Raw genomic sequence first — 72089 nt, forward strand, 5'->3', positions numbered from 1 at the left:
TCAATGCCAATGGAGTTGAGTGGGAAGAAGATCAATACCCCAAGACAAAGTTTGTTCCTCAACAAGAGAAGTATGATACTTCTTTCAAGGGGACACAAGCTCAAGATGATCTTCCACCACAAGACTACAAGCAAAAAGGCAAGGACAAGCTTCAAGAGGAAATTGATGCATTTGAAGAAGCTCATAAGACCTTAGTCAAGTGGATTCCCAAGACTACTTCAAGTTCCACTTCATCAAGTACGACTACAACTCCAAGGATTCCCATCAAGATGGTGTGGATCCAAAAGAAGAAGAACTAGAGAGTTCTTGAGGGTGACTCCGCCAACATACTTCACTCTTATCATTTTGGCAAGAACACGTGCAATCAACTTCCACATCTTGCACTAGTTCAAGGAGTCACAAACCCTCTTGTTGGTAAGACAAGGGACAAGGTAACCTAAAAGTTTTCATGGACATCATCATGTGTGTGCATCACTCTATGTCTATGGATATCCTTGTTTGTTCCTTGTGGGACTAACCCGTGTAGGTATTGAAAGTGCAATTCACTCAAATGGATAGCTCCAAGTGATCTACATCAACATTGAGCATCCACATCTTCGACATCTACATGAAGTCATCATCGACAAAACCCGAGGTTAGTTCATCCCTCTTAGGGGTGATATCACGTCTAGGGGGAGCTTTACTCTAAGACTTGAGCTAAAGCAACTCTAACGATGTGAACGCAGCAATGCTTTATGTAAAAGTGGTAACCCCACTTGAGCTTAAACGATGAGTATGACCTACGATCAAGTGTTCTCATTTGACTCCTAAGTCAATATACTCATATATAGATGACCTAGTCATTGCAAATTGCTTGATAGATGCTAGAATTGGTTGTGCATGCCTTGTCACATGTTTCATTTGCCATCTTATTGTGTGAGCATGCTGGTTGCATATTTTACTCATTCGAGGACATCCACTTGTTGCTTTGATTGTTTGGTTTTATTTCCTTTTGCCAAGTGGATGGACAAGAGTGCCTAAGAACCTCCTCTAGCTATCTATGCTTTTCTCGTCTCAAACTCTATTCATGCTGCATCACAAAAATTGATCAAGTCAGATTCGAACCACTCTATGTGAGGAGCGCTCGGAGTCCCCGATTCGTCATAGACTTAAACTTCCAAAACCTCTTTATGATTCTCGATCTGACCGATACCCCACTTTCGGTCCTACCGAGATCATCAAGTTGATCTAGGTTTTCGATCTCGGTGCAACCGATTTGAACTTTTCGGTCACACCGAGTTTCAGTAACTGCTTGCAGTTATGAATCTCGGTGCCACCGAGTTGTTCCACTCGGTCACACCGACAGGGTCGGGCTATATATAGTCACGTGCAAAATTTGGAAATTTCTCCGAACCCCTTCGCCCGCGCGATAGCCTGCTCTGCCAATGTGGTCTCCGGATCATCTTCTCGCTGCCAGCCGCCTCCAGTCACTGGTCTCCGTCGCCGTCAACGGAATTCTACCCCACCGTTGCCGCCGTAGTGAGTCTCCGCCGAACTAGGGTATGGACTCGATCTTTGTGCTATTCTCCAATCTTATTCCTAGCACATTGTGATCATCATGATTCTTGCCACGATTGAAACACTCCTATCCAGTCAATGCGCTCGTAGATTAGGTTTGATTCAAAAAATTTAGGGTTAGGTTTCCGCCGAAACCATCTCGGACCCACCGAGTTGAAAAACTCGGTCCCACCGATTTGGCCTATGCCATTGCACAAGTGAGACTCAGTCTGACCGAGAATTACTTATCGGTGTGACCGATTTTGGAACTCTGTGAAACCCTAGCAGTCTCGGTGCCACCGAACTATGACTCGGTCCGACCGAGTTCACTAGTTTAGGTTCCAAAACTGCTTCGGTATCACCGAGTTTGAAAATCGGTAGATCCGAGATGATTTCAGTGGGAAACTAAAACTAAGTTTTTGGATCATTCTTTTGCAAAAATCTCTGCATTTTGTGATGCTCATCCACTCTACCTCATCTATAAACTATTCACAGGGTCAGCAGTCAGCTTGTTCATCATGTCAGATCAGAGTGACAGCCAGAATGTGTCAGAACAGCAAGTGGTGATGAGTGAGGGCACTAGTCCCTCCAGCTCTTTAGATGATGGCAGCAGAAGTACCCCAAGCAATCTGCCAAAAGCTGCCACTAGACAGAGGAAGAAGAGAACTTCTGATTCTGAAGATGAAGATTATGTGGCAGAGGAAGAGGCCACATCAAAGAGAGTTGAGCCAGCTCAAGGCACAAAGCCAGGACTGAAGATCAAAAGTCCAGCAGGCAGGCAGCCTATGTCATAGGCTAGAGCTTCAACTGAAAAGCCGGCACCCAAAGAGCCAGTTGTTGCTGAAGGCAAGAAGAGGAAGGAAAGGGTCAAGAAGATCGTGGCCAGAGTGCTTGGAAAGGCTTCCATCATGGAATAGGAAGAGGAAGAAGAGGTTGCTGCACCAGCACCTAAGGCACCCAAGCTAATGGGTGATGCTATCAAATCAGGGGCTACTGCATCTAAGCCCAAGGCTGCATCAAAGGTCAAGGCAGCACCAAAGAGAAATACAAGGAGCATACCTGCTGCTGAGAAGAACAAGGCCCCAGTGCCTGAAGCTGTTGACGAAGAGGATGAAGAGCAAGTTCTCAGAAAACTCAAGCCCAAGATCCCAGACCACAATGATGCTCATCCTGTGGCTGAGGATATGAAGCTCAGGAGAGACTCAGGGCTCAGGAAGTGGAGAGAAGCAGATCCGTATGCTTCAAGGAGAAGGACTGTTGTGGACTACAGATTTCACACCAAGGAACAGCAGGACTTCTATGAGACAGTGCTGCTAGATAAGAAGCCCATAGTTTGTGACTTGAGATGGGTCGGCTGGACCTACATGAAAGAAAATGAGGAACACTACCCTGGAGTGTATGACAACTTTAGTGCGTGTGGAGTTGCAGACTTTGTTGGGCAGAAGCTCACAAAGTGGAACAAGGAGCTAATCATGCAATTCTACTCCACAGCACACTTCTACTCAGATGGGAGGATTATATGGATGTCTGAAGGTACGAGGTACCAATCCACAGTTGCTGAATGGGCTCAGCTGATTAATGCCCCAGAGGAGCAAGCAGATGACTTGGACATTTATGCCAAGAAAAAGATGGACCACAACTCAATGTCCAACATGTACAAGGAGATTCCCAATGAAGCTCTTGATACTTTCAAGTTTGGGTCTGTGCACTATCTTCTGTCAGGGCTGCCAACCATCAATTGGATATTGAGGCACACTCTCTTGCCCAAGTCTGGAGATCACAAGATGATCAGAGGCCATGCAATAAATTTGCTTCATGTATTTGATGTGCCACAGAAATTCAAGGTGATGAGCCTGATAGTAGAGACTATCAAGAGGACAGCAGCAGACCAGAAGAGGAGCTGTGGATATGCCCCACAGATTCAGGAGCTCATCAACTCCAAGATGGGCACGGGCATATACTTATTGGACAAGGAACACCTGCCCATCCGTCCAGATTTTGAGGACAATCAAGTAGTCATGACTGAGAATGAGCCATCATCTGCCCAAGCACAAGCCAAGAAGGAGAAGGCAAGGAAGGAGAAAGCTGCCAAGATGCCAACTCAAGAGGAGGCATCTGAGTATTTCTTGAAAACCAAACAAGAGCGGCTTGGTTACCTGATTGCATCCACCCTGCGGATTGAGAAAGGACTAGCCACCCTAACTCAAAACCAGGCAAGCCTAGAGAGAATCATGGAACAAAAGTTCTATGACTTGGATGTCAAGGTGACAGAGATTCAGACTGCCGTGGAGCAGCTCCAGGATGATATGCAGGAGAGGAAAGGGAAGACAACCACTGATGCCTTTGCCAGAGTGCCACGAGGTCCGAGGTCATCTGCAGTGCCAGTTCCTGACACAAGAGCAACTGCCTCAGCTCTAGCCGTAGCACCAGCCCAACCAGCTCCAGCATCTACTTCAGCTCCAACTCCAGCGTCTACATCAGTGTCTACGGAAGCCTTCGTCCTTGGAGTGATCCGGACTCCACCACCACCAGAAGATCAAGCCTGAGTGTCGATCTAGCACTATGCATTTTCTAGGAACTTTTTGGTAACTTGTTGCCAAAGGGGGAGAAGATGTATAGATCATAGGCTTCGAGAGAGTGTTGCTTTTTTCTCTCTTGCTTTATTTGGTGGTCTTTCGAACCTTGGTTGCTTTTGAGTGCTTGAGATACTATGTCATTGCTTGTGAGACATTGATTATCATGTGTTTGATCATAAGCTACACTTAATGTTTGCTTAATGCTATTATCTTATCTATCTTATGTGATCATTCACTATTCTTGGTGATGAGATGTATTTCATTCTTATCATTTTAAGCGCTCCACCAAGATGTATGTGACATGGAAGAGTAACCCATGACTCTAACTTTTTGTGCATTTGCAGTCCAAAGCAAATTTTAAATATGCACAAATTTAGGGGGAGCTCTTACTTGTCACATACTTCTCAAAGCGACGATATATTTCATGCTTATTATCATTTGTCGAAGCTTTGATCTATATGTTGTCATCAATTACCAAAAAGGGGGAGATTGAAAGTGCAACTATCTCTAGGTGGTTTTGGTAATTCATAACAACATATAGCTCATTGAGCTAATGCTATTCCAAGATGATTATTTCAGGAAAGCTCAATGATTGGCATGGCATGGATGTGAAAGTGGAACCCTCAAAATGCTAAGGACAAAGGATTGGCTCAAGCTCAAAAGCTCAAGACTCTTCATTTTATATTTTAGTGATCCAAGATCACATTGAGTCTTTAGGAAAAGCCAATACTATCAAGGAGGGATGAGGTGTTGCTTAATGAGCCTCTTGCTTCATGTGCTTAGTGATATGCTCCAAAACCCTCAACTACTTTCCCATATCCACATTTGACCTAAACCCTAAGCCAAACTCGGTCATACCGATTCTTCCTATCCGGCGCCACCGAGTTTCATTTGTCAAAAGCCACTGCCAAACCCTAGCAATTCGGTTCTACCGATAGGGATCTCGGTCTCACCGAGATGGGATTGCAAACTCTTTGTTTCCCTTTCGTAACTTTTCGGTCTCACCAAAAGAGCGGATCGGTCCCACCGAGATTGCAATGTAAATTCAGTGTTTCCTTTTTGTAACTTTTCGGTCTCACCGAAAGAGCAAATCGGTCCCACCGAGTTTGCCTGACCAACTCTCTGGTTAGTTAATTACCAAATTCGGTCTCACCGAGTTTGTGTAATCGGTCTCACCGAGATTACGTTATGCCCAAACCCTAACCATATCGGTCCTACCGAGTTGCATGTCAGTCCCACCGAAAATCTCTAACGGTCACTAGGTTTACATTTTCGGTCCGACCGAGTTTGTTGATTCGGTCCCACCGAGATTGGAAAACTGTGTGTAACGGTTGGATTTTGTGTGGAGGCTATATATATCCCTCCACCTCCTCTTCATTCGTGAAGAGAGCCATCAGAACACATACACAATTCCAACTCATATGTTCTGAGAGAGAACCACCTACTCATGTGTTGATATCAAGACATTCCATTCCTACCATATGAATCTTGATCTCTAGCCTTCCCAAGTTGCTTTCCGCTCAAATCTTCTTTCCACCAAATCCAAATCCTATGAGAGAGAGTTGAGTGTTGGGGAGACTATCATTTTGAAGCACAAGAGCAAGGAGTTCATTACCTACACACCATTTGTTACTTCTTGGAGAGTGGTGTCTCCTAGATTGGCTAGGTGTCACTTGGGAGCCTTCGACAAGATTGTGGAGTTGAACCAAGGAGTTTGTAAGGGCAAGGAGATCGCCTACTTCGTGAAGATCTACCGCTAGTGAGGCAAGTCCTGTGTGGGCGATGGCCATGGTGGGATAGACAAGGTTGCTTCTTCGTGGACCCTTTGTGGGTGGTTGCTTCTTCGTGGACCCTTCGTGGGTGGAGCCCTGTGTGGACTCGCGCAACCGTTGCCCTTTGTGGGTGGAGCCCTCCGTGGACTCTCGCAACCGTTACCCTTTGTGGGTTGAAGTCTCCATCAATGTGGATGTAGGATAGCACCACCTATCCGAACCACGGGAAAAACATCCGTGTCTCCAATTACGTTTGATTTCTCCAAACCCTTCCCTTTACATTCTTGCAAGTTGCATGCTTTACTTTCCGCTGCCAATATACTCTTTGCATGCTTGCTTGAATTGTGTGATGATTGCTTGACTTGTCCTACAATAGCTAAAATCTGCCATGAACTAAAATTGGGAAAAGGTTAAGTTTTTATTTGGTCAAGTAGTCTAATCACCCCCCCTCTAGACATACTTTCGATCCTACATATACTTATCCACAAATCCCCTTGATATGTATGAATGCGATGCACCAATATCGAAAAGAACGAGTGCAGTAAATGACTTAACCAAAAACTTACCGATTACTGCATCCGGCTGCTCTTCAACCTCCTCCACGTTAACGTGGTTCACCTGCCCCCTGTTGAAAGGGTTCGGCTTCTTCCCAGAGCTTCCATTGCCATTTCCATTCTGGGATTCAGCACATTCATTGGCATAATGTCTGGTCTTCTGGCACTTAAAGCAAGTGACTCGGCTCAGGTCTCTCTTGGCTGGGGTCGATGGGTTGGTGCGGTTCTGGCCGTTGCTTCCTCCATTCCCATTACCATTCTTGGTGCCGTTGTGATTGTGCGAGCTACCTCCTCCATGGGTATGCTGAAAATGTCCTCCCGGTCTAGGGGTAAAACGTGGCTTCTGCTGAGCTCCAGAATTGTACTTCCCTTGTCCATACTTCCTCTTGCGGTTCTCAATCTGCTGCTGCTTCCCTTAAATCATGAGAGCACGATCTACCAACTCCTGGTAGTTGTTGAAGGTTGCCACCATCAACTACATGCTCAACTCATCATTCAGTCCTTCCAAAAACTTCTCTTGCTTAGCTGCATCTGTAGCAACGTCATCCGGGGCATAACGTGCTAGCTTACTAAAGTCCTCCACATACTGGCCAACTGTCCGTCCTCCTTGGTGCAAGTTGCAAAACTCTCGCTTCTTCATGGCCATAGCTCCTGCTGAAACATGAGCAGTACGGAAAGCCTGTTGAAACTGGTCCCACGTGATAGTGTCGATAGGGAAAGTGGTTGTGAAATTCTCCCACCATGATGCGGCGGGTCCTTCAAGCTGATGTGCGGCAAACTTCACCTTTTCCGCATCTGTGCATCCTGCCGTGGTCAACTCCCTTGCTGTCTTGCGGAGCCAATCATCTGCTACTATCGGCTCGGTGCTACTGGAAAACATCAGCGGATTCAGCCTAAGAAAACGGGCTAAGTGATCAACAGGTGGTGGTGGTGGTGGGTTGTTGTTGTTGTTCCCCTAATTCTAATTCTGGACTAGCAACTGCATCAATGTGTTCTGCTGCAGGATCAACTGGGTGAGCTCCGGTGGGAAGGTAAATCTGGGGTCACGTCTCGGAGGAATCTGAGGGTTTAGAAAAGATGATATTTAAGAATGGAGAGGGGTCTAGAGAGAAAACACTACTCATATGCTCATGAGGCAAAAGCAAACAATTCACTTCATTCAATCAAACAAGGGCATACAATCGATCTAACTATCGCAAAAGTGCTCGGACTACTATATTTACATGGTGGACTACTACTGATGGGGTGGTCTATAAAAATACTCTTCGGTTGCAGACTCCATGATATCTGCTCCACCTTCATCAACATAGTCATCATCGCTATCATCTGGATCCGAGTCGGTGTCGTCGATGATGATGTAGTCTTCCGGTGAATCTCCTTGGGTTCTTCGTCTTCTTCTACTGGTGTAGGGCCTCCCATAAATATTCCAATCTTCATTGTTAAGTCGGCATTCTTATCCACGAGTACTTCAATTTCCTCTTCATAATCTTCACGTGTAGCCTTGAGTTCTTCCTCCAGTTCCTTGATTCTTGTCCTCGCCTTCTTCAAACCTATCATGCCGGCGCACATTTGGTTCTCCTGACGTCGAATGTGCTGGTTTAACTCCTGGATAAAAGATGCAATTGATCTATCCTTCCTGGTACTGATCATCTCCCAGTGCTCATCTCGGCGCCCACAAATCTGGTAGATAGTATCCTTGAGATCATTGCGGTAAACTTCTCCAATGCGTCCCATGGCGATGTGAGCTGCCATGCTCTTCCCTAGATTCCAAATTGGTGCATCAAAAGAAAACTCTATGGGCTTAGTGACTGGCATGAACGTCCTTCCTGGAACTTGAACTTGAATCATCCAGCACTCTTCTTCAGGTAAAGTGGCGTTGTAAGTCTCGGTGAAGCTTGGTACTCCTATGTTCAGGTATCTAGTGACTTCCTTCAAGTGTCGTCCAAAGGGTGTATCTTCATCCGGTTGCGTGAACTTGTTCCTTGCATCCGCCATCCTAAAAGAGCAAAAAAGATGAGAAGTCAGAACGAGAAGAGAGTGAGTAGTGATCTAGGGCTTTAGCTTAGTGGTCGTGTCCTATAGTCAGCGTGTGCTCTGATACCATCTTGTAGCGACCAGACCTCAACGGTCCAATCTCTGTGCTCAGGTGTCTTCCCTGGATCAGTAATGCTGACACCACACAGTACTTGAAGGATTTATAATAGAGTAGCAATCACACACTTATTACATCGAGTGTCTCAAAAGAGAACTTATACAATAAATATGGCTTAGGGCCATCTAATAACGATAACAGTGGAAGGCTTGGAAGATAAGTGAGTCCATCAACTCCAACTGCATCACTGAGTATAGAACCATGACCTAAAAGCACCTTACTCGTCGTCTGAAAAGTCTGCAACATGAACGTTGCAGCCCGAAATGGGTCAGCACATGGAATATGCTGGCAATGTAACACATAGAGAGTAATGAAAGATATAGGCTATACTATATGCATATTTGGCTGGTGGAAAGCTCTATGGTTACAGTTTTGCGAAAAGCTAATTTTTCCCTACTACAAAGGAATAAATTTTAATTAACTATCATGGTAGTTGTTAAACATTGAGAATGGTTGACAGCATTCTCAATCCCAATTAAGCATCATCATTAAACAAAACCCAACAAAAATAATTTAGAGTAACATGATGAGATTCACATGATAATATAGGTACTAGATACTCAAGATGTCCATAACTGGGGACACGGCTAACCATGATTAGTTTATACACTCTGCAGAGGTTTGCGCACTTTTCCCCACAAGACTCGATCTCCTCCGTTGGATTTCTCGCACTGCATGGTGTTTGAGAAACGGATGACCGAGACATAGCCTTTCAAAAGCGCTAGCACCTTACGATCGGGTAGACCGTTACACCTACTTTCCCCTACATCTGCTAGTCTACCACTTTAAGAGTTCGCACGACTTAGTCAACTATGCTAGAGCCCATAGTAGCTTGTGGCTGCACACGGAAGTTTCTACCATGAATAATCTCATGATCCCTTTGAGCCTGGGTGGCGGTCCAAAAGAAAAACAGGCAATCCCTGGAATACCCAGGTGCCTCAATCCACCCAGATGTGTATTTAAGTTGCCACATTAGATAAACCATTAATTTAACAATCTCACATCTGTCATGAATACACTCACCCAATCCACGTCTACTAGCATATCATAGCATAATAAGCAAACGTAGAAGTAACTCCCAAAGGTTTGATAATAAACAGGTAATAGGTACTACCTCAACTACTTCCCAAACCCACAATTTAATTAGATCCTAAACATGCAAGGTGTGAGGATTGCTCTAATGCAATAAAACTGGGTAATTGGAAGTATGATCAAAGTGTTACTTGCCTTGCTGATGATCCGTGAAACCTAGCGATTCGAAGTAGCAAGCGGCACAGTCCGGGTACTCTATCCCAAACAAACAAGCATACAATAAGTACTCAACTAATGCACATGTAAAACTCAAATAAGAGATCTAACCAGAAAGTTCAACTTAAGAACTCCGGTTGGCAAAAAGAACCAAATCGAACGAAGCAACGAAAGACAAACGACAAAAGAAACAAGCTTCGTTTACTATTCTAGATCTAGGGCAATTTTTACAGAGGCAAAAACTTTTTGAGTTGGTTAAACGGAAAGAGGGTTTCGAGACGAAACTCCAAGCGCTTGAATCGCCTGATTCCAATAAACGAGCGAAAAATTATACTAAAATGAAAATCGAATCAGGAATCGCGATCAGAAAAATCACGGATTTAATGCGAGAAAAAATACGACGAACAGATTAACGAACGAACGTTCGTTATCTGTATCTAAACGATGGACACGTTCGTTAAAACGAACGAACGAGCGAACGCTCGCTAATTAAATAAACCGGAAAAACTTATCTATAAAAAAACAAAACTAAAAAAACGAATGAAAAACCAAACGGTTTTTCGAGAAAAACCGGCGGCGGCGAGGTCTACCTCCGGCGAGCGGCGGGGCGGCGGTCCGGCGGCGGCGAGGTCTACCTCCGGCGAGCGGCGGGCGGCGGTCCGGCGGGCGGCGGGGTCCGGCGGCGGCGTGGGCGGCAGCGCGGCGGTCCGGCGGCGGCGGCGGCAAAGGCGGCGACGGCGGGGCGACTAGGGCGGCTAGGGTTTGGGGGGTCCGGCTGGGCCTTCCCCGGATTATAAAGCCGGCCGGGTCTAGTGTCCGGGTCGGACACGGCCCGTTAGGTCGGTTCGTGTTTTTTTAAATAGTTACGCTCAGAAAAAAACAAAAGGAATACTAAACGGACTCCAAAAATCCTGAAATAAAATTTCCCCGGCTTCTAAAATCAAGTCGCACATGATGAACATTTATTTGGGGCCTAAATGCAATTTTGAAAAACGCGCATTTTTCCTAAATTCAAATAAAATAGCAAATAAAACCAAAATAAAATCTTATTTGATTTTCTTATTAAATCCTCAATATTTCTTTATTTTGGGAAAGTCATTTTATTCCCTCTCTCATATTTTTGTAATAGAAATAATTGAAGATAAAATAAATAAAATCAAATGATCCTATTTTCAAAATTTGAGGAAACTCAAATATGAAAATAACGAAATCCCCAACTCTCTCCGAGGGTCCTTGAGTTGCGTAGAATTTCCTAGGATCAGCCAAAATGCAATAAATTATGATATGCAATGATGATCTAGTGTATAACATTCCAAATTGAAAATTTGGGATGTTACACTAGCGTTTCCACGATTCCAAAAACTTTATGTGATGTGCTAGGTTTCCGTGAATTTGATGATTGTTCTTTAAATTTGCATCCTGCGGATTAATGATGTTCTTATTGTTGCAAATAGTAATTATGTGCCTGTAGATTTCATTTTTCTTGATATAGATGGCAATCCTACATGTCCTATTATTCTTGGTAGACCTTTCCTTAGAACGATTGGTGCAATTATTGATATGAAAGAAGGAAACATTAGATTTCAATTTCTGTTAAGGAAGGGCATGGAACACTTTCCTAGAAAGAAAGTTAAGTTTCCATATGAATCTATTATGAGAGCTACTTATGGATTGCACACCAAATATGACAATACCTAGATCTATTTGTGTCTTATGCGTAGCTAAGGGCGTTAAACAATAGCGCTTGTTGGGAGGCAACCCAATTTTATTTTTGTTTTTTTGCTTTTTGTTCCTGTTTTGCTTTGAATAATTCATGTAGCCTCTGGTTATATGCGATTTTGTGTTTTAAGTAGTGTTTGTGCCAAGTAAGCCCTTTGGGATGGCTTACGGTGATAGTTGTTTTGATCTTGCTGAAAAACAGAAACTTTTGTGCTTAGGAAAACAATTCACGTTTTTAAGAGAAGCGCGATAAAATACTGATTCTTTTTGCAGAAGATTAATACACAAATTTCCAGGGTTTTCGTAATTTCTCAGAATTTGTGGAGTTACAGATTACTACAGACCGTTTTGTTTTTGACAAATTCTGTTTTCTATGTGTTGTTTGCTTATTTTGATGAATCTATGGGTAGTATCGGGGGGTATGAACCATGGAAAAGTTGGAATATAGTAGATATTACACCAATATAAATGAAGAATGAGTTCACAATAGTACCAAAAGTGGTGATTTATTTTCTTATACTAATGGAGCTATGAGATTTTCTGTTGAGTTTTGTGTTGTGAAGTTTTCAAGTTTTGGGTAAGGATTTGATGGACTATGGAATAAGGACTGGCAAGAGCCTAGGCTTGGGGATGCACAAGGCACCCCAAGGTAATATTCAAGGACAACCAAGAGCCTAAACTTACGAATGCCCTAGAAGCATCCCCTCTTTCGTCTTCGTCTACCGGTAACTTTTCTTGAGGCTATATTTTTATTCACCACATGATATGTGTTTTTCTTGGAGCATCTTGTATGATATGAGTCTTTGCTTTTTAGTTTTCCACAATCATACTTGTTGTACACACCTTTTGAGAGGGACACACATGAATCGTGATTTATTAGAATACTCTATGTGCTTCACTTATGTCTTTCGAGCTAGGCAATTTTGCTCTAGTGCTTCACTTGTATCTTTTTAGAGCACGATGGTGGCTTTATTTTATAGGAATTATTGAATTCTCATGCTTCACTTATATTATTTTGAGAGTATCAAAACATCATGGTAATTTTCTTTGGTTATAAATTTAGTCCTAATATGATAGACATCCAAGAGGGGTATAATAAAAAAATTCATATAAAGCGCATTGAATACTATGAGAAGTTTGATTCCTTATAACTGTATTGAGATATAAAGATGGCGATATTAGAGTCATGCTAGTGAGTAATTGTGGATTGTAGAAATACTTGTGTTAAAGTTTGTGATTCCCGTAGCATGCACGTATGGTGAACCGTTATGTGATGAAGTCGGAGCATGATTTTTTTATTGATTGTCATCCTTATGAGTGGTAGTCGGGGACGAGCGATGGTCTTTCCTTACCAATCTATCCCCCTAGGAGCATGCATTTAGTACTTTGTTTTGATAACTAATAGATTTTTGTAATAAGTATGTGAGTTCTTTATGACTAATGTTGAGTCCATGGATTATACACACTCTCACCCTTACACCATTGCTAGCCTCTCTAGTACCGCACAACTTTCGCCGGTACCATACACCCACCATATACCTTCCTCGAAACAGCCACCATACCTACCTATTATGGCATTTCCATAACCATTCTGAGATATATTTCCATGCAACTTTCCACCGTTCGGTTTACTGTGACACGCTTCATCATTGTCAAATTGCTTTGCATGATCATGTAGTTGACATCGTATTTGTGGCAATGCCACCATTCATAATTCTTTCATACATGTCACCCTTGATTCATTGCACATCCCAGTACACCGTCAGAGGCATTCATATAAAGTCATATTTTGTTCTAAGTATTGAGTTGTAATTCTTGGGTTGTAAGTAAATAAAAGTGTGATGATCTTCATTATTAAAGCATTGTCCCATGTGAGGAAAGGATGATGGATACTATGATTCCCCCACAAGTCAGGATGAGATTCCGAACAAAAAAAAGTGGCCAAAAAAGAGAAGGCCCAAAATAAAAAAATGAGAGCAAAGAAGGAAGGGGCAATGTTACTATCCTTTTACCACACTTGTGCTTCAAAGTAGCACCATGATCTTCATGATAGAGAGTCTCCTATGTTGTCACTTTCATATACTAGTGGGAATTTTTCATTATAGAGCTTGGCTTGTATATTCCAATGATGGGCTTCCTCAAATTTCCCTAGGTCTTCGTGAGCAAGCAAGTTGGATGCACACCACTTAGTTTCTTTTTGAGCTTTCATAAACTTATAGCTCTAGTGCATCCGTTGCATGGCAATCCCTACTCACTCACATTGATATCTATTGATGGGCATCTCCATAGCCTATTGATATGCCTAGTTGATGTGAGACTATCTCCTTCTTTTTGTCTTCTCCACAACCACCATATTCTATTCCACCTATAGTGCTATGTCCATGGCTCACACTCATGTATTGCGTGAAAGTTGAAAAAGTTTGAGAACTTCAAAAGTATGAAACAATTGCTTGGCTTGTCATCGGGGTTATGCATGATTTGAATATTTTGTGTGATGAATAAGGAGCATAGCCAGACTATATGATTTTGTAGGGATAAGCTTTCTTTGGCCATGTTATTTTGAGAAGACATAATTGCCTTGTTAGTATGCTTGAAGTATTATTGTTTTTATGTCAATATTAAACTTTTGTTTTGAATCTTATGGATCTGAACATTCATGCCACAATAAAGGAAAAATACATGGATAAATATGTTAGGGAGCATTCCACATCAAAAATTCTGTTTTTATCATTTACCTACTCGAGGACGAGCATGAATTGAGCTTGGGGATGCTTCATAAGTCTCCAATGTATCTATAATTTTTGATTGTTCCATGCTATTATATTATCTCTCTTGGATGTTTTACATGCATTAATATGCTATTTTATATTGTTTTTGGGACTAACCTATTAACCTAGAGCCCAGTGCTAGTTTCCGTTTTTCCTTGTTTTTGAGTTCCACAAAAAAGGAATACCAAATGGAATAAAACCTTTGCTATGATTTTTATTCGACCAGAAGACACCCAGGAGACTTGGAGTGCAAGTTAGATGCGCCACGAGGCGGCCAAAAGGGTGGAGGGCACACCCCCTGCCTTGTGGGCACCTCAGTGACCCCCTGACCTAGATCTTCCTCCTATATATTCACATATATTCCCAAACCACCAGACGCATCCACGAAAACACCTTTCCGCCGCCGCAACCTTCTGTTCCCGTGAGATCCCATCATGGGGCCTTTTCCGACATCCTACTGGAGGGGGATTCGATCACAGAGGGCTTCTACATCAACTCTATTGCCCTCCCGTTGAAGCGTGAGTAGTTTACCTCACACCTATGGGTCCATAGCTAGTAGCTAGATGGCTTCTTCTCTCTCTTTGATTCTAAATACCATGTTCTCCTCGATGTTCTTCGAGATCTATCCGATGTAATCTTGTTTTGCGGTGTGTTTGTCGAGATCCAATGAATTGATTTATGATCAGCTTATCTATGAATATTATTTGAATCTTTTCTGAATTCTTTTATGCATGATTTGATATCTTAGTAATTCTCTTTGAACTATCGGTTCGGTTTGGCCAACTACATTGGTTTTTATTGCAATGGGAGAAGTGCTTAGCTTTGGGTTCAATCTTGCGGTGTCATTTCCCAGTGATAGTAGGGGCAGCAAGACACATATTGTATTGTTGCCATCAAGGATAAAAAGATGGGGTTTACATCATATTGCTTCAGTTTATTCCTCTACTTCATGTCATCTTACTTAATGCGTCACTCTGTTCTTCATGAACTTAATAATCTAGATGCATGCAGGAGTCAGTCGATGTGTGGGCTAATAGTAGATGCAGAATCATTTCGATCTACTTGACACGGACGTGATACCTATATTTCACAATCATTGCCTTAGATATCGTCATAACTTTGCGCTTTTGTACAATTGCTTGACAGTAATTTGTTCACCAACCTTGTTATTTTCTATCTTGAGATAAGCCTCTAGTGAAACCTATGGCCCCAGGACTATTTTCCGTCATATAAGTTTCTGATCTACTATTTTTCATCATATTAGTTTCCGGTCTACTATTTTGCAATCTTTTACTTTCCGATCTATAAACCAAAAAAACCCAAAAATATTTACTTTATCTTTTGTTTAGTTCCATCTATTTCTATCAGATCTCACTTTTGCAAGTGACCGTAAAGGGATTGACAACCCCTTTATCGCGTTGGGTGCAAGTTGTTTCATTGTTTGTGCAGGTATTGGTGATTTGTGCATTGTCTCCTACTGGATTGATACCTTGATTCTCTAACTAAGGGAAATACTTATCTCTACTTTGCTGCATCACCATTTCCTCTTCAAGGGAAAAACCAATGCAAGCTCAAGATGTAGCACCCTTCTTAGGGACACACTGAACGGGACTTACCCATCTACTATCAGCTATAGGATAGATTATACCTACTTCCAGAAGCTTTAATATTTCAGTTCTTACCACTTCGTTCATTTTAGGATTAAAATATCGTTGATGATCAACAACGTGTTTAGCATCAGGTTCCATACTAATCTTGTGTTGATAGAGAGTAGGACTAATGCCCTTAAGATCATCAAGAGTGTCGGGGATATACCCCGCGGAGTAACCCGGCCAGAAGTATAACCCGGCCGGACTTGGCGATTCACCGGCGACCCGCACTGACCAGATGGTTTACAAGCAACCTGACTGAACATTATGACTCACTGGTAACCCGGCGGGCGGGACAGACGGATGACAAGGCCCAACACACAGAAGGCCGGCTCATGTTATGGTGGGCCGGTTTAAGAGGAAAGGCGTGAGGAACATTTATCTTGCAAGGAGTTAAAACCTGGACTTGTATCTGGTTTGTATTAGAAGGTATACTAGTCCTAATTCTAATAGGACTCCACATGTAACCCGCCCCTCTAACTTATATAAGGAGGGGCAGGGCTCCCCAAAAGAGGGACAAGCAAGAAGCAATAATCTCTAGGGCTAGACACAATTAGAGGAGAGCTGGTTTACAGCGACTTCCTCATGATCATAATGAGACCTAGACTCAAACATCATGTAGGGTTGTTACCGGATGATGTTTCCCGGGGCCCGAAGCTGTATAAATCCTTGTCTTGTGTTGCGTCTCTCGATTCCGCTCAACCCCTCTTAAGCTACCACATAGAAGCGTTGGCCTCACGACTAAGTCCTTTCACAAGGTCATCTGCCGTGACAAAACCACGACAGTTGGCGCCCACCGTAGGGCCTGCGCATGGTGGTGTTGAGTTCTTGGAGGGCGCTATCCCAGGGATCGGAAGCTCCGTCGGCTTATTGAAGAAGTTCCAGCCGGTTCGTCGGAGAGTTCCAGCTGGCTCGCTGAAAAAGTTCCGTCAGGCTCATCGAAAGGTTCCGCCAGCTCATCGGAAAGTTCCGACCGGATCATTGGAAAGTTCTGACCTCCTCGATGCAAGGTTCCGTCTGAATCACCAAAAAAGTTCTGATCGCCTCGATGAAAAGTTCTGTCTGAATCATCAAAGGGTTCCAGCCGAATCACCGAAAGGTTTCGTCCGAGTCGATAAAGAGTTCTGACCTAGATTATGAAAAAAGTTCCGGCTGGATTATTAATAGGTTCCAGTTCAAAAGTTCCGGATTATCAAAAGTTCCAGCCGGATTATCAAGAGGTTCCGGTTCAAAAGTTCCGGATTATCAAAAGTTCCGGCCGGATTATCAAGAGGTTCCAGTTTAAAAGTTCCAGATTATCAAAAGTTCCGGCCGGATTATCAAGAAGTTCTGATTCCAGAAATTCCGGCTCAAAAAGTTCCGGCCGGATTATGTGGAGACCTCAGGCACTAGAAGACACGGAACGAATCAATTCTTCTGTCAAAAATAAAAGTAGCACTATGCATTATCCAGCGCCAGCATCCAGCAAAAAAATACCAGGTGTTATTTTTCCTATGTATTTTATTAGTACATGTTAATTCATCCGACAACAACTACTCTGGTCTGTAATGTTTTTACGCAGGGCAACTATTAAAAAAGGGGGTGGGGGTATACCACGGATGCATGTTCGGCTGTGCCACACGGCTTCATGGAGAGGCGTATCTTGGTCTGGTTTACATCAACGCACCGCCCGACTCGCCCGTCCGTGCCGCATTACAGCACCACAGACGACTCGCCCACCCACCCTCGCGACCGGTTCATGCGTCCACATCGACTTATAAATGAGAAGGACAATTTGCTCATCCACACCAGCTTATAAATGCCGTGCCCGATTCATCTATCTGTTCCCGCGGCCGATTCACCCATGAGGGATTTCAGTTTGACTTAGTGATCATCAACTTCATGGCGGATTATTTTTTGGCCTAAACACATCAGGTGATGTCCATCTAAAATATATTTTATTAGCACATATTATTTTTGTCAAAGATCAGTTTATCTTTGTCTTGGTCTGCAATATTTTTTATGCAGGACAATTATTCACTTCAAAAGCTATGGTTGTGTCATGGATGTATAACTCGCGCCACCATTATAATGTGCTAGTATCTTACCATGCCATCAAGATCGATGAATATATGTGCAAGCCGCCATTCTGCAGACCGGTTTACATCAATATGATGTGGCTAACTCACCCGTCCATGTCGGTTTACAACGCCGCGGCTGATTCATGTGTCTGTGCCGCCTCTGAAGCCATGGTCGTCTTTGTCGTCCGTCTCCCGAGGCCTGGTTTACATCAACACATCGGGCCCCATCTGTTTGCATGAGCCATTTATTGAGTATAAAGCCAGTCACTGCTCAGGTAGCCCGGTTTTCTTTCAAATTGGAGGCAAATTATCATCAACCACCGTTTGCACTGGATGGCTCAATGAGCAGGCGCACAAGTCGCCGCCACTGCAGTTCGGTTAACTTCAAATAGCCAGTTGGAAGGAACCATTGGCCGAGTTGCGGACACGGCTCATACGGGATCATTTATAACCCGCCGTAGTCACCTCAACCTTCTGTGGATTCACATCGTGTTATCAACACCAATGATATACACCTTATGCCGATTTATATCACGGTCAAATATGGAGAATCTCAAGCCAACTCCTCGAGTCACCTTGATACTCAGGGGCTACGATGACATGACTCAACAAATCTTGCCAGTTCAATAAATTTAAGAACCCCAGGACGATGGAGGGAAAGATAAACCGGTCCCGGAGGCTACTGTTATATTGATGAAAATTTAAAGGCCGTCAGAAAATTTCCAGCTTAGAAAGTATATAATAGTTACAAAATCCCGGCACAATGAAGAAGTTCCGGGTCATCAAAAAGGATTCCGGTTTACAATCAGGTTCAAGGGAAATCTCTTCTCCCATAAAGCTCTAAAGCTCTCAAATCCGGTTTAAAAATGTCCGTTTCAAAAAGGAATTAACTTCTCGCAAGTTCGAGTTTAAAGGCCGTCAGAAATTTCCGGCTGAAAATGAAGATTCCGGTTTACAATCCGGTTCAAGGGAAAGATGTCTCCCATAAAGCTTTGAAGCTCTCAATATCCGGTTCAAAATCCTGGTTCAAGAAGAATTTATCTCTTGCAAAAAGTTAAAGGTTGCCAAAGAGGACCTGCTGCCGTGATGTGCGGTTCAAACATGGGTATCCTGCCTTATTGGCTTATCATATTATTGATCGCATGAGGGCTTCTGTTATAAAGCAGCGTCCTGTTTGCTCATTGATCCGGCTTATAAAGTCATATATGAAGAACCACTTGGGGGCTTGGTCGTATTCGAACCATAAGCTACACCTCTTGATCGGCGCAAGGCCACTTGGAAAATCACTTGGGGGCTTGGTCTTATTCGAACCATAGCTACACCTCTTGATCGGCGCAAGGCCACCAGGAAAATCACTTGGGGGCTTGGTCGTATTTGAACCATAGCTACACCTCTTGATCGGCGCAAGGCCACCAGGAAAATCACTTGGGGGCTTGGTCGTATTCGAACCATAGCTACACCTCTTGATCAGCTCAAGGCCAAAAGAAAATTACTTAGGGGCCAAAGAGAGTGTTGCAAAAGCACAACTCAAACATAGGCACCCACTGAGCACAGCTCAAAATATTGCTTAGGGATTCTTTGCTTCGCAATGAACAAAGAATCTATGCTTGTAATAGGCTATCAAGCCACGGCTTGGAAGCCTGGTGTATTCACCTAAAACCCCGGGTTATCCTGCCTTTTTAAGTAAGCCACTCCGTCCAGGTAAACCTGGTATGACCTGCCGAACTTTTGACAAGTCAATCTCATAGACCCTGAACTTGTCAGAGTTAAAACGACGATTGGTTAAAGATTGAGGTCCATCTTAAGAGGCTTTATAAAATGGTTTAACTCAGCGGCCTGGCAGCCCATGAAAAGCCTCGATTTGGGGCCTGACAGCCCGTGAAAAGCCTCGACTACAAGTTTTTATATGCTTTTTGCCAAGTTTTTCTCTTTTGATGGGATTTATAATATTTTTTTGATAAACCGGCGTTTATTAACCCGGCTTGGATTTCAACTACAAGTTGTCAGTACATGATCAGTTATAATGCGGTGCTTATTGACCCTGTCTGGTTTCGACTACAAGTCGCCAGTATTATATATGGATAATCCGGTGTTTATTACAACCCGGTACGGTTTTATGATAAATCGGCAAGACAGGGGAGGATTTATCAGTACTCAAGATTTAGATTATCACCCTTACTACAAAAAGTTGGTAAACCAACGATGTGATTCAATGTCACAGAAACAGGTTGAATAAAGCATGATTATAAATCACCGGCATTTATTAACCCAGCCTGGCTTTCGGCTATAAATCGCCAGTATGATGATAAATTATCTAGTGTTTATTAACCCGGACTGGCTTGGGACTATCAGTCGCCAGTATATATTTGGATTGCGCCATTGGAATCATGCGCTCATAAATCATTGAGTTATATTATTCAAATCTTTAATAGCCAACACGGCTGGATTTTTATTATGGTTATCAATAACCAATATTATGATTGAGGTTTTCAAAGTCGCTTCAACGCAATGGATATAATTTATTATACAATTGAAGGAATAGTCCCGAGTCGCTGCAGGCTTATGACCCGGCACTTGGGGGCTACATTATTCAAGTTGAGATTACATCAAGTATGCAAGTCTCATGTCGTTGCAAGCATGCACCATGATACTTGGGGGCTAATGCAAAGACATTTTTTTTCTCACCTTATTGAAGACCCGACTCATCACATCATAATGAGCCGGCCCTTGGGGGCTACCAATTTCTCCTATCAATGATTCAAGGTACACAAGTTTTAATGCATTATATTCAAGGGTCCACTGCTCAGTTGGTAAAGCACAAAGCTCTTAACCTTGTGCACATGGGTTCAAGCCCCATGGTGGAGTTACATCATATGATGTTATTTTCAATGAAGCATGATTTTATTTATAAAGTCCCTGCTCATTATTGCATAATGACCCAGCCCTTGGGGGCTACACTGGTTGAATTTTTTTGAGCATCAGGCAATTACAAGTCCCAGGTTGCTGCAAGCATGACAACCCGGCACTTGGGGGCTACATAATATGGAGTATTCAGTTTTTACTAAGTGACTGGGATGAACAACATGGATTTCTTCTTAAGTGGTAGTATTTATATTGAAGCAAGTCTTAAGCCATCACTTTGTTCTGCTCAAGACTTGGGGGCTACAGGTAATATGGAGATAAGGGAGAAAAATCTTCAAATTTTCAGTTTTGAATAAACCAGATTGACCCGGTGTCTGCAACAATCATAACCCGGCGTCATCAATAATCATGAACCGGCATTGACAACAATCATGAACTGGCGTTGGCAACAATCATGACCCGAAATTATCAGTTTTTCTAACCCGTCGATTTTGGAAATCATAGCTTGGCAAGTTCTACATTTTCAAGCCGGCTGAATATCAGTTGAATATTTGAAGACCAATATTTTTGTCAAGTCAGAGCATTAAAGGCCGACTCAAATGGATTCTTTATTTACAATATTTATTCTACAAGTAAATTATTTATAAAGCTGGTCTATTCACCCAGATTTTCTAGAAGGAGGAAATGACAAGGACTTCAGGAGGATCAGGTGCCGGTTTACAAGAATTCTTAACCCGGAGCACAACCTAGCAAATTTGTTCTTCTGTTTATTTTGCAGCATAAGTTTACCATGGATAAATCCAAGCTAAACTTGGGGGATAATGTCGGCGATATACCCCATGGAGTAACCCGGCCGGAAGTACAACCCGGCCGGACTTGGCGATTCACCGGCGACACGCACTCACGAGAAGGTTTACAAGCAACCTGACTGAAGATTATGACTCACTGGTAACCCGGCGGGTGGGACAGACGGATGACAAGGCCCAAGGCCCAGAACACCGGCTCATGTAATGGGGGGCCGGTTTAAGAGGAAAGGCGTGAGGAACATTTATCTTACAAGGAGTTAAGACCTGGACTTGTATCCGGTTTGTATTAGAAGGTAGACTAGTCCTAATTCTAATAGGACTCCACATGTAACCCGCCCCTCTAACTTATATAAGGAGGGGTAGGGCTCCCCAAAAGAGGGACAAGCAAGAAGCAATAATCTCTAGGGCTAGACACAATTAGAGGAGAGCCGGTTTACGGCGACTCCCTCATGATCATAATGAGACATAGCCTCAAAAAACATGTAGGTTTGTTACCGGATGATGTTTCCCGGGGCCCGAAGCTGTCTAAATCCTTGTCTTGCATTGCGTCTCTCGATTCTGCTCAACCCCTCTTAAGCTACCACATAGATCCGTTAGCCTCACGATAAGTACTTTCACAAGGACATCTGCCGTGACAAAACCACAACAAAGAGTATATCCAATAGTAGCTCGACGCTTCTTTAGAATTTTCAATAATCTTTCTTCTTCATGTTCTGAAATGTTAGCACTAATAATAACATGATATATCTTTTTATCATCGAGATAAGCATATTTCAAAGTGTTAGGCAACTGTTTTAATTCAAACACAGGATCACCTTTAGGTGGAGGAGGATGATACGTCTCCATCGTATCTATAATTTTTGATTGTTCCATGCCAATATTATACAACTTTCATATACTTTTGGCAACTTTTTATACTATTTTTGGGACCAACAAATTGATCCAGTGCCCAATGTCAGTTCCTGTTTGTTGCATGTTTTATGTTTCGAAAAAAGTCCATATCAAACGGAGTCCAAATGGAATAAAAACTGGCAGATTTTTTTTGGAATATATGTGATTTTTGGGAAGAAGAATCAACGCGAGACGACACCCGAGGGGGCCACGAGGCAGGGGGCGCGCCCCAGGGGGTCAGGCGCACCTTGGGCCCTCGTGGCTACCCCGTAAGGCGGTTGGTGCCTTTCTTTTGCTGCAAGAAAGTCAATATCTGGATAAAAATCATGTCCAAATTTCAGCCCAATCGGAGTTACGGATCTCCGGGAATTTAAGAAACTGTGAAGGGACAGAATCTGGAACGCATAAACAGATAGAGACAGAGAAACAAATCTAATCTCGGAGGGGCTCTCGCCCCTCCGCCGCCATGGAGGCCCCGGACCAGAGGGGAAACTCTTCTCCCATCTAGGGATAAGGTCAAGGAAGCAGAAGAAGAAGAAGAAGGGGGGCCCTCTCCCACTCTCTCCCAGTGGCACCGGAACGCCGCCGGGGCCATCATCGTGTGACGGCGATCTACACCAACACCTCCGTCATCTTCACCAACATCTTCATCACCTTCCCCCATCTATCTACAGTGGTCCACTCTCCCGCAACCCGCTATACCCTCTACTTGAACATGGTGCTTTATGCTTCATATTATTATCTAATGATGTGTTGCCATCCTATGATGTCTGAGTAGATTTTCGTTGTCCCATCGATAATTGGTGAATTGCTATGATTTGTTTAATTTGCTTGTGGTTATGTTGTTGACCTTTGGTGCCCATCATATGAGCGCGCGCGTGGATTACACCATAGGGTTAGTTGTATGTTGATAGGACTATGTATTGGAGGGCAAGAGTGACAGAAGCTTCAACCTAGCATAGAAATTGATGCATACAGGATTGAAGGGGGGCCAATATATCTTAATGCTATGGTTGGGTTTTACCTTAATGAAAGTTATTAGTTGCGGATGCTTGCTAATAGTTCCAATCATAAGTGCATAGAATTCCAAGTCAGGGAGGACATGCTAGCAGTGGCCTCTCCCACATAAAACTTGATATCGGTCTAGTAAAGTAGTCAATTGCTTATGGACAATTTCACAACTCCTACCACCACTTTTCCACACTCGCTATACTAAGTTTATTGCTTCTTTACCTAAAACAGCCCCCAGTTTTGTAGCGACCTGACCTCAAACGGCGAAGTCTCTGTGTTTCAGTGTCATCCCTGGATCGGTAATGCTGACACACATAGTACTCGAGGATTTATAACAGAGTAGCAATCACACACTTATTACATCGAATGTCTCCAAAGAGAACTTATTACAATAAATATGGCTTAAGGCCATCTAATACGATAACAACGGAAGGCTTGGAAGATAAAGTGAGTCCATCAACTCCAACAGCATAGCTGAGCTTCACGACAACGACCTAACGAACCTTACTCCTCGTCTGAAAAGTCTGCAACATAATACGTTGCAGCCCAAAAACGGGTCAACACATGGAATATGCTGGCAATATAACACAGTAGAGCAAGAACAAAATAATGCTATCACTACATGCATATTTGGCTGGTGGAAAGCTCTACGGCTATAGTTTTTGCGAAAAGCCAATTTTTCCCTACAACAAAGGAATAGATTTTAATTTAACTATCATGGTAGTTGAAACATCATTGAGAAGGTTCCTCCAACTCAATCCCAATTAAGGTAATTATCAACCCAACAATATTAATTTAGAGTGATGAGATACTTACGATACTCCAAGTACTAGATACTCAAGATGTCCATAACCGGGGACACGACTAACCATGATTAGTTTGTACACTCTGCAGAGGTTTGCACACTTTTCACCACAAGACTCGATCGCCTCCGTTGAATTTCTCGCACTACATGGTGTTTGAGAAACGGATGACCGAGACACAATCTTTCAGAAACATTAACTCTCTACTACGGGCAGACCATACCAAACCTACAACCCACTACATGTTGATCCACCTCTTTAAGAGCTTCACGTAACTTACTCAACTATGCTAGAGCCCATAATAGCTTGTGGCTGCACACGAAAGTTTCTAGCATGAATAATCTCAGTTCCCTTTTAGCCTGGGTGGCGGTCCATAGGAAGATCACACGGGTACTCCGAGATTTCCAAAAATACAGGCAACACTGGGTACTCCAGGTGCCTCAATCCACCCAGATGTGTATTTAAGTTGCCACCTTAAGTTGAACCATTAATTATCAATCTCACATCTGTCATGGATTTCACTCACCCAAACCTCATCTACGAGCATAGCAATATAAGCAATTCGTAAGAGTAACTCCCAAGGGTTTGAATGTAACAGCGTAATAGGATCTACCTCATCAACTACTTCCCAACCCACATGTTAATGACATCCTAACCATGCAATGTTTGAGGATTGGAACTAATGCATAAAAACTGGGTGATAAAGGGGTATGATCAAAGTTTTACTTGCCTTGCTGACGATCCGCGTAACCTAGAGACTCCAAATAATACGCTTCGCACTCTGGGAATTCTATCACAAACAAACAATAGCATACATAAGAAATCAAGCAAAGAAGCACGGGTAAAACTCAAATAAGAAGGTCTAACCAGAAAGTTCAACTTAAGAACTCCGGTTTGCAAAAAGAATCAAATCGAACAAAGCAATGAAACTCAAATGGCGAAAGAAACAAGATCCGTTTACTAATCTGGACTTAGGTCAAATTTTACAGTAGCAAAAACTTGTGCAAGTTGGTTAAGTGGAAAGAGGGTCTCGAGCCGAAGATTCAGGCGCTTGAATCGCATGATTCCGACTAACAAGCGAAAAGATAAACTAGAACGAAAATCGGATCAGAAATCGCGATCAGAAATAATCGCGGAATAATCCGATAAAAGAAAACTGACGAATAGGCTAATGAACGAGCGTTCGTTATCTGTAACTAACAAGCGAAAACCGTTTGTTGAAACGAACGTACGGACGGACGTCCGCTAAAAAGAAAAACCAGGAAAAACCGACGAACCGAAAAAAATGAACTAGGGTTTTCTAAAAAAACAAATCGGTTTTCTAAAAAAACCGACGGCGACGGCGCGTTACCTCGTCGGATATGGCGGGGTGCGGCTCCGGAGGGGCTGGCGGACGGCGGGGCTCAGGCGGCGGCTGCACGCGGCAGCAGCGGCACGGGCGGCGGCAGGCGGCGGCGCGGGCGGCGACAGGCGGCGTTGCGGGCGACGGCAGGCGGCGGTGCGAGCTGCAACGGCGGGGCTGGCGGGCGGTGGTGGTGGCGAGGCAGGGTGGGGCGGCGCTATTTAAAGGGGGTGAGGGGGCGGCGTGGCTTGGGCGAGGGGGCGCCCAGGGAGGAGTCCGGCTCGGACTCCCCTCGGCGTGCGGAACGGGCCGGCTGGGCTTCGGCCCAGTTAGCCCTTGTGTTTTTTTAAATAATTCCGCCAAAACTAAAAAACATCCTAGAAAATAAAATAAAATTCTAAAAATGCCAAAACAAATTTTCTCCGTCTAAATAAAATATTTAGAACGAGAAGAACATTTTGTTGGCCCTAAAACACAATTTTGAAAACATGCAATTTTTCTAATGCAAAAAAAATTGCAATAAAATCCAAATAAAAACAAATATTGATTTTAATATTTTTCCTCCAATATTTCATTTATTTTGGAGAAGTCATATTATCTCCTCTCATATGTTTTAATATGAAATATTTTCGGAGAGAAAAATAATTAAAACCAAAATCCTTGTTTCAAAATTGATAAAAAATCAATTTGAAAACCGGGGAAATCCCCAACTCTCTCCGAGGGTCCTTGAGTTGCTTAGGATTTCGAGGATCGCGAGACGAAATGCAATAAAATATGATATGCAAGAATGATCTATGTATAGCATTCCAAATTGAAAATTTGAGATGTTACAAATCTACCCCCCTTAAGATGAATCTCGCCCTTGAGATTCGGGTTGGCTAGAAAATAGGTGTGGGTGGTCTTTGCAAAGATCATCCTCTCGTTCCCAGGTGGCTTCATCCTCGGTATGGTGGCTCCACTGAACTTTGCAAAACTTAATAACCTTGCTGTAGGTGACTCGACTGGCAAACTCCAAAACCTTGACTGGCTTCTCCTCATAAGTCAAGTCATTGTCCAACTGAATCGCCTCCAAGGGTACGGTATCTCTTAGCGGTATGTCGGCCATCTCAGCATGGCACTTCTTCAACCGGGAAATGTGAAACACATCGTGAACTCCTGACAGTCCTTCAGGTAACTCCAACTTGTAGGCAACTTCTCCTATCCGTTCCAAAACACGATACGGTCCTACAAATCTCGGGGCTAACTTTCCCTTAACTCCAAAATGTTTCACTCCTCGCAAAGGTGATACTCGCAGACATGCTCTACCTCCAATTTCATAGGTTACCTCCTTGCGTTTTGAATCTGCATAACTCTTCTATCTGGACTTAGCTATCTTCAGTCTATCTCGAATCAGTTTAACCCTCTCCTCGGACTCTTTGATCAAGTCTGGTCCAAACAACTGTCGGTCTCCAACTTCATCCCACATCAATGGTGTTCTGCACCTTCGGCCGTATAAGGCTTCAAACGGTGCCATTTTCAAACTGGCTTGGTAACTATTGTTGTATGAGAACTCTGCGTAGGGCAAATTGTCATCCCAACTAGACCCATAATCTAGCGCACAGGCTCTCAACATGTCCTCTAGAATCTGGTTGACTCTCTCGGTCTGTCCATCCGTCTGTGGGTGGAATGCTGTACTGAACTCCAACCTTGTTCCCAAAGTCTGGTGCAGCTGATGCCAAAACTTTGAAGTAAACTATGTTCCTCTATCTGATATGATGGTCCTCGGAACTCCATGCAAACATACGATCCTGGTCATATATATCTTGTCCAACTTTGCACTGGTATAACTTGTTTTCACTGGGATAAAGTGTGCCACCTTGGTCAAACGGTCAACTACTACCCATATAGAATCATATCTTGATTTGGTCCTAGGCAATCCGATGATAAAATCCATGCCAAGTTTATCCCACTTCCATTCGGGTATCGGCATAGGCTGTAACAATCCTGCTGGCTTTTGATGCTCTGCCTTCACTCTCTGACATACATCACATACGGCCACATACTCGGTGATATCCTTCTTCATCCCTGTCCACCAGAAACATTCCTTCAAAGCCAAATACATCTTGGTGTTTCCGGGGTGTATCGAGTATGGTGAGTCATGAGCCTCCTGAAGTATTAACTTCCCGATCTCAGTGTTATTGGGCACATAAACACGGTCCTCAAACCATAAGGTGTTGTGCTCATCCTCACGAAAACCTTTGGCCTTTCCTTCGCTCATTTTCTCCTTTATCTCGGCAATCTCTTTGTTATCCTTGTGAGCTTCTCGAATTTCCCCCTACAATGTAGACTGTACCTCCATTGTTGCGACAAAACCTCTAGGAACAATCTCCAATTGAAGTTCCTGGAGATCCTCTACTAACTCCTTCGGCAATCCCGTGCTCTCTAGGGTATTAGCATAACTCTTCCGGCTCAAAGCGTCTGCTACGAAATTGGCCTTTCCTGGATGATAGTCAAGCTTCATGTCATAATCCTTTATAAGCTCCAACCATCTTCTCTGCCTAAGGTTCAGTTCCTTCTGGGTGAAAATGTACTTCAAACTCTTATGATTCGTGTACACATCACAATGGATTCCAATAAGGTAATGTCTCCAAGTCTTCAACGCATGAACTACGGCTGCTAGCTCCAAATCACGCATGGCATAATTTAGCTCGTGTGGTTTTAGTTGTCGCAAGGTATACGAAACAACTCTTCCGTCCTACATAAGCACACTTCCAAGTCTTAAGCGAGAGGCGTCGCAAAACACTTGGAAATCCTTACGTATATCTGGCAGTGTCAGCACTGGGGCTGTAGTCAAACGTTTCTTCAGCTCCTAGAAACTTGCCTCACAATCTTCCGTCCATTTAAACTTGGTATCCTTCTTCAATAATTCTATCATGGGCTTCGCAATCTTGGAAAAATTCTCAATGAATCTCTGGTAGTATCCTGCGAGTCCAAGAAAACTACGGATGTCGCTAACTAAAGTGGGTGCCAACCATTCAGTGACTGACTGAACCTTGGTGGGGTCTACTACTATACCTTCTCCTGATATAACATGTCCAAGGAATCCGACTTCCTTCAACCAAAACTCGCATTTGCTGAACTTGGCAAACAACTGATGTTCCCTGAGTTTCTCGAGAACTAAACGCAAATGCTCCTTGTGTTCCTCTTCATTCTTCGAATATACCATTATATCATCAATAAACACCACAACAAACTTATCCAAATATTCCATGAATACTTTGTTCATCATGCTCATGAAATAGGCAGGGGCATTAGTCAGTCCAAATGACATGACCGTATACTCATATAACCCATACCGTGTGGTGAAGGCTATCTTCAACTGATGGTATCCTGATCGCAGATCGATCTTCGAAAACACCTTAGCTCCTTGCAGCTGATCAAACAGATCATTGATCATCGGCAATGGGTACTTGTTCTTAATCGTCACTTCATTCAAGGCTCGATAATCAACAACCATTCTTAGGGACGTATCCTTCTTTTCAACCAAAAGCACTGGGGCTCCCCATGGTGATGAACTCCGTCGAATGTAACCTTTTTCCAATAACTCCTTGATTTGTTTCTTAATCTCCTCCAGATCATTCGCGGGCATCCTATAGGGTCTCTTGGATATTGGCCCTGTGCCTGGCAATAGCTCTATCAAAAACTCAATATCTCGGTCCAGTGGCATGCCTGGTAACTCCTCTAGGAAAACATCCGGGTAATCCTTTACTACAAGCACTTCTTCCTGAACAACTCCCGTGAGAGTATTTACTTGGCTACTTCTTGGCACATGCCTAGATATATACTTGATCCTTTTTCCCTCCGGGGTGGTGAGACAAATTGACTTACTAACACAGTCAATGCTTCCTCCGTACTTTCACATCCTGTCCATTCCTAATATCACATCCAATCCTTGCGACTCCAAGATAATTAGGTCGGACAGAAAAACATGGTTGCCAATGGTTAAGGGTATCTGGTCGCACCATCGACTAGCCATATACTCTGCTCCAGGTGAGCTTACTAACAGAGGGTCCTAAGGGTTTGGGTCGGTAGTTTAAACTTATCCACGAATTCCCTTGATATGTATGAATGCGATCCACCAGTATCGAAAAGAACAAGAGCGGTAAATGACTTAACCAAAAACTTACCTATAACCGCATCTGGCTGCTCTTCAACCTCCTCCACGTTAACGTGGTTCACTTGTCCTTTGTTGAATGGATTGGGCTTCTTCCTAGCACTCCCATTTCCGTTTCCATTCTTCCCTTCAGGGCACTCCGTGGCATAGTGTCCAGTCTTCCCGCACTTGAAACAAGTAACGTGGCTTAGGTCTCTCTTGGTGGGTGTGGCTGGATTGGGGCGGTTCTGATTGTTGCTTGCTCCATTCTCATTCCCATTCCTATGGCCAGTATGATTATGGTTACTTCCTCCATTATGGGTGTGGCCTCCATGGTTATGAACAAGTCCTCCCGAGGTCAGGGTTAGACGAGGCTTCTGCTGAGCTCCCGAGTTATACCTCCCTTGTCCATACTTCCTCTTACGGCTCTCAATCTGCTGCTGCTTCCCTTCAATCATAAGAGCCTTATCTACCAACTCCTGGTAGTTGGTGAATGTTGCCACCATCAACTGCATACTCATCTCATCATTCAGCCCTTCCATAAACTTCTCCTGCTTTGCGGCATCTTTGGCCACATCATCAGGAGTGTAGCAAGATAACTTGCTAAACTCATCCGCGTACTGAGCCACAGTACGGTTCCCCTGGCGTAAGTTGCGAAACTCACGCTTCTTCAAATTCATGGCTCCAGTTGAGACATGGGCTGTAAGGAAGGCTTGCTGAAATTGGTCCCATGTCACCATGGCTATAGGGTAGGTGACGGTGTAATTCTCCCACCATGATGCTGCTAGTCCATCCAACTGATGTGCGGCAAAACGCACCTTCTCAGCATCAGTACATCCTGCAGTGGTTAACTCCCTTACAATCCTACGGAGCCAATCATCTGCTACTATAGGCTCGATGCTACTAGAAAACACCGGCGGCTACAACCTCAGAAAATGGGCTAAGTTGTCAACTGGTGGTGGTGGTGGTGGATTGTTGTTGTTGTTGTTGCCTTGGTTCTGAACTAAAAACTGCATCAGGGTATTCTGCTGCTGGATCAACTGAGTGTGCTTTCGTGGGAAAGCAAATCTAGGGTCACGTCTCGGAGGCATCTGATGGGTTTAGAAGGGAGAGATTAGAATGGAATGAGGTTTACTGAGAAAACACTACCCATATGCACATGAGACAGGCACAAACATTTCACTCAATCAATCAAGCAGGGCATACAATCGGTCTAACTATCGTAAAAGTGCTCGAACTATACTATTTACATGGTGGAATACTACTACTGATGTGGTGGTCTACTAAAAATATTCCTCAGTTGCAGACTCCATGATATCTGCTCCAGCTTCGTCTTCAAAGTCATCATTGCTAAGGTCGGAGTCGGTGTCGTCGATGATGATGTAGTCTTCCAGGCGAATCTCCTTGGGTTCTTCGTCTTCTCCTCCTGGTGCGGGGTCTCCCATGAATATTCCGATCTTCTTAATCAGGTCATCATTCTTCTCCACTAATACGATGATTTCCTCCTCATAATCTTCACGTGTAGCCTTAAGTTCTTCCTCCAGTTCCGTGATCCTAGTCATTGCCTTCTTCAGATCTATCATGCTTGCGCACATCTGGTTCTCCTGGCCTCGAATGTGCTGGTTTAGTTCCTGGATGAAAGCTGTAATTGATCTATCCTTCCTCGTGCTGATCATCTCCCATTGCTCATCTCGGTGCCCATAGATCTGGTAGATAGTATCCTTAAGCTCCTTTTGGTAAACTTCTCCAATGCGTCCATGGTGATGTGAGCTGCCATACTCTTTCCTAAACTCCAGGTTGGTGCATCGAAGGAAAACTCTATGGGTTTAGTGACTGGAGTGAAGGTTCTTCCTGGAACTTGAACTTGAATCATCCATCGCTCCTCTTCTGGTAAAGTGGCGTTGTAGGTCCTGGTGAAGCTTGGTATTCCTATGTTCAGGTACCTAGTGACTTCCCTCAAGTGTCATCCAAAAGGTGCTTCTTCATCCAGTTGTGCAAACTTGTTCCTTGCATCCGCCATCCTAAAGAGTAGAAAATGGAGAGGAGTCAGAAATGAGAAGAGAATAGTGATCTATGGTTTTAGCTTACTGGTCGTGTCCTACACTCAGCGTGTGCTCTGATACCATCTAGTAGCGACCCGACCTCAAACGACCAAGTCTCTGTGTTTCAGTGTCATCCCTGGATCGGTAATGCTGACACACACAGTACTCGAGGATTTATAACAGAGTAGCAATCACACACTTATTACATCGAATGTCTCCAAAGAGAACTTATTACAATAAATATGGCTTAAGGCCATCTAATACTATAACATTAGAAGGCTTGGAAGATAAAGTGAGTCCATCAACTCCAACGACATAGCTGAGCTGCACGACAACGACCTAACGAACCTTACTCCTCATCTGAAAAGTCTGCAACATAATACGTTGTAGCCCGAAAACGGGTCAGCACATGGAATATGTTGGCAATATAACACAGTAGAGCAAGAACAGAATAATGCTATCACTACATGCATATTTGGCTGGTGGTATGCTCTACGGCTATAGTTTTTGCGAAAAGCCAATTTTTCCTACAACAAAGGAATATATTTTAATTTAACTATCATGGTAGTTGAAACGTCATTCAGAAGGTTCCTCCAACTCAATGCCAATTAAGGTAATTATCAACCCAACAATATTAATTTAGAGTGATGAGATACTTAAGATACTCCAAGTACTAGATACTCAAGATGTCCATAATCGGGGACATGACTAACCATGTTTAGTTTGTACACTCTGCAGAGATTTGCGCACTTTTCCCCACAAGACTCGATCGCCTCCGTTGAATTTCTCGCACTACATGGTGTTTGAGAAATGGATGACCGAGACACAATCTTTCAGAAACATTAACTCTCTACTCTGGGCAGACCATACCAAACCTACAACCCACTACCTGCTGATCCACCTCTTCAAGAGCTTCACGTAACTTACTCAACTATGCTAGAGCCCATAATAGCTTATGGCTGCACATGGAAGTTTCTAGCATGAATAATCTCAGCTCCCTTTGAGCCTAGGTGGCGGTCCATAGGAAGATCACACGGGTACTCCGGGATTTCCAAAAATACAGGCAACACTGGGTACTCCAGGTGCCTCAATCCACCCAGATGTGTATTTAAGTTGCCACCTTAAGTTGAACCATTAATTATCGATCTCACATATGTCATGGATTTCACTCACCCAAACCTCGTCTACGAGCATAGCATAGCAATATAAGCAATTCATAAGAGTAACTCCCAAGGGTTTGAATGTAACATGGTAATAGGTTCTACCTCATCAACTACTACCCAACCCACATGTTAATGACATCCTAACCATGCAATGTTTGAGGAGTGGAACTAATGCATAAAAACTAGGTGATAAAGGGGTATGATCAAAGTGTTACTTGCCTTGCTGACGATCCACGTAACCTAGAGACTCCAAATAACACGCTTCGCACTCCGAGAATTCTATCGCAAACAAACAATAGCATACATAAGAAATCAAGCAAAGAAGCACGGGTAAAACTCAAATAAGAAGGTCTAACCAGAATGTTCAACTTAAGAACTCCGGTTTGCAAAAAGAATCAAATCGAACGGAGCAACGAAACTCAAACGGTGAAAGAGACAAGATCCGTTTACTAATCTGGACTTAGGTAAAATTTTACAGTAGCAAAAACTTGTGCAAGTTGGTTAAGCGAAAAGAGGGTCTCGAGACGAAGATCTAGGCGCTTGAATCCGACTAACAAGCGAAAAGATAAACTAGAACGAAAATCAGATCAGAAATCATGATCAGAAATAATCGCGGAATAATCCGATAAAAGAAAATTGATGAACCGGCTAACGAACGAGCGTTCGTTATCTGTAACAAACGAGCGAAAACCGTTTGTTAAAACGAACATACGGACGAACGTCCACTAGAAAGAAAAAACGGGAAAAACCAACGAACTGAAAAAAATGAACTAGGGTTTTCTGAAAAACAAATCGGTTTTCTAAAAAAACCGACGGCGACGGCACGTTACCTCGTCGGATCCGGCGGGGTGCGGCTCCGGAGGGGCTGGCGGACGGTGGGGCTCAGGCGGCGGTGGCACGCGGCAGCAGCGGCGCGGGCGGCGGCAGGCGGCGGCGTGGGCGAGGGGGCTCGGCGGCGCAGGCTGCGACCGCGGGGCTGACGGGCGGTTGTGGTGGCGAGGCGGTGTGGGGCGGTGATATGTCTCCAACGTATCTATGATTTTTGATTGGTCCATGCTATATTATCTACTGTTTTGGACTATATTGGGCTTTATTTTCCACTTTTATATTATTTTTGGGACTATCCTATTAACCGGAGGCCCAGCCCAGAATTGCTGTTTTTTTGCCTATTTCAGTGTTTCAAAGAAACGGAATATCAAGCGGAGTCCAAACGGAATAAACCTTTCTAGAACGTGATTTTCTTCCCGAATATGACCCAGGAGACTTGGACCCTACGCCAAGGAAGCTTCAAGGTGGGCACGAGGTAGGGGGCGTGCCCTATACCCCCAGGCGCGCCTCCACCCTCGTGGGCCCACCGAAGCTCCACCGACGTACTTCTTCCTCCTATATATACCTACGTACCCCCAAACGAATAGGGACGGAGCCAAAAACCTAATTCCACCGCCGCAACTTTCTGTATCCACAAGACCCCATCTTGGGGCCTATTCCGGAGCTCCACCGGAGAGGGCCGTCATCACGGAGGGCTTCTACATCATCATAGCCTCTCCGATGAAGTGTGAGTAGTTTACCTCAGACCTTCGGGTCCATAGTTATTAGCTAGATGGCTTCTTCTCTCTTTTTGGATCTCAATACAAAGTTCTCCCCCTCTCTCGTGGAGATCTATTCGATGTAATCTTCTTCTTTTTGCGGTGTGTTTGTTGAGACCGATGAATTGTGGGTTTATGATCAAGTCTATCTATGAATAATATTTGAATCTTCTCTGAATTCTTTTATGTATGATTGGTTATCTTTGCAAGTCTCTTTGAATTATCCGTTTGGTTTGGCCAACTAGATTGGTAGTTCTTGCCATGGGAGAAGTGCTTAGCTTTGGGTTCGATCTTGCGGTGTCCTTTCCTAGTGACAGAAGGGGCAGCAAGGCACGTATTGTATCGTTGCCATCGAGGATAACAAGAAGGGGTTTATTTCATATTGCATGAATTTATCTCTCTACATCATGTCATCTTGCTTAAAGCGTTACTCTGTTCTTATGAACTTAATACTCTAGATGCATGCTGGATAGTAGTCGATGTGTGGAGTAATAGTAGTAGATGCAGGCAGGAGTCGGTCTACTTGTCTTGGACGTGATGCCTATATACATGATCATACCTAGATATTCTCATAACTATGCTCAATTCTGTCAATTGCTCAACAGTAATTTGTTCACCCACCGTAGAATACTTATGCTCTTGAGAGAAGCCACTAGTGAAACCTATGGCCCTCGGGTCTATTCTCATCATATTAATCTCCATCACTTTAATCTTGCTTTGCTTTTTTACTTTGCCTTTTACTTTTCACTTTGCATCTCAATACCAAAAATACCAAAAATATTATATCTATCAGATCTCACTCTCGTAAGTGACCGTGAAGGGATTGACAACCCCTAATCGCGTTGGTTGCGTGTAGCTATCGTTTTGTGCAGGTACGAGGGACTTGAGCGTGGCCTCCTACTGGATTGATACCTTGGTTCTCAAAAACTGAGGGAAATACTTACGCTACTCTGCTGCATCATCCTTTCCTCTTCGGGGAAATCCAACGCAAGCTCAAGAGGTAGCAAGAAGAATTTCTGGCGTCGTTGCCGGGGAGTCTACGCAAAAAGTCAGCATACCAAGTACCCATCACAATCCCTATCTCTCGCATTACATTAGTTGCCATTTGCCTCTTGTTTTCCTCTCCCCCACTTCACCCTTGCCGTTTTATTCGCCCTCTCTTTCCCAATATCCTTCTCCTTCTCCGCCTTTCTTTTCCGTTTGCCTTTTTCTCGCTTGCCTTTATGTTTGCTCGTGTGTTGGATTGCTTGTTTGTCGCGATGGCTCAAGATACTACCAAATTGTGTGACTTCACCAATACCAATAATAATGATTTCCTTAGCACTCCGATTGCTCCTCTTGCCAATACTAAATATTGTGAAATCAATACTGCTTTGTTGAATCTTGTTATAAAAGATCAATTCGCCGGCCTTCCTAGTGAAGATGCCGCTACTCATCTGAATAGCTTCGTTGATTTATGTGATATGCAAAAGAAAAAAGATGTCGATAATGATGTCGTTAAATTGAAGCTATTTCCTTTTTCGCTTAGAGATCGTGCTAAAGCTTGGTTTTCATCTTTGCCTAAAAATAGTTTTGATTCTTGGAACAAGTGCAAAGATGCTTTTATCTCTAAGTATTTCCCTCCCGCTAAGATCATCTCTCTTAGAAACGATATTATGAACTTTAAGCAACTTGATCATGAAAATGTTGCACAAGATTGGGAGAGAATGAAATTAATGATACGTAATTGCCGTACTCATGGTTTGAATTTTTGGATGATTATACAAAATATTTATGCTGGATTGAATTTTGCTTCTAGAAATCTTTTAGATTCGGCCGCGGGAGGCACTTTTATGGAAATCACTTTAGGAGATGCTACTAAAGTCCTAGATAATATTATGGTCAATTATTCTCAATGGCATACTGAAAGATCTTCTAATAAAAAAGTGCATGCGATAGAAGAAATCAATGTTTTGAGTGGAAATATGGATGAACTTATGAAATTATTTGCTACTAAGAGTGTTTCTTCTGATCCTAATGATATGCCTTTGTCTACTTGATTGAGAATAACAATGAATCTATGGATGTGAATTTTTTTGGTAGGAACAATATTGGTAACAACACTTATAGAGGGAATTTTAATCCTAGGCCATATCCTAGTAATCCTTCTAATAATTGTGGGAATTCCTACAACAACTCTTATGGAAATTATAATAAGATGCCCTCTGAATTTGAGAATAGTGTTAAAGAGTTTATGAATTCACAAAAGAATTTTAATGCTTTGCTTGAAGAGAAATTGCTTAAATTTGATGATTTGGCTAGGAACGTTGATAGAATTTCTCTTGAGGTTGATTCTTTAAAGCTTAGATCTATTCCTCCTAAGCATGATATCAAGGAGTCTCTCAAAGCCATGAGAATTTCCATTGATGAGTGCAAGGAAAGAACTGCTAGGATGCGTGCTTCCAAAGATGGCTTTATTAAAGCGTGTTCTTCCAATTCCTATGAAAATCAAGATGAAGATCTAAAAGTTATTGATGTGTCTCCTATTAAATCTTTGTTTTGCAATATGAATCTTGATGAAACTGAATATGATCTTCCTTTACCTAGAAGGCGTTCTAAAAATTCGGAGTATTTAGATCTTTATAATGAAAGTGGGATTGAAAGAAATAAAAATCTAGATGTTGCTAAACCCACTATATTGGATTTCAAGGAATTTAATTATGAAAGTTGCTCTTTAATTGATTTTATTTCCTTGTTGCAATCCGTGCTAAATTCTCCACATGCTTATAGTCAAAAGAAAGCCTTCACCGAACATATTGTTGATGCCTTGATGCAATCTTATGAAGAAAAACTTGAGTTGAAAGTTTCTATCCCTAGAAAACTCTATGATGAGTGGGAACCAACTATTAAAATTAAAATTAAAGATCATGAGTTTTATGCTTTGTGTGATTTGGGTGCTAGTGTCTCCACTATCCCCAAAACTTTATGTGATTTGCTAGATTTATGCGATTTTGATGATTGCTCTCTAAACTTGCATCTTGCGGATTCTACTATTAAGAAACCTATGGGAAGGATTAATGATGTTCTTATTGTTGTAAATAGGAATTATGTGCCCGTAGATTTCATTGTTCTTGATATAGATTGCAATCCCTCTTGCCCTATTATTCTTGGTAGACCTTTCCTTAGAACGGTTGGTGCGATTATTGATATGAAAGAAGGGAATATTAGATTTCAATTTCCATTAAAAAGGGCATGGAACACTTTCCAATAAATAAAATAAAATTGCCATATGAAACTATCATGAGAGCCACTTATGGATTGCCTACCAAAGATGGCAATACCTAGATCTATCCTCGCTTTTATGCCTAGCTAGGGGCGTTAAACGATAGCGCTTGTTGGGAGGCAACCCAATTTTATTTTTATTCCTTGCTTTTTGCTCCTGTTTAGTAATAAATAATTTATTTAGCCTCTGTTCTGGTTGTGTTTTTTGTGTTTAATTAGTGTTTGTGCCAAGTAGACTTGGGGAAAGTCTTGTTGAACTTGCTGTAAAAAACAGAAACTTTAGCGCTCACGAGAACTGCTGTCATTTTTATTTTGAGAGTGCTATTTAGTTAATTATTTTTCAGATGATTAATAGATAAATTCCTCACACCCAGCAATTTATTTTAGAATTTTTGGGGTTCCAGATCTTGCGCTAGCTACAGATTACTACAGATTGTTCTGTTTTTAACAGATTCTGTTTTTCGTGTGTTGTTTGCTTATTTTGATGAATCTATGGCTAGTAAAATAGTTTATAATCCATAGAGAAGTTGTAATACAGTAGGTTTAACACCAATATAAATAAAGAATGAGTTCATTACAGTACCTTGAAGTGGTCTTTTTGTTTTCTTTCTCTAACGGAGCTCACGAGATTTCTATTGAGTTTTCTGTTGTGAAGTTTTCAAGTTTTGGGTAAAGATTCGATGGACTATGGAATAAGGAGTGGTAAGAGCCTAAGCTTGGGGATGCCCAAGGCACCCCCAAGATAATCCAAGGACACCAAAAAGTCAAAGCTTGGGGATGCCCCGGAAGGCATCCCCTCTTTCGTCCACTTCCATCGGTAATTTACTTGGAGCTATATTTTTATTCACCAACATGATATGTGTTTTGCTTGGAGCGTCTTGTATTATTTGTGTCTTTGTGTTTTAGTGTGCCACAATCATCCTTTCTGTACACACCTTTTGATATAGCCATACATGAATTAAAATTTGATAGAATAGTCTATGTGCTTCACTTATATCTTTTGAGCGTTATAATTTTGCTCTATGTGCTTCACTTATATCTTTTGAGTGTTATAATTTTGCTCTATGTGCTTCACTTAGATATTTTAAGAGCACGGTGGTGGATTTGTTTTAAAGAAACTATTGATCTCTCATGATTCACTTAAATTATTTTGAGAGTCTCTTAATATCATGGTAATTTGCTTAATAATAATATGCTTGGTATTCAAGATTTGTGAAACTTTCTTTTGAGTGCATTGAATACTAAGAAAAGATTGAAGCATGATAATTGTTTTGAGATATGGAGGTGATAATATTAGATTCATGCTAGTTGAGTAGTTGTGAATTTAAAGAATACTTGTGTTAAAGTTTGTGATTCCCGTAGCATGCACATATGATGAAGTCGGAGCATGATTTATTTATTGATTGTATTCCTTATGAGTGGCGGTCGGGGATGAGCGATGGTCTTTTACTACCAATATATCCCCCTAGGAGCATGCGCATAATACTTTTCTTTGATAACTTCTAGATTTTTGCAATAAGTATATGAGTTCTTTATGACTAATGTTGAGTCCATGGATTATATGCACTTTTTTCCCATCCTTCCACCATTGCTAGCCTCTCTAATACCGCGCACTTTTCGCTGGTATCATACACCTACCATATACATTCCTCAAAACAGCCACCATACCTACCTATCATGGCATTTCCATAGCCATTCCGAGATATATTGTCATGCAACTTTCCACCGTTCCGTTTATTATGGCACGCTCCATCATTGTCATATTGCTAGCATGATCATGTAGTTGACATCGTATTTGTGGTAAAGCAACCGTTCATAATTCTTTCATACATGTCACTCTTGATTCATTGCATATCCCGGTACACCGCCGGAGGCATTCATATAGAGTCATATTTTGTTCTAAGTATCGAGTTGTTGAGTTGTAAGAAAAATAAAAGTGTGATGATCATCATTTTTAGAGCATTGTCCCAAGTGAGGAAAGAATGATGGACACTATGATTCTCCCATAAGTCGGAATGAGACTCTGGACGAAAAAAAAGAGAGAAAAAAAAGAGGCCATAAAAAAAGAGAAAAGGCCCAAATAAAAAAATGAGAGAAAAAGAGAGAAGGGACAATGTTACTATCCTTTTACCACACTTGTGCTTCAAAATAGCACCATGATCTACATGATAGAGAGTCTCTCGTTATGTCACTTTCATATACTAGTGGGAATTTTACATTATAGAACTTGGCTTGTATATTCCAATGATGGGCTTCCTCAAAATGCCCTAGGTCTTTGTGAGCAAGCAAGTTGGATGCACACCCACTTAGTTTCTTTTGATGAGATTTCATATACTTATAGCTCTAGTGCACCCGTTGCATGGCAATCCCTACTCACTCACATTGATATCTATTGATGGGCATCTCCATAGCCCGTTGATACGCCTAGTTGATGTGAGTCTATCTTCCCCTCTTTTTGTCTTCTCCACAACCACCATTCTATTCCACATATAGTGCTATATCCATGGCTCACGCTCATGTATTGCGTGAAGATTGAAAAAGTTTTGAAAAAGTTAGAGTATGAAACAATTGCTTGGCTTGTCATCGGGGTTGTGCATGATTTAGATACTTTGTGTGGTGAAGATAGAGCATAGACAGACTATATGATTTTGTAGGGATAACTTTCTTTGGCCATGTTATTTTGAGAAGACATAATTGCTTTGTTAGTATGCTTGAAGTATTATTATATTTATGTCAAAATAAACTTTTGTCTTGAATCTTCTGAATCTGAATATTCATATCACAATTAAGAAGATTTCTATTGAAATTATGCCAAGTAGCACTCCGCATCAAAAATTCTCTTTTTATCATTTACCTACTCGAGGACGAGCAGGAATTAAGCTTGGGGATGCCTGATACGTCTCCAACGTATCTATAATTTTTGATTGCTCCATGCTATATTATCTACTGTTTTGGACTATATTGGCCTTTATTTTCCACTTTTATATTATTTTTGGGACTAACCTATTAAACGGAGGCCCAGCCCAGAATTGCTGTTTTTTTGCCTATTTCAGTGTTTCGAAGAAACGGAATATCAAACGGAGTCCAAACGGAATAAACCTTTCTGGAACATGATTTTCTTCCCAAATATGACCCAGGAGACTTGGACCCTACGCCAAGGAAGCTTCAAGGTGGGCACGAGGTAGGGTGCGCACCCTATACCTCCAGGCGCGCCCCCACCCTCGTGGGCCCACCGAAGCTCCACCGACGTACTTCTTCCTCCTATATATACCTACGTACCCCCAAACGAACAGGGACGGAGCCAAAACCTAATTCCACCGCCGCAACTTTCTGCATCCACGAGATCCCATCTTGGGGCCTGTTCCGGAGCTCCGCCGGAGAAGGCCGTCATCACGGAGGGCTTCTACATCATCATAGCCTCTCCGATGAAGTGTGAGTAGTTTACCTCAGACCTTCGGGTCCATAGTAATTAGCTAGATGGCTTATTCTCTCTTTTTGGATCTCAATACAAAGTTATCCCCCTCTCTCGTGGAGATCTATTCGATGTAATCTTCTTCTTTTTGTGGTGTGTTTGTTGAGATCGATGAATTGTGGGTTTATGATCCAACTTATCTATGAATAATATTTGAATCTTCTGTGAATTCTTTTATGTATGATTGGTTATCTTTGCAAGTCTCTTTGAATTATCCGTTTGGTTTGGCCAACTAGATTGGTAGTTCTTGCCATGGGAGAAGTGCTTAGCTTTGTGTTCGATCTTGCGGTGTCCTTTCCTAGTGACAGAAGGGGCAGCAAGGCACGTATTGTATTGTTGCCATCGAGGATAACAAGAAGGGGTTTATTTCATATTGCATGAATTTATCTCTCTACATCATGTCATCTTGCTTAAAGCGTTACTCTGTTTTTAACTTAATACTCTAGATGCATGCTGGATAGCGGTCGATGAGTGGAGTAATAGTAGTAGATGCAGAATCGTTTCGGTCTACTTGTCACGGACGTGATGCCTATATACATGATCATGCCTAGATATTCTCATAACTATGCTCAATTCTGTCAATTGCTCAACAGTAATTTGTTCACCCACCGTAGAATACTTATGCTCTTGAGAGAAGCCACTAGTGAAACTATGGCCCACGGGTCTATTCTCATAATATTAATCTCCATCACTTTAATCTTGCTTTGCTTTTTTACTTTGCCTTTTACTTTTCACTTTGCATCTCTATACCAAAAATACCAAAAATATTATATCTATCAGATCTAACTCTTGTAAGTGACCGTGAAGGGTTTGACAACCCCTAATCGCGTTGGTTGCGAGTAGCTATCATTTTGTGCAGGTACGAGGGACTTGAGTGTGGCCTCCTACTGGATTGATACCTTGGTTCTCAAAAACTGAGGGAAATACTTACGCTACTCTGCTGCATCATCCTTTCCTCTTCGAGGAAATCCAACGCAAGCTCAAGAGGTAGCATGCAGCACTATTTAAAGGGGCGAGGGGGCGGCGTGGCTTGGGCGAGGGGGCGCCCGGGGAGGAGTCCGGCTCGGACTCCCCTCGGCGTCCGTGCTGCGCAAGGCGGCGCGCGCGAGGGAGACGGCGGCGGAACGGGCCGGCTGGGCTTCGGCCCAGTTAGCCCTTGCATTATTTTAAATAATTCCGCTGAAAATAAAGAAAATCCTAGAAAATAAAATAAAATTCTAAAAATGTCAAAACAAATTTTCTCCATCTAAATAAAATATTTAGAACAAGATGAACATTTTCTTGGCCCTAAAATGCAATTTTGAAAACGTGCAATTTTTCTAATGCAAACAAAATTGCAATAAAATCCAAATAAAAACAAATATTGATTTTAATATTTTTCCTCCAATATTTCATTTATTTTGGAGAAGTCATATTATCTCCTCTCATATGTTTTAATATGAAATATTTTCGAAGAGAAAAATAATTAAAACCAAAATCCTTGTTTCAAAATTGATAAAAAATAAATTTTGAAAACCGGGGAAATCCCCAACTCTCTCCGAGGGTCCTTGAGTTGCTTAGGATTTCGAGGATCGCAAGACGAAATTCAATAAAATATGATATGCAAGAATGATCTATGTATAGCATTCCAAATTGAAATTTTGGGATGTTACAAGTTTTTATTTACGTGTTCTTTATATTCTTGCAAACTTATCCCATTACACCTACAAAGTACTTCTACTTTCATACTTGTTCTAGGTAAAGCGAACGTTAAGCGTGCGTAGAGTCGTATCGGTGGTCGATAGAACTTGAGGGAATATTTGTTCTACCTTTAGCTCCTCGTTGGGTTTGACACTCTTACTTATCGAAAGAGGCTACAATTGATCCCCTATACTTGTGGGTTATCTAGACCTTTTTCTGGCACTGTTGTCAGGGAGTTATAGCGTGGGGTGAATATTCTCGTGTGTGCTTGTTTGCTTTATCACTAAGTAGTTTTTATTTTGTGCTCTTGTTTTCTATCAATAGTTATGGGTAGGAAACGCAAAATACCAAAAAAATAGTTGTACCTACTACACCAATGGTTGAAGAACCACTCAAAATCTATCACACTCCTGAAGCTTTTTACTTGGATCATCTTCGATCCCTATGTGCTCATGCTGAAACCCCAACTAGCTTAGTTGAGGGCAAATCTTTAGATGAGCATGCTTCTTATGTGCGACACCGCATATGTGAAAAAGGGAAACTTTACTAGATCAAATTCATCGTTTGCAATGCTATGCTTGGAATTTATGTGAAATATATGATTTTACTTGTTGTTCTGAAGACTGTAAGAAACACCTTCCCTACCAATGTGAGTTTAGTGATAATGGAATCGTATCTTCATATGCTAAGGGTGTTTATAATTACTATGATGTCCAACAAATTGAAGAATTTGTTGCTTTTAAGGGTGCTTATGAAATTGCTTCTTTGATTGGAAAGTATGATGCTACTCTTTACAAATCTGGAAATTTTGCCATACTTAAATATTGTTATGATAATTATGCTTCTAATCCTTATATTAAACCATATATTGAGGACTCCTCCGCTGTCCAAGAAGAGACTAATATTTTGCAGGAGTCTATGGAAGAAGAAAGAAATGACATTTTGAGCTCATTAGATGAAAAAGATGAGGAGGAGAGCGAAGAACAAAAGGAGGAAGAGCAGATTGATCACCCGTTCCCACCTTCTAATGAGAGTAACTCTTCAACTCATACATTGTTTAATTTCCCTTCGTGCTTACCGAAGGATGATTGCTATGATGATTGTTATGATCTCGTTGATTCTTTTGAAATATCCCTTTTTGACGATGCTTGCTATGCTTGTGGCCAAGATGCCAATATGAATTAAGCTTATGGAGATGAACTTGCTACAGTTCCTTATGTTAGACATGAAATTGTTGCTATTGCACCCACGCATGATAGTCCTATTATCTTTTTGAATTCTCCCGCCTACACTATATCGGAGAAGTTTGCCCTTATTAAGGATTATATTGATGGGTTGCGTTTCACTACTACACATGATGATTTTGATAGATATAATATGCATGTGCTTGCTGCTCCTACTTGCAATTATTATGACAGAGGAACTACATCTCCGCCTCTCCATGTTTCCAATATGATAAAATTGCAAGAAATTGTTTATACTATGCATTGGCCTTTACTATGTGTGCATGAATTGTTCTTTTATGACATGCCGATGCATAGGAAGAGAGTTAGACTTTGTTGTTGCATGATATATGTTACTTTGTGGTCACAACTAAATCACAAATCATTGTTAATTAAAATTGGATTTGATATACCTTGGGATCCGGGTGGATCCATTACTTGAGCACTATATGCCTAGCTTAATGGCTTTAAAGAAAGCGCTGCCAGGGAGACAACCCGGAAGTTTTAGAGAGTCATTTATTTCTATTGAGTACTTCTATAAAGTTTTAAAACAAAAAAATAAAGAGGGGAACCCAAAACTTTTCAAAAAGGAAAGCGAAAGTGAGAGAGACAAGCATTGTTGAAGTGGGGGAGCTCCTTGAACTTTGTTCATGCTCGCGGAAACTTTGTGAATCTTGATTACAGAAACTTTTCAACAAAAATAATTATCCCCTTGTACAATTCCATTGTATTATAAAAATAATGTGCCAAGATTTGCCTTTAGGATGTTTACATTGCTTGTTGGTTTGTGCGGTGCAAAACAGAAACTTTGGCTGTAGTGCGTGATTTTACATTTTTTACTGGAACGCCAAACGGTTGTGAAACTTTTTTGCACTATCTTTATATACAAATTATTTATTTTTCCTAATTGTTTCAGAATTTTTGGAGTACCATAAGTATGGTGAATGTTCAGATTACTACAAACTGTCCCGTTTCAGACAGATTCTGTTTTTGATGCATAGTTTGCTTGTTTTGACGAAACTATCGATTTCTATCAGTGGATTAAGCCATGGAAAAGTTATATTACAGTAGCTACACTGCAAAAACAAAATATGAATTGGTTTGCAACAGTACTTAGAGTAGTGATTTGCTTTATCATATGTACTTAAGAAGTTCACCCCCACTACTTGATTTATCTCAACATGCAACGTAGACACGTCAACATCCAATCACAGCTAGCCACGTCACACATCATGAATTCCCACACAGCCCACCTCTAGAGGTCATTTACCCGGAAAAAAACAAAGTATGTCTCAATCATTCCCCACGCGGCCACGCCCTGGTCAGACCAGGAGAATCCCTGGTGATTTTTTCTACTTCGACTCCTCCTCCTCTAGCCACGAGCCTCCCTCGCTGGTGGTCAGCCACCTCCTTATCCGATTCCTCTGCCGCGGACCATGGATGGCCAGATCTGCAGCTCATGGGTTGAACCCCTGCACTGCAATCCCCCTTGCACTGGCTCCACCTTTCTCTTCCTCTTCCCCTTCCTCTTTCTCTTCCTCTTCCCCTTCCTCTTCCACTTCCTCTTTTAATTTCCAACCAGTCCGGCCTCCCGGCCCCATCTTCTTGGTTCACCTAAGAAATCTTCCACCTGTTCAAGTCGCCGGCTCCAAGGCTGCCATCCACGCCAAATCGGTGGCCGCTAGCACTGCGCCCAACAGCCACTGCTCGGCTCCTTGCACCTGCCGCTGCTCGACGGATCCGAGGGGGCGAGAAGGACAGGGCGTGTGGCAGCTGTGAGGGAAAGAGAAGTAGGTTACCATGGGGGCGTGTGGGACAAATCTCTAATGTACCAGGTTAGTCCAGATTACACTCTCGCCGACTCCAGTCCTCATCTATTGTCTTGCTGGTTTGCCATTGATCTAGGTATATAAGATGACATTTCTCATGCGTTTGTTGCTTTGTTCATACATGAGTGAATACATCCACTGCTATGGAACCATGTACATAAATTTGTTGCATTCCTCTGAATTCCATTGACTCGAGTGAATGCATGCACCCAAATCTGAACATTATTTTTATTGATTTACACATACACCTACAAATCTTTATCCTGTTGGATTCATTGAAAACACACAGTTCTTAGGATTCCTGTATATCTCATTTAGACTTGAGGTGGCTAATTCTTATGATTCTCCATGTATCAGTTCCCTCGGTGATACAGTTTATTTATTATTGTATTACCTTCAGATCTAATGTTTACAACTTTTATTGTCCTGTGTTTCAAGGTTCAACATAAGCATCTGGTGGATTGGTAAAATATGCCTGAGTTTCTTTTTTGACTTTTCAGGATCCTTGCTTGCTGGCATGCACATCAATTATTAGCCAAAATTTAATACTAAAGTGGGTGAAGTTTCTGCACATGGTTGTTAGTCAGCTGTAAATATTGTAGCATTTCAACCAAGTCTATAGAGGCAAGTAATTTGATTGCCAGGTATATCTACACATGGAATTATAAGTTGGGCAGTTTATGTTTATCAACATGTGGTCCTCTTTTTTCATAGATGATCGTCTTAACGTGTTCAACACACTGATTAGATTTTCGTCAACTATTTCAGTATGCCGTTTGTGGCTTCTATGGTTGTCACATTTTGGCCTGACAACAATTTCTTACATCATTATTGCCTATAGGATTCATCCGCTTCAATCGTGGTCTCTAGAACTATTCTGCAAGATTTGGTATGTACGCTTGCTACGTCTCGAGCTAGCATTGGTTTTCCCCGAAGAGGAGGGGGTGATGCAGCACACTAGCGTAAGTATTTCCCTTAGTTTTTGAGAACCAAGGTATCAATCCAGTAGGAGGTCACGCGCAAGTCCCTCATACCTGCACAAAACGGTAGCAACTCGCAACCAACGCTTAGGGGTTGTCAATCCCTTCACGGTCACTTACGAGAGTGAGATCTGATAGAGATAATAATTTTGGTATAAAGATGCAAAGTAAAAAGTAAAAGCAAAACAAGTAAAATAAAGTAATGGAGATTGATATGATGAGAATAGACCCAGGGGCCATAGGTTTCACTAGTGGCTTCTCTCAAGAGCATAGATATTCTACGGTGGGTGAACAAATTACTGTTGAGGAATTGATAGAATTGAGCATAGTTATGAGGTTATCTAGGTATGATCATGTATATAGGCATCACGTCCGTGACAAGTAGACCGACTCCTGCCTGCATCTACTACTATTACTCCACTCATCGACCGCTATCCAGCAGCATCTAGAGTATTAAGTTAAAAACAGAGTAACGCCTTAAGCAAGATGACATGATGTAGAGGAATAAATTCATGCAATATGATAAATACCCCATCTTGTTATCCTCGATGGCAACAATACAATACATGCCTTGCAACTCTTTCTGTCACTGAGTAAGGACACCGCAAGATTGAACCCAAAGCTAAGCACTTCTCCCATTGCAAGAACTACCAATCTAGTTGGCCAAACCAAACGGATAATTCGAAGAGACTTGCAAAGATAACTCAATCATACATAAAAGAATTCAGAGAAGATTCAAATATTATTCATAGATAAGTTGGATCATAAACCCACAATTCATCGGTCTCAACAAACACACCGCAAAAAGAAGATTACATCGAATAGATCTCCACGAGAGAGGGGGAGAACATTGTATTGAGATCCAAAAAGAGAGAAGAAGCCATCTAGCTACTAGCTATGGACCCGAAGGTCTGAAGTAAACTACTCGCACTTCATCGGAAGGGCTGTGGTGTTGATGCAGAAGCCCTCCGTGATGGATGCCCTCTCCGGCGGAGCTCCGGAACAGGCCCCAAGATGGGATCTCATGGATACAGGAAGTTGCGGCGGTGGAACTAGGTTTTTGGCTCCCTCTCTGGTCTAATGGGGGTACGTAGGTATATATAGGAGGAAGGAGCACGTCGGTGGAGCTCCGAGGGGCCCACGAGGCAGGGGGCGCGCCCTCCACCCTTGTGACCTCCCCGGAAACTTCTTGGAGTAGGGTCCAAGTGTCCTGGATCACGTTCGGTGAGAAGATCACGTTCCCGAAGGTTTCATTCCGTTTGGACTCCGTTTGATATTCTTTTTCCTCGAAATACTGAAATAGGCAAAAAAAAACAGCAATTCTGGGTTGGGCCTCCGGTTAATAGGTTAGTCCCAAAAATAATATAAAAGTGTAAAATAAAGCCCAATATAGTCCAAAACAGTAGATAAAGTAGCATGGAGCAATCAAAAATTATAGATACGTTGGAGACGTATCAGGCATCCCCAAGCTTAATTCCTGCTCGTCCTCGAGTAGGTAAATGATAAAAAGAGAATTTTTCATGCGGAGTGATACTTTGGCATAATTCCAATGTAAATCTTCTTAATCATGTTATGAATATTCAGATCCGAAAGGTTCAAGACAAAAGTTCATATTGACATAAAAATTATAATACTTCAAGCATACTAATCAAACAATTATGTCATCTCAAAATAACATGGCCAAAGGAAGTTCATCCCTACAAAATCATATAGTTAGGCTATGCTTCATTTTCGTCACACAAAGATGTTCCCAACTTCTATACCCTTGATGACAAGCCAAGCAATTGTTTCATACTCAAATAATCTCAAACTTTTTCAACCTTCACACAATACATGAGCGCGAGCCATGGACATAGCACTATGGGTGGTATAGAATATGATGATGGGGATTGTGTGGAGAAAAAAAAGAGGAGAAAGTCTCACATCAACGAGGCTAATCAATGAGCTATGGAGATGCCCATCAATTGATGTTAATGCAAGGAGTAGGGATTGCCATGCAACAGATGCACTAGAGCTAAGAATGCTCAACAAAAGAAAACTAGTGGGTGTGCATCCAACTTGCTTGCTCATGAAGACCTAGGGCATTTTGAGGAAGCCCATCGTTGGAATATACAAGCCAAGTTCTATAATGAAAAATTCCCACTAGTATGAACAAGACAACTTATGAGACTCACTATATGAAAATCATGGTGCTACTTTGAAGCACAATATATGAGACTCACTACATGAAGAACAAGGTGCTACTTTGAAGCACAAGTGTGGAAAAAGAGATAGTAGCATTGCCCTTTTTATTTTCTCCTTCTTTTTTGGGGCCTTTCTTTTTTTCTTTTTGGCCTTTCTCTCTTTTTTTTGATTGGGCAATGCTCTAATAATGATGATCATCACACTTCTATTGATTACAACATAATGATTAAAACTCGATACTAGAACAAGATATGACTCTATATTAATGCCTCCGGCGGTGTACCGGGATGGTGCAATGAATCAAGAGTGACATGTATGAAAAATAATGCATGGTGGATTTGCCACAAATACGATGTCAACTACAAGATCATGCAATGGCAATATGACAAAAGTAAAGCATGTCATGATGATGATGATGATGGAAGTTGCATGGCAATATATCTCGGAATAGCTATGGAAATGCCATGATAGGTAGGTATGGTGCCTGTTTTGAGGAAGATATAGGGAGGTTTATGTGTGAAAGAGCGTATCATATCACGGGGTTTGGATGCACCGGCGAAGTTTGCACCAACTCTCAATGTGAGAAAGGGCAATGCACGGTACCGAAGAGGCTAGCAAATGGTGGAAAGGTAAAAGTGCGTATAATCCATGGACTCAACATTAGTCAAAAGAACTCATATACTTATTGCAAAAATTTATAAGTCATCAAAAATCAAGTACTACGCGCATGCTCCTAGGGGGATAGATTGGTAGGAAAAGACCATCGCTCGTCCCCGACCGCCACTCATAAGGATGCACAAGCCAGGTACACTTCATGTTTCAAATTTGTTACATAACTTTAACCATACGTGCATGCTACGGGACTTGCTAACTTCAACACAAGTATTTCTCAAATTCAAAACTACTCAACTAGCACGACTATGATATTATCACCTCCATATCTCAAAACAATTATCAAGCATCAAACTTATCTTAGTATTCAACCCACTAAAAAGAGAGTTTCACATATCTTGAATACCAAGTATATTAACATTAAGCAAATTACCATGCTATTAACGACTCTCAAAATAATCTAAGTGAAGCATGAGAGATAAAGTTTCTTTAAAACAATCCACCACCGTGCTCTAAAAGATCTAAGTGAAGCACTAGAGCAAAAATTATCACGCTCAAAAAGATATAAGTGAAGCACATAGAGTAAACTATCAAGCTCAAAAGATATAAGTGAAGCACATAGAGTATTCTAACAAATTTCAATTCATGCATGGCTCTCTCAAAAGGTGTGTACAGCAAGGATGATTGTGGTAGACTAACAAGCAAAGACACAAATAATACAAGACGCTCCAAGCAAAACACATATCATGTGGTGAATAAAAATATAGCTCCAAGTAAATTACCGATGGAAGTGGACGAAAGAGGGGATGCCTTTCGGGGCATCCCCAAACTTTGACTTTTTGGTGTCCTTGGATTATCTTGGGGGTGCCATGGGAATCCCCAAGGTTAGGCTCTTGCCACTCCTTGTTTCATAATCCATCAAAAGAATTCACCCAAAACTTGAAAACTTCACAACACAAAGCTCAATAGAAATCTCGTGAGCTCCGTTAGAGAAACAAAACAAAAGACTACTTTAAGGTACTGTAGTGAACTTGTTATTTATTTGTATTGGTGTTAAACCTACTGTATTCCAACTTCTCTATGGTTTATAAACTATTTTACTAGCCATAGATTCATCAAAATAAGCAAACAACACACGCAAAACAGAATCTGTCAAAAACAGAACAGTCTGTAGTAATCTGTTACTAACGCAAACTTCTGGAACCCAAAAAATTCTACCAAAATTAGACGACCTGGGAAATTTGTTTATTGATCAGAAGCAATTGGTATCACTATTTTATTACGTTCTGGTGATTTGTGACAATTCGGGCACTGAGTGCAAAGATTCTGGAAATTACAGCAAGATCAAATAACTATCTTCCAAGAAGATCTAATAGGTTTAACTTGGCACAAACACTAATTAAAAGATAAAACCACATCTAAACAGAATCTAGATGGATTATTTATTCCTAAACAGAACCAAAAACAAAAAACACAAAATAAAATTGGGTTGCCTCCCAACAAGCGCTATCGTTTAACGCCCCTAGCTAGGCATAAAAGCAAGGATAGATCTAGGTATTGCCATCTTTAATTTTCAACCTTTTAGCGGAGTCATGCTCGAATCCGGGGGGTTCTTCCCTCTTCCCTTCATACTCGGAAATTTTTAGATCTAAAGAATCCAACCGTTTATTGCAAAGAGTAATCAACATATTCGTACGGTTAAGATTTCCGCTAATATTTTTAAGAGGCTCAAGAGACTTTTGTAAAATCTTTGTTACTTTGCAAATCTTCTCAAACACTTGGGTTTCTTCCTGGGTAGGATGAGATCCTCCCTTTTGGGGTGGTGTTCCCACTATTCCCTCTATAATCTCATGCGCAATACCGGGATCAATATTAATGAAATTTCCCTTGGCCATGCAATCCAAGAGTTGTCTATGCGTCATGTTTAACCCAACATAAAAATTACGAAGAAGAATTCTAAAGTTCACCTCTAGGGTGCACTTACGATAAGATTCCATCATCCTATACCAAGCATCTTTTAAGTTTTCTCCTTGCCGTTGCTTGAAGTGAAGAACTTCAAACTCGGGAGACATAGGAGCGGATAAGGAATTCGACATAGCGACAGGTAAGCAAACTAACACACGAGCAAACAAAAGGCAAAGGGAAAGAGAGGGCGAATAAAACGGTAAGGGTGAAGTGGGGGAGAGGAAAACGAGAGGCAAATGGCAAATAATGTAATGCGAGAGATAGAGATTGTGATGGGTACTTGGTATGTTGACTTTTGCGTAGGCTTCCCCGGCAACGGCGCCAGAAATGGCTCGTTGACGGGAGAGTAAATCTTGACTTGACTTGGCGTAGGCCTCCCCGGCAATGGCGCCAGAAATGGCTCGTTAACGGGAGAGTAAATATTGACTTGACTTGGCGTAGGCCTCCCCGGCAACGGTGCCAAAAATGGCTCGTTGACGGGAGAGTAAATCTTGACTTGACTTGGCGTAGGCCTCCTCGGCAACGGCGCCAGAAATCCTTCTTGCTACATATCGAGCTAGCGTTGGTTTTCCCCTAAGAGGAGGGGGTGATGCAGCACACTAGCGTAAGTATTTCCCTCAGTTTTTGAGAACCAAGGTATCAATCCAGTAGGAGGTCACGCGCAAGTCCCTCGTACCTGCACAAAACGGTAGCAACTCGCAACCAACGCTTAGGGGTTGTCAATCCCTTCATGGTCACTTACGAGAGTGAGATCTGATAGAGATAATATTTTTGGTATTTTTGGTATAAATATGCAAAGTAAAAAGTAAAAGCAAAACAAGTAAAATAAAGTAATGGAGATTGATATGATGAGAATAGACCCGGGGGCCATAGGTTTCACTAGTGGCTTCTCTCAAGAGCATAGATATTCTACGGTGGGTGAACAAATTACTGTTGAGAAATTGATAGAATTGAGCATAGTTATGAGGTTATCTAGGTATGATCATGTATATAGGAATCACGTCCGTGACAAGTAGATCGACTCCTGCCTGCATCTACTACTATTACTCCACTCATCGATCGCTATCGAGCATGCATCTAGAGTATTAAGTTAAAAACAGAGTAACGCCTTAAGCAAGATGACATGATGTAGAGGAATAAATTCATGCAATATGATAAATACTCCATCTTGTTATCCTTGATGGAAACAATACAATACGTGCCTTGCAACTCTTTCTGTCACTGAGTAAGGACACCGCAAGATTGAACCCAAAGCTAAGCACTTCTCCCATTGCAAGAACTACCAATCTAGTTGGCCAAACCAAACGGATAATTCGAAGAGACTTGCAAAGATAACTCAATCATACATAAAAGAATTCAGAGAAGATTCAAATATTATTCATAGATAAGTTGGATCATAAACCCACAATTCATCGGTCTCAACAAACACACCGCAAAAAGAAGATTACATCGAATAGATCTCCACGAGAGAGGGGGAGAACATTGTATTGAGATCCAAAAAGAGAGAAGAAGCCATCTAGCTACTAGCTATGGACCCGAAGGTCTGAAGTAAACTACTCACACTTCATCGGAAGGGCTATGGTGTTGATGTAGAAGCCCTCCGTGATGGATGCCCTCTCCGGCGGAGCTCCGGAATAGGCCCCAAGATGGGATCTCATGGATACAGGAAGTTGCGGTGGTGGAATTAGGTTTTTGGCTCCCTCTCTAGTCTAATGGGGGTACCCAGGTATATATAGGAGGAAGGAGCACGTCGGTGGAGCTCTGAGGGGCCCACGAGGCAGGGGGCGCGCCCAGGGGGGCGCCCTCCACCCTCGTGACCTCCCCGGAAACTTCTTGGAGTAGGGTCCAAGTCTCCTGGATCACGTTCGGTGAGAAGATCACGTTCCCGAAGGTTTCATTCCGTTTGGACTCCGTTTGATATTATGTTTCCTCGAAATACTGAAATAGGCAAAAAAAACAGCAATTCTGGGCTGGGCCTCCGGTTAATAGGTTAGTCCCAAAAATAATATAAAAGTGGAAAATAAAGCCCAATATAGTCCAAAACAGTAGATAAAGTAGCATGGAGCAATCAAAAATTATAGATACATTGGAGACGTATCAACGCTCCCTGTTGGTCTACTACTCAAATCTGCAAATTTTGTATGTCCTTGGTAACAACTTATTCCTCTCACTATTTATATATTTTGAACCCACTGATATCTTTATCACTAATGCCATCCTCCTCTTCTTTTCTTCATAGCCAAGAATCAACAACATGCGCATCGGGACATTCACAATATATGCTAATGACCACCAAATTTCACCTTCATCTAGTGTTGTAAATCAATAAAATAAATATATGCTAGGATCTAAATTTCAGTCATTTTGGTAGGGCCTCAAAAGCATTAGAGTTTCTCATACAACGGTTGCATGTCATGGAAGCAATCTTAATGACTCTCAGCCCATGAAGCGGCGTGGTTGCAAAGAATGACAGGACTGAACGGCCAATGGCCATCATACAATCTGGTAGGTCTATGCCCAATCCTGCTTCTTCTATCTTTCTTTCTTGGATAGAAACTAAAACATTTAAATGTTTCCTTTTGAGAATAAATATAGTGTGGCATATTATTTCTTTCATTATCATTGGTGCATAACTTTATATGACTTCCTTGGTAAGAAACTACTTTGATCCTGCAACAACTGCTCTATTGTTTGATAGATTTGGATTATTCGAACGTCTAGGGAATACATAATGGCTTAAACAAGAAGGTAAGTAATGAATTTGCGCGAGGTAAATATTTTGGATGTTTAAAGACGTGACATTGTCCAATAACATGTTGAACCCAACTATCATCTTGAGGGTTGTACCAAGATCATGTGGTTTTCACTTTCTCTCAGTCTACTTTTGTTACTAATTCATGTTTCTTCTTTAGTACGAGTATTAATATTGTCAGCCATCATTCCTTTCCTATTAGGAAAACTGGCGAACATATATATCTTGCAAACAATTTGTTCCAAGTGTGCTGAATACACTACCAAGTGAGTTGAACCAAGGATTCCCCTGCTAAATTTGTGGTTGTACCTCTTTTTCCCTCCTGTACCTATCTACCATTTTTTTGTTCACTTATCTGACATTTAAAATAGGCCATATAGCCTATAAATAATCATACTGTCAGAGAAAGCTTGGAGCAAGGGAGCTGTCAAGTGCATATTTTTTGCACGATGTACATAGCTTTTAAGGCTAGCAGAACCTTAAGAAAAAGCTTAAAGCAAGGATGCATGTAGATCTATCAAGCATGCATTTACATGTAGTGTTTAAGGCTACCAAAACCTTCATATGTCCATTTGTTGTATATAGTTATATCTGATGATATTGTATGAAGATTAGTTGCTCTCTATTGGCCAAATTACGGCTGTAGTTCCACATGTTTGTCCGACATGGAAATCCTATGGGAATTTTGATTGTATAATAATAATAGTTACTAATAATTATTAGTCAGTATTTGGTTTTCATTTGACAGTACTTGCCTTTCATTTGACATGCCTCATGCTTCCACGCTTAGAAAAATAATAAGGTACAAGTTAACCTACTAATGGTGTCCTACACAAATGTCCCGCAGCAACGCGCGGGGTATTATCTAATTATAGTAACAGATCTTACCGAGCTTTCTGTTGAGTTTTGTGTGGATGAAGTGTTCGAAGATCAAGGAGGTCTCGATGTGAGTAGAAGGAGGAGGAGACAAGAGCTCAAGCTTAAGGATGCTCAAGGAACCCCAAGTAAATATTCAAGGAGACTCAAGCTTCTAACCTTGGGGATGCACCGAAAGGCATCCCATCTTTCTTCAACAAGTATCGGTATGTTTTCAGATTCATTTCATTCATGTGATATGTGCAAATCTTGGAGCGTCTTTTGCATTTAGTTTTCACTTTTCTTTGATGCACCATGCTGGTATGAGATAGTCCATGGTTTATTTATAGAATGCTCTTTGCCCTTCACTTATATCTTTTGAGTATGGCTTCATAAAATGTTTCATGTGCTTCACTTATATCATTTGAAGTTTGGATTGCCTGTTTCCCTACACATAGAAAACCACTATTTGTAGAATGCTATTTTGCTTCACTTATATTTGTTAAAGCGTGGGCATATATTTTGTAGAAAGAATTAAACTCTCTTGCTTCAATTATATCTATTTAGAGAGATGACAGGAATTGGTCATTCACATGGTTAGTCATAAAATCCTACATAAAACTTGTAGTCACTGAATATGATATGTTTGATTCCTTGCAATAGTTTTGCGGTATAAAGATGGTGATATTAGAGCCATGCTAGTGGGTAGTTGTGGATTGTAGAAATACTTGTGTTGAAGTTTGTGATTCTCATAGCATGCACGTATGGTGAACCGTTATGTAATAAAGTTGGAGCATGAGGTATTTATTGATTGTCTTCCTTATGAGTGGCGGTCGGGGACGAGCAATTGTCTTTTCCTACCAATCTATCCCCCTAGGAGCATGCGCGTAGTACTTTGTTTTGATGACTAATAGATTTTTGCAATAAGTATGTGAGTTCTTTATGACTAATGTTGATTCCATGGATTATACGCACTCTCACCCATCCATCATTGCTAGCCTCTTCGATACCGTGCATTGCCCTTTCTCACCTCGAGAGTTGGTGCAAACTTCGCCGGTGCATCCAAACCCCATGATTTGATATGCTCTATCACATATAAGCCTCCTTATATCTTCCTCAAAACAGCCACCATACCTACCTATCATGGCATTTCCATAGCCATTCCGAGATATATTGCCATGCAACATCCATCATCATCATATACATGACTTGAGCATTTATTGTCATATTGCTTTGCATGATCGTAAGATAGCTAGCATGATGTTTTCATGGCTTCTCCGTTTCTTGATGTCATTGCTACGCTAGATCATTGCACATCCCGGTACATCGCCGGAGGCGTTCATATAGAGTCATATCTTTGTTCTAGTATCGAGTTGTAAGTAAATAAAAGTGTGATGATCATCATTATTAGAACATTGTCCCATGTGAGGTTATCAAAGTAAAAGTGGCTAAAGAAGCCCCCCAAAGAGAGAGAGAGAGAGAGAGAGAGAGAGAGAGAGAGAGAGGCCAGAGAAGCCTACAAAAAAGAAAAGAGAGAGAAAAAAAGAAAAAATGAGAGAAAAGAGAGAAGGGACAAAGTTACTATCCTTTTACCACACTTGTGCTTCAGAGTAGCACCATGTTCTTCATATAGATAGTCTCTTGAGTTATCACTTTCATATACTAGTGGGAATTTTCATTATAGAACGTGGCTTGTATATTCCAACGATGGGCTTCCTCAAATGCCCTAGGTCTTCATGAGCAAGCAAGTTGGATGCACACCCACTTAGTTTTCAGTTTGAGCTTTCATACACTTATAGATCTTAGTGCATCCGTTGCATGGCAATCCCTACTCCTCACATTGACATCAATTGATGGGCATCTCCATAGCTCATTGATTAGTCGCGTCGATGTGAGACTTTCTCCTTTTTTGTCTTCTCCACACAACCTCCACCATCATATTCTATTCCACCTATAGTGCTATTTCCATGGCTCACGCTCATGTATTGCGTGAAAGTTGAAAAGGTTTGAAAACGTCAAAAGTATGAAACAATTGCTTGGCTTTCCATCGGGGTTGTGCATGATTTGAATGCTTTGTGTGGTGAAGATGGAGCATAGCCAGACCATATGATTTTATAGGGATAACTTTCTTTGGCCATGTTATTTTGAAAATACATGATTGCTTTATTAGTATGCTTGAAGTATTATTGTCTTAATGTCAAATGATAGACTATTGCTTTGAATCACTCATGTCTCAATATTCATGCCATGATTAGATTATATGAGCAAGATTATGCTAGGAAGCATTCCTCATCAAAAATTATCTTTTTTATCATTTACCTACTCAAGGACGAGCAGGAATTAAGCTTGGGGACGCTGATACGTCTTCGCCGTATCTATAATTTATTATTGTTCCATGCCAATATTATACAACTTTCATATACTTTTGGCAACTTTTTATACTATTTTTGGGACTAACATATTGATCCAATGCCTAGTGCCAGTTCCTGTTTGTTGCATGTTTTTTGTTTCGCAAAAAATCCATATCAAATGGAGTCCATACGAGATAAAAACTGGCGGCTATTTTTTGGAATATATATGATTTTTTGGAAGATGAATCAATGCAAGACGATGCCCGAGGGGGCCACGAGGCAGGGGGGCGCGCCCGAGGGGTTCAGGCGCGCCATGGGCCCTCGTGGCCACCCTGTAAGGCAGTTGGTGCCCTTCTTTCGCTGCAGGAAAGCCAATATCCGGATAAAAATCGTGTACAAATTTCGGCCCAATCGGAGTTATGGATCTCCGGGAATTTAAGAAACGGTGAAGGGGAAGAATCTGGAACGCAGAAATAGAGAGAGACAGAGAGACAGATCCAATCTCAGAGGGGCTCTCGCCCCTCCACTGCCATGGATGCAACAGACTAGATGGGAATCCCTTCTCCCATCTAGCGAGAAGGTCAAGGAAGAAGAAGAAGAAGAAGAAGAAATGGGGGCCCTCTCCCCCTGTCTCCTAGTGGCGTCGAAACGCCGCCGGGGCCATCATCGTGTGACGGCGATCTACACCAACACCTCTGTCATCTTCACCAACATCTTCATCACCTTCCCCCGTCTATCTACAGCGGTCCACTCCCCCGCAACCCGCTGTACCCTCTACTTGGACATGGTGCTTTATGCTTCATATTATTATCCAATGATGTGTTGCCATCCTACGATGTCTGAGTAGATTTTTGTTGTCCTATCGTTAATTGGTGAATTGCTATGATTGGTTTAATTTGCTTGTGGTTATGTTGTTAAACTTTGGTGCCCATCATATGAGCCTGCGCGTGGATCACTCCATTGGGTTAGTTGTATTTTGATAGGCCTATGTATTAGAGGGAAAGAGTGACGGAAGCTTCAACCTAGCATAGAAATTGATGCATACGGGATTGAAGGGGGACCAATATATCTTAATGCTATGGTTGGGTTTTACCTTAATGAACGTTAGTAGTTTCTGATGCTTGCTAATAGTTCCAATCATAAGTGCATAGAATTCCAAGTCAGGGATGACATGCTAGCAGTGGCCTCTCCCACATAAAACTTGTTATCGGTCTAGTAAAGTAGTCAATTGCTTAGGGACAATTTCGCAACTCCTACCACCACTTTTTCACACTCACTATACTAACTTTATTGCTTCTTTACCTAAAACAGCCCCTAGTTTTTATTTACGTGCTCTTTATATTCTTGCAATATTATCCCGTTACACCTACAAAGTACTTCTAGTTTAATACTTGTTCTAGGTAAAGCGAACGTTAAGCGTGCGTAGAGTTGTATCGGTGGTCGATAGAACTTGAGGGAATATTTGTTCTACCTTTACCTCCTCGTTTGGTTCGACACTCTTACTTATCGAAAGAGGCTACAATTGATCCCCTATACTTGTGGGTTATCAGAGGACCTCCTAGAATTTCAATAGGCAAATTATGTTTGAGCAGAGGTCGTTGTTCAAAGAAAAAATTATCTATTTCATTTCTTTCATGCATATTCATATCATTTTCATGGTCTAGCAAATATTGTTCTAGTCAATCAGTGGAGGCACGACAATAGAAGCAAGATCAATTATTTCATCCTTACTAGGTAATTCTTTCTTATAGGGTTGTCTATTAAACTTGGAGAAATTAAATTCATGAGACTCATCACCAAAGCTAACACTGACAGTTTGTTTATTACAATCTATAGTAGCATTGATAGTGTTCAAGAAAGGTCTACCAAAGATAATGGGACAAAAGTCTTCTTGTGGGGACCAAGAACAGGAAAATCAGTAGGATATTTTATTTTCCCACACAAGACTTCAACATCTCTAACAATCATAAGAGGTGTGATTGTGTCTCTATTAGCAAGTTGAATAGTAACATCTATGTCTTCTATTTCAGCGGGTGCTATGTCATTCATAAATTTTTTGGGTGAAAGAAATAGCACTCACGCTAGCACCTAAATCACATAAACCATAATAACAATGATCTCCTATTTTAACTGAGATAACAGGCATGCCAACAACGGGTCTATGTTTATCTTTTTCATCGGATTTGGCAATTCTAGCAGCTTCATCACAAAAATAAATAACATGTCCATCTATGTTTTCTACCAGGAGATCTTTAACCATGGCAACACTAGGTTTTACTTTAATTTGTTTAGGGGGTTTAGGTGCTCTAATATAACTTTTGCAAACCACAGTTGAAACCTGAGCATGTTCCTTTATCCTAACAGGGAAAGGTTGTTTTTCAATATAAGCAGTAGGCACAACTGGATCAACATTGTAAATAATAGTTTCATCTTTAGCTACGATCGGTTCTTTAATTTCTTCTTCAATAGGGGTATGCTATTTAAACCACTTCTCTTTAGGGAGATCAACATGAGTAGCAAAAGATTCACAAAAAGAGGCTACTATCTTAGAGTCGAGTCCATATTTAGTGCTAAACTTTTGAAATGCATCGGTATTCATAAAATATTTAACACAATCAAAATCAAGCTTAATACCTGAACCTTTTACCTTCGTTGAGTTCCCAATACTAAGAGTTGTGTTTAATTCTTTCTAAAATATCCCACCTGAATTCAATAGTCTTCTTCATAAAAGAACCAGTACAAGAAGTATCGAGCATGTATTGGTCATCATGAGAAAGCCGAGCATAAAAGCTCTGAATGATAATTTCTCTCGAGAGCTCATGATTGGGGCATGAATATAACATTGACTTAAGCCTCCCCCAAACTAGAGAGATGCTTTCTCCTTCAGAGGCCAAAATTTATATATATAATTCCGATCACAATGAACTAGATGCATAGGATAATTTTATTAGTGAAATTCCAATCTCAATCAATTCCAATTCCAAGATCCAATATCATTGCATAGCCTATACCATGCAATGCTTTTCCCTTCAAAGATAAAGGGAAAACCTTCTTCTTAGCTTCATCTCTAGGAAAACCTGCAAGCTTAAATAATCCACAAGTTTCATCCACATATATCAAGTGCATATCAGGATGTTCGGTTCCATCTCCTACATAAGGATTAGCTAGCAGTTGTTCTATCATACCCGATGGAATTTCATAACTAATATTTTAAGTAGGTGTAGTAGGTTGAGGGGCAAAAAATTGTGGTTCCGATCGAGGTGAATATACCCCGAAAAGAAACCTCAAAGGATGATTCTGCATAGTAACACATGACAATAAATTTCAGCATGTAATAATAATTTTTCCTTACCAAGAGAACTTCACTCCTTGGCAACGGCACCAGAAAAGAGCCTTGATGAACCACAAGTATAGGGGATCAATCTAGTCCTTTTTATAAATAAGAGTGTCGAACCCAACGAGGAGCAGAAGGAAATAACAAGTGGTTTTCATCAAGGTAGTCGCTGCAAGCACTGAAATTATAAGTAACGAGTATTTTGATAGGAAGATAGTTTGTGACGAGCAAATAAAGGTAATGGTAAAAAGTGCAACAAGGTAACCGAATCCTTTTGTGGCAAAGGACAGGCCAAAACAGTCTCTTATAATAAGAAAAGAGTTCTTGAGGGTACACAGGAATTTCATCTAGTCACTTTCATCATGTTGGTTTGATTCTTCTTCGCTACTTTGATAATTTGATATGTGGGTGGGCCGGTGCTTAGGTGTTGTTCTTACTTGAACAAACCTCCTGTCGTGGAATTGTCACGGCAGATGTCCTAGTGTGAGGACTTAGTCGTGAGGCCAATGCATCTATGTGGTAGCTTGAGAGGGGTTGAGCGGAATTGAGAGACACAACACAAGACAAGGATTTAGACAGCTTCGGGCCCCGGGAAATATCATCCGGTAATAACCCTACATGCTGTTTGTGGCTAGGTCTCATTATCATCATCAGAGAGTCGCCGGTAAACCGACTCTTTGTGTCTAGCCCTAGAGATTGTTTCTTCTCGCTTGTCCCTCTTGGGGAGCCCTGCCCCTCCTTATATATGTTGAAGGGGTGGGTTACATGTGGAGTCCTAGTAGGACTAGGACTAGTCTATCTTTTCTTACAAGTTGAATACAAGTCCGGGTCTTGCTTCCTCATAAAGGAAATATTCGTCATCCCTTTCCTCTTAAGCCAGCCCACCAGAGTATAAGCCGGCCCGCTGGGCCTTGGACTTTGTCGTCCATCTGATCCGCCCGCCGGGTCTCCGGTGAGTCACAATATCCCGGCGGGTTATATGTAAACCGTCATGTCCGGGCGGATCGCCGGTGAGTCGCCAAGCTCCAGCCAGGTCTCTGGTGAATCGCCAAGTCCGGCCGGGTTATGGTTCCGGCCGGGTCATACCGCGGGGTATATCCTCGATATTAGCCCCCAGTTTAATTTGGATTTATCCATGTTAAACTAATCCTGTAAAATAAACACAAGAACAAACTTGATAGGTTGTGCTCTGGGTTAAATATTTTCCTGAACCGGCACCTGATTATCTTTAATTCCTTGTCATCTCCACCTGGATGCATACTCAAAGATCTTATAGCAAATCTCTTTTAACAGATATGTCCAAACCTTACCAATGCAAAAATCCAGATACTTCTTTTGAGAAATCCGGGTCAATAGGCCAGCTTCAGAGCCAATTTGCAGACATTGGTATCTTATAAAGAAATATTGTAGTAAATAATCCACTTGAATTGGCTTCCAAAGCGCCGGCTTAAAAATATTGGTCTTGAAAAAACTAATCTGACTTTCAGCCGGCTTGTAGAACTTGTCGGTTTATTATTGCCAAAAAATCTGGTTTGTAAATATTGGTAGTACCGGGTCATAATTGTTGTCGACGCCGTGTCATAGTTATTGGTGACGCCGGGTCTCAAAACTAATAATTTGAAGTTATTCCTCCCTTATATGCATATCACCTGTAGCCCCCAAGTGCCGGGTTGTCATGCTTGCAGCAACCTGGGACTTGTAATTGCCTTATGCTCATAAAGATTTCAACCAGTGTAGCCCCCAAGGGCCGAGTTATTATGCAATAATGAGCAGGGACTTTGTAAATATGATCATGTAAATTTGAGTAACAACGTGTAGCCCCCAAGGGCCGGCTCAATAAGATATTACTGAGCTGGAACTTTTGTATATGATTCATTGATAATACCATCAAATGATGTAATCTCCACCATGGGGCTTGAACCCACGTCCACAAGGTTAAGAGCTTTGTACTCTAGCAACTGAGTAATGGATCTTTCAATATAATAGATTAAGGCTTGTGTGCCTTGAATTGTTGACAGGAGCAATTTGGTAGCCCCCAAGGGCCGGCTCATTATGATGTGATGAGTCGGGTCTTCAATAAGGCCAGTAAAATTGTCTTTGCATTAGCCCCCAAGTGCCATGGTGCATGCTGGTAGTGACATGGGACTTGCATATTTGATATAATCTCAAACTAAATAATGTAGCCCCCAAGTGCTAGGCAGCAACTCGGGACTATTCTTTCCATTGTAGAATAAATCATATCCATTGATAAAATAATAGCCATTACGCCAAAGCGACTTTGAATACCTTATCTGTTGACAATTAAATCCGGAGTTTAAATACCCGGCGGCTCTTGGCTGATGGCGATTTAATATGCCTCCATTGTAAGCTGGAATTTTTATAACCCGACGGCTTATAGCCTTTGAGAAAATCAAGAATTGATAACCTTTTTGAGACACCAATTTCAATCTTTGATGATGGGCTGGAACTTAATCATTTACATAAGTCATAGCTTTGTAAATCCTGCACAGAGTTTAAACAACATATGCCCTGTCGACTTAACGTGAAAAGCCAGGGTGGGTAACTACTCAAATGTAGTCTTATCCTGCACATAAGTAAATCACATGATCCTGAAGGATCGAAAGTATGTCTAGAGGGGGGTGATTAGACTACTTGACCAAATAAAAACTTAACCTTTTCCCAATTTTAGTTCTTAGCAAATTTTAGCTAATTTAGGACAAGTAAAGCAATCATCACACAATTCAAGCAAGCATGCAAAGAGTATATAGGCAACGGAAAGTAAAGCATGCAACTTGCAAGAATGTAAAGGGAAGGGTTTGGAGAATTCAAATGCAATTGGAGACACGGATGTTTTTCCCGTGGTTCGGATAGGTGGTGCTATCCTACATCCACGTTGATGGAGACTTCAACCCACGAAGGGTAATGGTTGCGCGAGTCCACACAGGGCTCCACACAAGGGTAACGGTTGCGCGAGTCCACACAGGGCTCCACCCACGAAGGGTCCATGAAGAAGCAACCACCCACAAAGGGTCCACGAAGAAGCAACCTTGTCTATCCCACCATGGCCATCGCCCACACAGGACTTGCCTCACTAGCGGTAGATCTTCACGAAGTAGGCGATCTCCTTGCCCTTACAAACTCCTTGGTTCAACTCCACAATCTTGTCGGAGGCTCCCAAGTGACACCTAGCCAATCTAGGAGACACCACTCTCCAAGAAGTAACAAATGGTGTGTAGGTAATGAACTCCTTGCTCTTGTGCTTCAAATGATAGTCTCCCCAACACTCAACTCTCTCTCATAGGATTTGGATTTGGTGGAAAGAAGATTTGAGTGGAAAGCAACTTGGGAAGGCTAGAGATCAAGATTCATATGGTAGGAATGGAATGTCTTGGTCTCAACACATGAGTAGGTGGTTCTCTCTCAGAACATATGAGTTGGAATGGTGTGTGTGTTCTGATGGCTCTCTCTCGAATGAGAAGAAGGTGGAGGGGTATATATAGCCTCCACACAAAATCCAACCGTTACACAGTTTTCCAATCTCGGTGGGACCGAATCAATAAACTCGGTCGGACCGAAAATGTAAACCTAGTGACCGTTAGAGATTTTCGGTGGGACTGATATGCAACTCGGTAGGACCGATATGGTTAGGGTTTGGGCATAACGTAATCTCGGTGAGACCGATTACACAAACTCGGTGAGACCGAATTTGGTAATTAGCTAACCAGAGAGTTGGTCAGGCAAACTCGGTGGGACCGATTTGCTCTTTCGGTGAGACCGAGTGGAACTCGGTGAGACCGAAAAGTTACAAAGGGGAAACACTGAGTTTACATTGCAATCTCGGTGGGACCGATTCGCTCTTTCGGTGAGACCGAAAAGTTACGAAAGGGAAACAGAGAGTTTGCAACCCCATCTCGGTGAGACCGAGATCCCTATCGGTAGGACCGAATTGCTAGGGTTTGGCAGTGGCTAATGACAAGTGAAACTCGGTGGCGCCGGATAGGAAGAATCGGTAGGACCGAGTTTGGCTTAGGGTTTAGGTCATATGTGGATATGGGAAAGTAGTTGAGGGTTTTGGAGCATATCACTAAGCACATGAAGCAAGAGGCTCATTAAGCAACACCTCATCCCTCCTTGATAGTATTGGCTTTTCCTAAAGACTCAATGTGATCTTGGATCACTAAAATATAAAATGAAGAGTCTTGAGCTTTTGAGCTTGAGCCAATCCTTTGTCCTTAGCATTTTGAGGGTTCCACTTTCACATCCATGCCATGCCAATCATTGAGCTTTCCTGAAATAATCATCTTGGAATAGCATTAGCTCAATGAGCTATATGTTGTTATGAATTACCAAAACCACCTAGGGATAGTTGCACTTTCAATCTCCCCCTTTTTGGTAATTGATGACAACATATAGATCAAAGCTTCGACAAATGATAATAAGCATGAAATATATCGTCGCTTTGAGAAGTATGTGATAAGTAAGAGCTCCCCCTAAATTTGTGCATATTTAAAATTTGCTTTGGACTGCAAATGCACAAAGAGTTAGAGTCATGGGTTACTCTTCCATGTCACATACATCTTGGTGGAGCGCTCAAAATGATAAGAATGAAATACATGCACTCATCACCAAGAAAAGTGAATGATCACACAAGATAGATAGGATAATAGTATTAAGCAAGCATTAAGTGTAGCTTATGATCAAACACATGATCATCAATGTCTCACAAATAATGACGTAGTATCTCAAGCACTCAAAAGCAAACAAGTTTGAAAAACCACCAAATAAAGCAAGAGAGAAAAACAACACTCTCTCTCTCGAAGCCTATGATCTATACATCTTCTCCCCCTTTGGCAACAAGTTACCAAAAAGTTCCTAGAAAATGCATAGTGCTAAAACGACGCTCAGGCTTGATCTTCTGGTGGTGGTGGAGTCCGGATCACTCCAAGGACGAAGGCTTCGGTAGATGCTGAAGTAGACGCTGGAGTTGGAGCTGAAGTAGACGCTGGAGCTGAGGCTGTAGCTGGTGCTGAAGTGGTGGCTCTGGTGTCAGCAACTGGCACGGCAGATGACCTCGGGCCTCGTGGCACTCTGGAAAAGGCATGAGTGGTAGTCCTGCCTCTCCTCTCCTGCATGTCCTCCTGGAGCTGCTCCACTGCAGACTGAACTTCCGTTACTTTGACATCCAAGTCATAGAACTTCTGTTCCATGATTCTCTCTAGGCTCTGCTGATTCTGAGTGAGGGTGGCCAGACTTTGCTCAATCCTCAGCGTGGATGCAATCAAGTAACCAAGCTGCTCTTGTTTAGTCTTCAAGAAATACTCAGATGCCTCCTCTTGAGTAGGCATCTTGGCAGCTTTCTCCTTCCTCGCCTTCTCCTTCTTTGCATATGCTTGGGCAGATGATGGCTCGTTCTCAGTCATGACAACTTGATTGTCCTCGAAATCTGGACGGATGGGCAGGTGTTCCTTGTCCAATAGATATATGCCCGTGCCCATCTTGGAGTTGATGAGCTCCTGAATTTGAGGGGCATATCCGCAGCTCCTCTTCTGATCTGCTGCAGTCCTCTTGATAGTTTCCACTATAAGGCTCATCACCTTGAACTTCTGAGGCACATCAAACACATGTAGCAAGTTGATAGCATGGCCTCTGATCATCTTGTGATCTCCAGACTTGGGCAATAAGGTGTGCCTTAGTATCCAATTGATCGTAGGCAGTCCTGACAGAAGGTAATGCACAGACCCAAATTTGAAGGTGTCAAGAGCTTCATTGGGAATTTCCTTGTACATATTGGACATGGAGTTATGGTCCATCTTCTTCTTGGCATAGATATCCAAGTCATCATCTTGCTCCTCTGGGGCATTAATGATCTGTGCCCACTCAGCAACTGTGGATTGGTACCTTGTACCCTCAGACATCCATGTGATCCTCCCATCTGGATAAAAGTGTGCCGTGGAGTAGAACTGCATGATAAGCTCCTCGTTCCACTTTGTGAGCTTCTGCCCAACAAAGTCAGCTACTCCACAAGCTATGAAGCTGTCTTGCACTCCAGGATAGTGCTCTTCGTTTTCCTTGATATATTCCCAGTCGACCCATCTCATATCACATACAATGGGCTTCTTATCTAGCAGCACAGTCTCATAGAAATCTTGCTGCTCCTTGGTGTGAAACCTGTAGTCCACGGCTGTCCTTCTCCTTGAAGCATACGGATCTGCTTCTCTCCACTTCCTCAGCCCTGAATCTCTCCTGAGCTTCATATCCTCAGCCACAGGATGAGCATCGTTGTGGTCTGGGATCTTGGGCTTTAGCTTTCTCAGGACATTCTCTTCCTCATCTTCAGCAACAGTCTCAGGCACTGGGGCCTTGTTCTTCTCAGCTGCAGGAATGCTCCTTGTATTTCTCTTAGGCTTTGGCTTTGGAGCTGGCTTGGCCTTGGAAGCAGCTCCCCCTGATTTTATGGCATCTCCCATTAGCTTGGGTGCCTTGGGCGCTGGTGCAGCTGCCTCTTCTTCTTCTTCCTCTTCCATGATGGAAGCTTTGCCAAGCACTCTAGCCACAGTCTTCTTCACCCTTTCCTTTCTTTTCTTGCCCTCAGCTGCAACTGGCTCTATGGGCTTCTCAGTTGACATTCTGGCCTTTGACATTGGCTGCCTGCCTGCTGGCCTTTTGATTTTCAGACCTGGCTTAGTGCCTTGAGCTGGCTCAACTCTCTTGGAAGTGGCCTCTTCCTCTGCCACATAGTCCTCATCTTCAGAATCTGAAGTCCTCTTCTTCCTTTGTCTCGTGGCAGCCTTTGGCAAATTGCTAGGAGTGCTCCTGCTGCCTTCATCAGATGAACTGGAGGGACTAGTGCCCTCACTCATCACCACTTGCTGCTCTGACATATTTTGGCTATCACTTTGATCAGACATGCTGCAAACTGACTGCTGACCCTGTGAATAGATTATAGATGAGGTAGAAAGGATGAGCATCACAAAATGCAGAGATTTTTGCAAAAGAATGATCCAAAAACTTAGTTTTAGTTTCCCACTGAAATCATCTCGGATCTACCGATTTTCAAACTCGGTGATACCGAAGCAGTTTTGGAACCTAAACTAGTGAACTCGGTAGGACCGAGTCACAGTTCGGTGGCACCGAGACTGCTAGGGTTTCACAGAGTTCCAAAATCGGTCACACCGATAAGTAATTCTCGGTCAGACCGAGTCTCACTTGTGCAATGGCATAAGCCAAATCGGTGGGACCGAGTTTTTCAACTCGGTGGGTCCGAGATGGTTTCGGCGGAAACCTAAACCTAGAATTTTCGAATCAAACCTAATCTATGAGTTCATTGACTGGATAGAAGTTCATCAAACGTGGCTAGAATCAGTATGATCACAATGTGCTAGGAATCAGATTGGGAATAGCACAAAGATCAAGTCCATACCCTAGTTCGGCGGGGACTTGCTACGGCGGCAACGGCGGGGCAGAATTCCCGTTGACAGCGACGGAGACCAGTGACTGGAGGCGGCTGGCGGCGAGAAGACGATCCGGAGACCACGAGGGCAGAGCAGGCTATCGTGCGGGCGAAGGGGTTCGGAGAAATTTCCAAAATTTTGCCCGTGACTATATATAGCCCGACCCTGTCGGTGTGACCGAGTGGAACAACTCGGTGGCACCGAGATTCATAACTGCAAGCAGTTACTGAAACTCGGTGTGACCGAAATGTTCAAATCGGTTGCACCGAGATCGAAATCCTAGATCAACTTAATGATCTCGGTAGAACCAAAAGTGGAGTATCGGTCAGACCGAGAATCATAAAGAGGTTTTGGAAGTTTAAGTCTATGACGAATCGGGGACTCCGAGCGCTCCTCACACAGAGTGGTTCGAATCTGACTTGATCAAATTTTGTGATGCAGCATGAATAGAGTTTGAGACGAGGAAAGCATAGATAGCTAGAGGAGGTTCTTAGGCATTCTTGTCCATCCACTTGGCAAAAGAAGATAAAACCGAACAATCAAAACAACAAGTGGATGTCCTCGAATGAGTAAAATATGCAACCAGCATGCTCACACAACAAGATGGCAAATGAAATATGTGGCAAGGCATGCACAACCAATTCTAGCATCTATCAAGCAATTTTGCGATGACAAGGTCATCTATATATATGAGTATATTGACTTAGGAGTCAAGTGAGAACACTTGATCATAGGTCATACTCATCGTTTAAGCTCAAGTGGGGTTACCACTTTTACATAAAGCATTGTTTTGTTCACATCTTTAGAGTTGCTTTAGCTCAAGTCTTAGAGTAAAGCTCCCCCTAGATGTGATATCCCCCCTAAGAGGGATGAACTAACCTTGGGTTTTGTCGATGATGACTTCATGTAGATATTGAAGATGTGGATGCTCAATGTTGATGTAGATCTCTTGGAGCTATCCATTTGAGTGAATTGCACTTTCAATACCTACATGGGTTAGTCCCACAAGGAACAAACAAGGATATCCATAGACATAGAGTGATGCACACAAAGATGATGTCCATGAAAACTTTTAGGTTACCTTGTCCCTTGTCTTACCAACAAGAGGGTTTGTGACTCCTTGAACTAGTGCACGATGTGGAAGTTGATTGCACTTGTTCTTGCCAAAATGATAAGAGTGAAGTATGTTGGCGGAGTCACCCTCAAGAACTCTCTAGTTCTTCTTCTTTTGGATCCACATCATCTTGATGGGAATCCTTGGAGTTGTAGTCGTACTTGATGAAGTGGAACTTGAAGTAGTCTTGGGAATCCACTTGACTAAGGTCTTTGGAGCTTCTTCAAATGCATCAATTTCCTCTTGAAGCTTGTCCTTGCCTTTTTGCTTGTAGTCTTGTGGTAGAAGATCATCTTGAGCTTGTGTCCCCTTGAAAGAAGTATACTTCTCTTGTTGAGGGACAAACTTTGTCTTGGGGTATTGATCTTCTTCCCACTCAACTCCATTGGCATTGAACTTTCGTTCAAAACCAACACCTTGATTCTTCCGGTGCATTCCTTGCTTGCGCACAATTTCCTCGAATTGCTTACTCCCGGCAAGGCTTTTGTACACTCCTTTCTCTATAATTCCCTTCAATAAGCTATTTTCTTGCTCAAGTGTAACTTGGCTAAGAGAATCATTAGTGGAATCAAGAGAGCTACTAGAAGCAACAATATTGGATTTAGCTTGATCATTGTTACTACTAGAGGAAGAATCTTTCTTGTTCTTGTTACTAGACTTGACTTGAGGCATGTAAGTGGATAAGAGTAAACGCTTGGCAACGTAAGAAGAACTTTTCTTGCGGAGATCATCATTGATTGCTTTTAAGAACTCATGCTCTTGCTCAAGATTGAGCTTTTCAAAGCGTAATTTCTCATGAGCTCTTAAAAGTTCTCGATGATCTTCGAAGATGGTTTCATGAGCTAACTTAAGAGTGTTTAGTTCTTTAGTTAGGGCCTCAATCTTCTCCTTATCATTGTCATTCGTTTTATCTTGATTAGCATGTTTAATTGATATTTCATCATAGTATTCATCACTAGAGTTGTCAACAAGCAAATCATCACCTAACAAGTCATCTTCATCACTATTGAAATCAACATACTCGGGGTGTGTTACCTTAGGACCTTTGGCCATGAAGCATCTTCCAATTCCTTCATTTGGTGAGTCAAATATGTCGTAGGAGTTGGTTGACACAAGTGCTAGACCGGCAACACCTTCATCTTGAGTATCTTCGGAGTCGGAGTAATAACTTCTCTCGGAGTGGCTGTCGGAGTCGGAGCCGGATACCCATTCACCAACATGAGCTTGATGTCTTCGTCTTGTGTAGCTCCTTGATGATTTTTCCTTCCTTTCCGAATCCTTGCTTCTCCGTGAGTATCTTCGTTCATAACGATCATCTCTACTCCTTCTCTCTCTTGGTGGTGATCCTTTGCTTCTTCTTTTTGGAGAATCTTCTCTTCTCTTGTAGGGAGCCGTACACTCATTGGAATAGTGTCCGGGTCTTCCACAATTGTAGCAGTTTCGCTCTCGACTAGAAGATCTTTTGTCATTGTAGGACCTTGACTTGGAATTTCTATCTTTGCTTCTACTCTTGTAGAACTTGTTGAAGTTCTTCACCATTAAGCTCAATTCTTCATTGAAGTCTTGTTTCTCACTTGATGATGTAGGGGCTTCACATGAGGCTTTATAGGCACCACTTGATTTGTTGTGAAGTTCCTCTTTATCCTTAAGTGACATCTCATGAGCAACAATTCTTCCAATCACCTCCGTTGGCTTGAGATCTTTGTAATTGGGCATCATTTGGATCAATGTGCACACGGTATCATATTTTCCATCCAAGGCTCTTAGAATCTTCTTGATGATGAATTTATCGGTCATCTCTTCACTTCCTAAGCCGGCAATCTCATTTGTGATGAGAGCAAGCCTAGAGTACATTTCAGCGACACCTTCACCATCCTTCATCTTGAACTTGTCAAGTTGGCTTTGAAGCACATCCAACTTGGATTCCTTGACGGAGTCGGTACCTTCGTGCATATCAATCAAAGTGTCCCAAATTTCCTTTGCATTCTCAAGGCGGCTGATTTTGTTGAATTCTTCGGGGCACAATCCGTTGAAGAGAATATCACAAGCTTGAGCATTGTATTGCAACATCTTCAACTCATCCGCGGTAGCTTCACGGTTCGGTTCTCTCCCATCAAAGAAGTCACCTTGCAAACCAACACACACAATAGCCCAAACGGCGGGGTTATGTCCAAGAATATGCATTTTCATTTTATGCTTCCAACTAGCAAAATTAGTACCATCAAAGTAAGGACCTCTACGGTGATAATTTCCCTCGCTAGACGCCATACTCTCCTAGGTTGTGAAACCAAGGCTATGACCACCAAAAGCTATGGAGATCAAAGCAAATGGAGACCAAAGCTCTGATACCACTT

Source organism: Triticum aestivum, chromosome 4A (assembly GCF_018294505.1).
Source record: "Triticum aestivum cultivar Chinese Spring chromosome 4A, IWGSC CS RefSeq v2.1, whole genome shotgun sequence".
Lineage (NCBI taxonomy): Eukaryota > Viridiplantae > Streptophyta > Magnoliopsida > Poales > Poaceae > Triticum > Triticum aestivum.